Raw genomic sequence first — 72,089 nt, forward strand, 5'->3', positions numbered from 1 at the left:
CCAAAATGGTTTTCATACATCATCCTGGTTTGGCCAGGTGACTGAAATTCCCACATTAAGATGACATGATGACCACAATGCTTCCCCACAGCTTTCACAGCTCTAAATCGCTGAATTTGAGACTATAGAATTATAGAATGGTTAGGATTGGAAAAGATCTTAAGATCATCTAGTTCCAACACCTCTCACTAGACCAGGCTGCTCAAAGCTCTGTCCAACCTGGCCTTGAAGAGGGATGAAGCTTTCACAATTTCCTTGCGCAACCTGTTCCAGCGCCTCACCAGTCCCAGTAAAGAATTTCTTCCTTACCTAACCTAAATCTCTCCTGTTTGAAGCCATTCCCCCTTGTCCTATCACTATAGTCCCTAACAAAGAGTCCCTCTCCAGCATCCTTGTAGGACCACCTCAGTTACTGGAAGGCTGCTGTGAGGTCTCCATGCAGCCTTCTCTTCTCTAAAGAGAAGTTACATATGACTACTATGTCAGACAGCAAAGTCAGGTATGACTCCTATGTACTTGATAATAAAACCAACACAGCTGAGGGTAACAAACCACCATGGCTGTTAATGTAGCAGGGGCCAGTGGGCTGTTATTTCTTTTTGTGTTTGGTGATGACTTCAGGCTCTGAGGTTCTGAGCACCTTGCTGAAAACCAGCATAACATAACATCAAATTATCTATTTAGAAGTTATTCCACTGAAATTTGGTGGGTGTTGTGATGATGCCAATTGCTGCCTAATTACCCCTGGTACATCTCCTATATTTGACTTCCTGGGCAAAACCTAGTATCTATTATTCTTTTTATTAAGGGTGGGATCTGGAGGAGCAGTCAGGGATGGTTGAAATCTTCATCTGATATCAATAAGACTGCTCATTGAAAATATAACACATACACATCAAAAGAGGCTTTTGAAAAAGTGTATGTTGCAAGTCAAATTTTCCACTGACTTCAGGAATTTCTCCGGAGTCAAGAGGAGAAATGGCATGTAGTTATAAGGCCAGTGGACAGATCTTACGAAGGTGCCGGGAAGCAGCACGATAAAGGGAAGGGATGCCATCCAGAGGAACCTCGACAACGCTTGTGAGGTGGGCTGATGCCAACCTTATGAAGTTTAACCATGCCAAGTGCAAGGTCCTACACCTGGGTTGGAGCAATCCCAGACACAGCTACAGGTTGGGCAGAGAAGAGATTCAGAGCAGCCCTGCAGAGAAGGACTTGGGGGTGTTGGTCGATGAGAAAATGAACATAAGCCGGCTTCAGTGTGTGCTCGCAGCCCAGAAAGCCAACCGTATCCTGGGCTGCATCAAAAGCAGCGTGAATAGCAGGTCGAAGGAGGTGATCCTGCCCCTCTACCTGCTCTCGTGAGACCTCACTTGGAGTATTGTGTGCAGTTCTGGTGTCCTCAACATAAAAAGGACATGGAACTGTTGGAACAAGTCCAGAGGAGGGCCAGGAGGATGATCAGGGGACTGGAGCACCTCCCGTATGAAGACAGGCTGAGAAAGTTGGGGCTGTTCAGCCTGGAGAAGAGAAGGCTGCGTGGAGACCTCATAGCAGCCTTCCAGTATCTGAAGGGGGCCTATAAGGATGCTGGGGATGGACTATTCATTAGGGACTCTAGTGATAGGACAAGGGGTAACGGGTTCAAACTTAAACAGGGGAAGTTTGGATTGGATATAAGGAAGAAATTCTTTACTGTAAGGGTGGTGAGGCAGTGGAATGGGTTGCCCAGGGAGGTCGTGAATGCTCCATCCCTGGAGGTGTTCAAGGCCAGGTTGGATGAGGCCTTGGGTGGCATGGTTTAGTGTGAGGTGTCCCTGCCCATGTGTCCTGGGTTAAGCAGCAGCAGTCAGTTTTTCTTCTTCTTAGTAGCTGGTGCAGTGCTGTGGTTTTGACTTTCAGCCTGGGAATAATACTGATAAAGCCGATGTTTTCAGTTGCTGGTCAGAATGTTTACCCTGACCAAGGACTTTGTGAGTCTCATGCTTTGCCAGGGAAGAGGAGAAGCCGGGATGAAGCAGAGACAGGGCACCCGACCCAAACTAGCCAAAGAGGTATTCCATACCACAGCACGTCATGCCCAGGATGTAGAACTGAGAGTTCCCGGAAGGGCTGGATCACTGCGGGGTGGGGGCGAGATATCGGTCGGTGAGCGGTTGTATTCTCTTCCTTGTTATTTCCTTTATCATTATTACTATTAGTGGTAGCAGTAGTGATTTGTGTTATACCTTAGTTATTAAACTGTTCTTATCTCAACCCGTGGGAGTTGCATTCTTTTGATTCTTCTCCCCGTCCCTCCAGGAGTGGAAGGAAGAAAGGTGGCGGGGGAAGTAGACTGCGTGGTTCTGATTTACGGCCTGGGCTTAAACCACGACACCATGGCAGGGGGTTGGAACTAGATGATCTTAAGGTCCTTTCCAACCCTAACTATTCTATCATTCTATGATTCTATAAAGCACTGAGGATGTTCTGTTCTTTCAGTCACCAAATCCTCACTGACTCATTCAGTGTGAGTTTTGAGTTAGCCCAGTACAGTTCTTCACAACAGCCAAAAGCAGATGACTATAGAGGAATGTGAAAGTATTTGCTTGTTGAATATTCCCCTAATTTCTAGTAACTTGTAACTCAAGGTCTTCCCAAGCTCTAAGTGGCATCTTTAAAAATGCTTGATAGATTTCTCTTCCATGAGTCTAATGAGTGTCTCATTGACCCCATGTAAATTTTCAGCATGCATAACATCCTGGAATGAATAAAACTTAGTCCCTAAACATCTATGACTACTCAATTCTTTAAGGAGCTTCATTGACTTCTTAACTCCCACAGTGGCATTTGACTATTAATTTTATTAACAATCATCATGTTTCACTGCTAGTATTTTTACTCAAAACTGCATACTTTACAGATGGCTCTCTAGTAACACAGGCACATGATTTCCCTTCATTTGAATTCTTCATTAGGTTCATTAATGCATTACATTAAATACCAGTAGTATGCAAAAGGCTATAAAGGAAGATAAATGATATGGTGACAGCTGAAAAAAATGAATCAGAAGGATTTAAAGATGAATCAGAGTAGAGATTGGTGCAATACAGAAGGCAACTGAGTGACTTTATTCAGTCCTGTTGTTGATGTTGAGATAAAAACTAAGAATATAGATTAAACCTCACAGTAAACCCCCTCTCTCTTCTTGACTTAGAGATTTAAACTGTTGCAAATGTGAGATCACATAGATCAATACATGGTTGATATACATACACAAAGATCCAAGAATCCTTGGTGACATTAGCAACAGACACATTTATAAGTGAAATATAAGTGCTTTTTTGTACTTGTAGTAAATCTAATGACCACAGGGATTGGTCATTTACAGCCTTCATTCATAGCTAATGCCTTAGTGCCCCATGAGGATGCTGGATTTCCATGACCTTAAATCACAGGCTGAGTTGTGTATTCTGCTGTAGCAAGCTCACCTTCTTTGCAGAAGATAACTTCTGTGCAAAGATTAGCAGAAATATCAGATTCAATTAATATGTATTTTTTAGACCCAACCCAAATTGTCATTGACAGAACTAGGCCTTAAATGATACGTGGGAATTAGCTTTCCTAAAAATATAGCAACAGAACAGACCTGACCAGATGGCCCACATGTCATCTGTGAAATACCCAGCTCGGGGAAATCAGTATTTTAACTGCGACCCAAATAAAGTATATAATGGTTTTGTTAATTAGTGCTGTACCACATAAGAAGCAAAAGGTTATTCAAAACAAGAAGCGGCTTCTAATGCAATAGAGATACCTATTATGAGTTCTAATCACCAAAGAAAACATCTTTTGTAAGAGTTTAAATATAACTTTTGCTTTTCCACTCTTCTGATGAGACAGCTACTACTAATTTCGAAAGTGATGCTTGTCAGCCAATAACTTAATTATAGTCCATAACTGAATTTCAAGAATTGTCAAGAGCACGCTAATAAAACAGCTGCTACTAGAGTGATGTATGGGGAAAAAAAGGAAGTTTCAGTCTGGCAGGATGCAAAGTATGTCGTGTGTTTTCCCTGTGCCATTTCAAATAATATGTTCAATTTTTCTGGGCTACATTTCTCTGACATTCTTCTCTTGTATCATAATGATTCATTATATGTAATTTATTCAAGGACTGTAACTCACCTCTAGGTGCCTATAAATATTACTGCAGCTAGTCATCTGCATTGAAAAACAAATGCACTACACTGGGTTTTATGAAAGACCCTTTTATGTTAGTGGCTTGACAGGAAAGATGATTTTTTTTTTTTTTTTTCTGAAGTAAAGCATTGACCTTAAAATAATCTTAAAAATCTAGCACAGAATCAATAAACAGCTCTTCCTACTCTGTGGTGTTTAGGTAATTTGACAATCTTAGGGATGGCTGGGGGACAAAGTATTCCTTGGCCATTCAAAATAGGTACAGCTATATTGTTGTTACATCAGTATTACTGGGAATGTTCCCATGGTTATGATGGCAACATGTAATATCTACCTCCCACTGCTTTGTAAAAGCATGAGCCATTTCTGTGTGGAGCTCTTAAAAGTGGTGGAAGGCAGATATTGCTATGAGGAATGGTGAAAGGTTGCACATTGTGTCCCTGCACCAAGAGGTGTTAGTGAAAGGGTGTGGGATGCTGGCATCCCTTATTGCCCCTGGAATGTGTATATAGAACAATTCTTCTAAAACCATGAGAAATCCAATGCAAAACGACAACATTCATCTAGGGCACACCAAGTCCTGAGAAGCTGGCACTCTAGTAGTGTCCTTTCCTGTCCTGCTGCCACCCACACTGGTCGGAGTTGTTCAGTCTAGAAAAAGAGACTGAAAGGAACAGATTTTGTTCTCGTTCTGTGGTGATAAGAATTAGAAGTAACAAGCTTAGGTTGCAGGAAGGAATAGCTATGTCAAACAGTAGAAAAACATTTCTAATAGGATGGCAAAACATTGTAATTTCACATCCAGGGAGGCTATGGCATCTCCAGTGCTGCTTGCCAGTCAGCCAGATATTTAAGGACAGGTTAGAAAAATGCCTGTGAGAGACAGCATCTCAGCAAGCATAATTACTGCCGCTGCAAGAGTAGTTCAGTGCCAACGCTCAGGTATCTCTCCAGTCGAACCATGTTCAGCCACCATGTCCTGCTCTGGCATCTGCCTACTCTTCCAGTTCAGCCTCACATCAATACACCTTCTCCTGGCCAGTGAGAACTGTCATCAGCAGGACACAGGCCAAATGTCCTGGTCTTCCCAGGCTGCTGCCAGCTCTCTTCTATTATTTCTCTTCAAGAAATCTTAATTCCACTAAGGGTGAAGATCTGCATTCAGTTCACTCATCTTTAAATCCATGGCCCTCAATGTGGTAGTTTTAGCAGCAATGCAAGCAGTCTCCTCCAATGACGAATAAAGTGGAGATCAAGATTCCTCAACCCTTCATTAAATACACAGTTGTTGTTACTAGAGCAGGTAGTGCAACAGGCAGGCTGTCCTGAATTAATTTATCGTCCCTGCTATTCTCTGCCTGCTCTCTGGAAAGTAATTTATTTTCTCCTCAGTGCTCTGTTCCCCTTTTGCAGGATGGGATAAACAACCTTCCTAATTGCACCAGGACACTGAAAACAGACAGGATCAGGTACTGCCTTTGCCCATATATAGTTTCTACCTTTAGCTGCTCTCAAAGGAAATATGAGAGCAGCTACATTCTTGATTTCATTCTTATTTACACAAGGCTTTAGTGGAGCACGCACTTTAACACCACATAAGACTCCTCATGTTTTAGATGGAATCCATCCTTTATCTCTGATTTGCTGCTACTGTACAACCTAGAGAATAATAACAATAACACCTGCAAGTTAGCAAAAAGTTTTATTATACTGAAACATACCATGCATAGATGAGAGCCAATGGTTATGTTTTATCTGTCCCATCAAACTGAAATACCTTTATCATATTTTCCATTGGCTTAAAAAGGAAATACAATAGAGATAATTTCATTATTAAAAATATATATATATTGCTTTTGATTTATTTTGTTCTATATTAGAAAGGCAAATTTGGAGATAGTGATATGGCTTGAATATATTAGTATTTTTCCTCTGGGGAGCTTGACTTCACATTTGGATACATGTGGAATGGGTTTGGAAATATCTTCCTCCACGACAGCAGGTATCAAATCCCATTAGATGTAAATTCAGCATGTTGAACCAGAACGCCTGAGCTGGGGGAAAAAAAGGAGTAGTCTGGGATGCCTGTTCTACCAGGTTTTTCTTTTCCTGCATATTAAAATTTCTTCAGTATATTTTCTTCCTATCTTTCTCCTCTGGATAATTCCAGGTTTGTTCTCCCTTGTTTTAACCATTGTTATAGTAATGAACAGACCTCTGTTTAATGAAAAACCTCATTTTAGCTTAGTGGAACTAATCATCATGGCTTCTTTACTTTCTGGGCAAAGTGAAGAGGAAGGAGTGATTCCAGAGAGCAAATTATAGAATGGTTTGGGTTGGAAGGGACCTTAAAGATATCTGGTTCCAGACCCCTGCCATGGGCAGGGACATCTTCCACTACACCATGTTGCTTAAAGCCCTGTCCAACCTGGCCTTGTTCATCCATTAGGACACCTGCTTTGAAACAACTCCCAGACAAATCTCTTTCTCTCCACTAACTACAGTGGAAGCCCAGGAAGACTTGTCTGGAAAAGAGATTAGCCCTTGTGTATCTTTAGTAGGTTCACAAAAGCCCTACAGTATTCAAACCTCCCTCACACTGCAACTTCTACATTCGTCTGGAAGCATGCTCTCAGACATCTTCAGTCATTTACTGTTCTCCCCAGGGGACAAAGATGCATAGCTCTAGTGCTTACAGTCCTACAAGTTCTCCTATAAGTTGGCATTTGCACAACAACAAAGGCAGCAGATTGTCAGGCTTAGCTGGAATTTCAGCGTTTCTCTGAGTAACAGAGGAACTGTTACCTATGCTTAACAGTCCCTGGTTATAGATTACTGAAATACCAGTCTGGGAGGAAAGGGCTGCTACAAAAATAACACAGGATAAAAGGAAAAAGCTTTCCGGTAAGCTGAAATACACTGTCAGCTCAATGACAGGAACAGCATCCTGTCCTGACTCGGATTGTTTGTTGGACACTATTCACAGCTGCCATGTGTGTAACATGCTTACCGTTTTCAGTCATGACTAAACTGGCCAAAACTGCACTATGTTGATACTAAAATAGTAGTAGACAATCTGTAGTGCTATGTCCTTGTCCACATTACCTGAAAAACCCTGGAAATCTAAGGCAAGATTTTACCCCAATTGTGTTGTTTTGAAAACATCATATTGAGCATTTGCTAGTCAAACTTGCTGCTCTCTGTATGACAGTACAGAAATGAGCTCTGTGACAGTAGATGGATCTGGTCAACAATTGCTACTGTCACTTGAGCTCACCAGGAGTTGGGTCAAGAAGGCATCATTTTAAGTACCTTTAAGTACATTTTAAGAATATGCATGTTCAAAAGAGACTTGCATCTTGGTTGTTGATAGATTCATTTTCTTGGATATACTGGAGAATGTCCACTTCATTCATTGCCTGAATCCTGTTTTCCTTTGGCTTTGCCAATGGGGATGAATTAGTGCTCCTCGGGGGAACTGCTGGCTTCTGAGGCAGTGGTGGTTTTGACATTACCTTAGGTTTTGGTTTGGAGGTTACTTTCAAGAGTTTCTCTAAATCATCTTCAACTCTGGAATTAAAAGAAAACGTCAGTAACGTCTTGGGAATTTCTGAACTGCTTTTCTTTAGTAAGAAAATGCAGCCTTGCAAAGTAAAACCTTATACAGGAAAGGATCAAATTCTATTAATTTCTCTTACAGAAAGAGCTTTCCATAAAGGTTTCCATGTTATCAAAATAAGAACTATCTTTTTATAATGTGGTTTTTCAGTTTGTCACACAAGTTAATTATTTTACATCATGTTTTCAAATGTCTGAACTAAAAGCAATTTGAAATTATCAAAAGAAAAAGAAATTTAGTTTGTGGAAAAAATGTGTTTGATTTGTGACAGGATGATTTTCTTCCCAAAGATTTTCATGGGACAGTGAAATTGTTCAAATTCAGCTCTGCTTCCTCTTCATTCCCATCTCATCTGAGACTGAACATCCCCCATGCTCAATCATAAGAAACTGGAAAAACTAATGGCTTTAAAAATAATGTGTTCACATTTGTTTCCAAGAAACTTAAGAAGTTATGCAATCTGTGACTGTATACAACTCTTTCTGGAGAACATTTCCCCCTGTTTCCTAGTGAAATAACCCCAAACACCTGAAACAGTTAAGGATGTTTTCTACTTGCATTATTTGACCTTATCAAGAGACACAGAACACTGAGCATGCCCAACTGTTCCCATAGGAGCTGTTACTGATTTTAAGAGAGCCCTTATAACAAATTGTCTTGTGACTCCAAGAGGTGTCTGACTTTGGAAAGTGAGTATGTGAAGGAATGGGAAAGAAGGTGATGACACATTACAGCAGAGATGGCAAAGCAAAAATTACCATAGCTAGAGAACTCTTTTCAAGCCACAGTAATTTCTGCTTTGAATCAAAATAGCCTCTTGTTTTGGTCCTCTGAACATGGTGGTCAAACAAAATACCTTAAGGAGTAAACACAGTTGTTAATTTCCCAAAGGATTAATTGATAAATAATTGTTAAGCAGTCAAAAAACCCAACTAGCAATCCATGCAGATGATTAGCTATGTAATGACTAGCTACAAAAGTGAAGCCCCTGATAAAATGCATACCTCCTATGCTTACAAAATACACAAGTTGCAAAAGGCACCACCTCTAACTGCAGCATACAAGATCAGGAAAGTTAAAGCATAAGTAGTGCATACAAGATCGGGAAAGGTAAAGCATAAGAAGCACAAGCAAAAACTTTTACATGGGGGACCAGGAGCCAAAAGTCAAGAACAGTAGGTTTGTAATACGTAGGTATCTCCTTGCCAGACCCCAGCTCTAGTGGGATACACTTACTCTGTGACACTAGCATCTTAGGCAGTGAAATGATTTAACTGTTTAATTGTTTACAAGCAGTGTTGTAAGAACTGCTTTCATCAGACTTCAAAATCAACTGAATCAGCCCATTAGGCTATAACAGTGCCAACAGTAAAACTCCTTCTGCCACAGCCAAAACTAAAGTTAAATAATGTAGGCAGTTAAAGAAAAGCTGAGCTCTTCCATAATTTGGAAAGCAACTGATTAGGGTAACAGGCTAGGACCATGGGGAACATGATCAACAGAAGAATCGGTGTCTCTGAGACACCTTGTTACTCCATCCCTACTGAACATTGTTTGAATGTTAAAACCTCGGGTACTTCAACAGCTCCAGCACTCTCAGCTAAGGACCCCATTATTATTAAGAAAAACTGCATGATTTCAAGGGTTTCTGGTTTTGTTTGCCCTTATTAAAAGCTGTGAAGAACTTCCAATTGTGCTGCCCAGGCTGAGACAAAATATACTGACCATAAAGTGAACAAGGATAAGCCTGTATTTTCTGCTGTATAGACAGAACACTTTAAGGTAAAATCATGCTTAAAGCCAGAATTTTTTGTGACTCCCAAAGGCAATCTAATAAGGATCAGTTTTAACCAATGCTATTCTTGTAACAGGTATCTAAAACTCAGAAATACTTAAACAGACCAACTGATGGACAGAGCAGTGCCACTGTCCCAGAGCTCTGCACCTTCAATTCTTCCTCGTGGACTTGTGTTCCAGCAGGCAGCTCCTCAAATTTCATCCCCCAAGTAATGCTGGAGATTATATTCTCTTTTATTTAGATAAGATTTCTGATGTCTCTTAGTTTCCATGATTCCCTGTGGGCGACATATCCCATGTAACTTACAAAACATCTTGTCAGTGTATTTCTTCCTCCCAAATTCCTCATCTACTAGAAGACATTAATTTAATTTAAGCCCACACATCTTGTTTGCTGCAAACTCTGATATCCAAAGATATCACACCTGTGATCACACTGCCAAGACATGTTCTTATTCTCTTTGCTATGTTATAAACAAAACATGTTAGGGCTGGTATTTCTGAAGCTTAGCTTTCTTTAGCTGATCTGATGCTTCCCTTCTTGGCATAAAAATATACTGAATGAATCAGTGTCCATGTCATAAAGTTTTGGTCATAAATAATAGAAATTGTAATAACCAGGTAAACAATACATACATATACATATAGACAATATGGAGGAAGCATGATTTTGAACTACGTGCACCACCCAAAAGAGGCAGCAGTAAATACAGCTCATTAGCCTGATCAGATGGTACAGCACCCTGAATTCTCTACGCCTCTGTGGCTCTATATTAATTTCTGTGCTAACTACAGCAACAAAATCAGCCAACACAGTCATAAAATACCCCCAAAAGATGCAGGCCAGTAGGCTGTGGGGGTTCTGAGTGTGCGTATGAGGAAGTATTTTGGTAGTGTGCTTTTAGGCCAAAAACTCTGCAGGAGATGATTTTTCAAAGTCTGGAAGCTGATCATGTATATATTCTTTTTTAAAGAAAATCTTGTCATGGGTTTTTTTAAGACACTGGTTAGACAGAAGTCTTTTACAGAGAACACAACAGATAATATGTGGTCTTTGTCTCAAAGCCTGCTTTTCAGTGCTGCAGTGCTAGGCAAACTGTTTGATTCACTGCTGTTTGATCCTGTGAGACACAACTGTCTTTGGAAAACTAAAGATGTAAAATGTAAAACGCCTCAGGCAGACATAGAAATAAGGACTTCTATTTCTTGAGAAGCAAATGAATTGTTACAGTGCATAACTACCACCATATTTAACTCCAGGCTAGGAGGAGGATGAAAAAAATCAATCAGCTATTCTGAAATAACAAGATTAAAAGCAGAACTTTCCCACCCCCATCTTTTTTATAGACAATCAGGCACAGAATTCATGTAATTAATCATTCTCTAATTAGTCTCCTTCTTTTTCTGTATTGGAAAAGCAGCACCACATTGTTTAAAATTCCTGCCATACTGTTGTGCTGATTCACAGACTCTATTGGTGGAAAATCCTCTTTGTTTCCAGATGCAGAAAGCAATCAAAACCCTCAGCAAAGAAAGGCTGTCACAAAGCCTTATGATAGCATGTGGATTTAAAAGAGAGTAAATGAGTTCTGACTTGGAGACGGAGACTGCTGCCACCAGAACTTTGGCAGCTTAGATGACACTTCTCTGAACTCTGTCCTGTCTACTAGACAAGATCTTTGGGACAGGAATGACTATGTCCTAGTGCTTGTACAGCATCTAGCCTGATGGTGACAGTGACCTCTGCTTGCCAGGAATGCTCTAATGAGGAGGACAGTAATGAAAGCAAGAGACAAAACTACCATTTGCTAAAATATCCAAAAGGATCATGCTTGCAGCTAGGTTATGCAACTCTCAGCAGTTCTTGTGGAGTAGGCATTTATCTTTCCCTATCTTGTTATGGGTGTCTTTATTTTGTCTGGTTCTAATTCTAAGTCTGAGAGATACCTTGCTGAAGCCCTGGGGAGAGGTGTAATATCACATACATTACTTGGGGAAAGACTTGTGCCCCAAAATAAGAAGAAAGTTTTGAAGTATCTGTTGACCATCACTTCTGCTACGGTCAGCAGAGACAGTGGGATGTCTAGCAAAGGCCTGTGGAAATCATAAAGGCTGGGGTTAAGCACAGGAGTGCAAAGCACAGGCACCTGTGTAGGAGGTATCTCCTCTCCAGCTCCTACTTTCCCCTGCAACCCAACTATGGTGCCGGTCCCATATCCTGAGGACAGTGAGAAAGCGTTTCTCATCATGTGGTGCTGGATGTGGTATCTCTTATGACTCCTGCTTAGTCTGAAGATGCAAGTACTGCTCTCTGAATTTGACATCTGTGAATGGCCTGCTGAATGAAGAACATAAAAACTTTCTCTGCTTCAAGGGTGGCATCAGGTCCTTGTCAAACCTGAAGCTAACAAACCTGCTCAAGAAGCTGTATGGACTGCATGGTGTTTAGAAATGGCCATTGTTAGTTAGGACACGTTTTACACAAACAGCTTCAGCCCCTAAATGTATAACCCTCCTGAAAGGTTCATCATTTGCATCACTGATGGCACAGATTGCAGCTGTAAAAACAGATCAACCTTTAACTGGAGACAAAATTAATCTTTTCAGGACACAGGCAGATTGATACAGCTGTAGCACAAAGGTAGGAGCTGGACTGTCCCTTTCAACATCAGCAGTCTTAGATCAGCATAATCCTGAGAAAGAATACCAGATCTGCCATCACAAGGCAGCAGAACTGGGATCCTGCTGCTGACACTTTTCTCAGGACTGGAAAAAGACAAATGCTATGCTGGCAGCTGCTTCCTTCCAGTTCAACTCCCTATTCATTATCAAAGGTGAAGTTAAATCTCTCCTAAAAAGCTGCTCAGACAACTGTGATAATTATTTCATGCTAGGATGTGTGATAATTCATGTAATTCTGTGGACCTACAGAGCTGCTGTAACATTCACAGGATCAATTCTAGCATTGGTTTTCCACAAAACCTGATCCATCACACCAGGCAGCCACAATTTAGATTAACGAGGCAGAAGAGATCGACTGCAGTCCTGCTGCATAAAAACTTAATTTGCACATCTGTGGTCACTGGGTGGATGCAGATGAAAATATAAGATGGGATAAGAATCCACAGTGGGAGAGTTTGCAGGATACTGATTTCTGCATCAGTTGATTTCTGTCTCTAGCTCAAACGGAAATCAGACTGAAGAGGAGCTTTGAGAATGGAAGTAAATGGCTGAATGCATCCAGAAGGAATCGTTAAATGCTATGACACAACCCAGGAAAATGACTGTAGAAGAGAGGCCTGGTCCTAAATCATTCCCAAAGATAATGCTTTTAACATCTGTGAAAGGGTTGATCAGCTACCCTTTCATATCACTACAGTTGGTCACCTTGCACCTTGGAAGAGTCAAAAATAATGTGACCCTGGACTATGAGTTCCTTCATATCCCTCTGCTGAAAAGATAAGCCAAAAAGGCTTGGTCATTTATCCCTCCCTTTCTCAAAGCACATCCCATGAAGAAAGAGTATGATGTGCTCCTTTTTTCCTGCAGGCAACATGATGGGACTTGACCTTAATGGCTGTTACCACAGCAGGTCATCTGTTTTCCACAGGCTCTGGAAGGACATGCAAGTAATTCACACATGTATTGTGGCAGACTTAATGGTAGGAAAGAGTGCTTGCATCTGCAATGCCAGTGGTTAGTGAGGTAGCTCACCTAGTTTCTTCATCACCATCACTTAGTACCTGTTAATAGGCAAAAAAAATTAGTAACCAGTAAAAGGCTGATCAATGGACAGAAAGAGGGATGATACTTGTTTGAATGGACATGAGTATTTTGCCATTAAAAGAAATCTTTGATTACACTTCAAAGCAATTGGTCCTTCTCAAAACTCACCACTTGTTAATGTAAAGTAGGTGATTCTATTTGAAACAGTAATTCTCATTTCATTTCAGCAGGCATCCACAGAGAGCACAGTCCTCAGTTTGCAATGAGAATGTTTATCATATTCTCTTCTCCCTCATGTTGTGACAAGCACAGCCCACACACATTTTGCAGACTCATTTGTCTCCGTAACAGTCTCTTCCTCAAGAGTGGCAAGTCACTGCTGGGGATTCACCACTGTGCTGACAGTGCTGGGGTGCTACTGCTGCTGCAACCACTCAGGTGCCATACAGATCACGAAGGCCTTGGTTGCTCCTGTGTTCTGATGTTCTAAACATCATCTTTTTCCCATCTCGCCTTTGGAAGAAGGTTTTGCCTTAGGCAGTGCTTTCCTATCTCCATGATTCACTGAAAGGTGAATTTTCCAGTAAGTCAAACACTTCTCAGCTATACAACGTGAATATGAGCAGACTGCATCAGTCAAGAGCTACCATATCTGCATTATGCAGCTAATCCATCTGTGTACAGTGAACATGTCTAGGTTTCTGCACCTGTCACAGACCTGCTGGTGCATCATAGCTCAGGCTGGTCTTAGGTCTTAACAAAATATGTCCAGGCAAATTTTTGTGTGGTGTAAGAGAGTATGTCCAACAGACCAAGATGCTTGCTACTTTTCCTCTAGTCGCTCACCCAGCTCTAGCGCACTGAAGGAATAGGTTGTCATGGCCCCTACTTTGATCTGAGGGCTTGGGGGGAAATTTCTTCAGTCCCCTCTGGAAAGGAAGCATGACTGACAGCATCTACAGGTCAAAGGCAAGATTTATTCTTAGACCTCAAAATATGCTCAAGCTCCCATGCCAGGGAGACCCCAGGGTTCAGCTCACATTGAACATTTCCTCTCACCACAACGGGTCACTGCCTGGAAAGACTGTGGCACTGCCCTGTAAGAACTTATAACACCAGTCTGATGGTAAGGGAAGGTAGGAGATTATTCAAACGACAAGATGGCAAGAACATACGTGTTTGCTCCCATTATACTACAGCACTAAATCAGGTCGTGTCCTGACCCATCAGTTTCTATAAACATCAGGTGGGCTGTCAGTATGTCATGCAAGATGGCACCCAACCCAATTTAACCTTTGCTTAAATTAAGTCAGGTATTACCACTGAGATAGCTAGCACTTCTGCATGCACAGAAAGCAATAGCTGCAAAACTACCTTCTTCGGGAGAGGTTTGAAACCACATACAGATTCTCTCTCCCAGGTTTAGTATCTGCTGTGAAAATCATACATCCTAACAGGAGATGGCTGGCAAGAATGAGCACTGGAAGCAGGCTGGTCTCATCATTCAGATGCCAGCCTGAGATCCAGAAGGTGTGAATTTGGATCTACGGAAGCACAGATGCCCTGGTGATGCTGGTCTCTCTGAGCATTGGCTCTCTCTTGATGTCTTAAGGATCATCAGTAAAGGAAAATTAGCCTTGTGAGAGAGATGTCAGGAATAAAACACATTATGTGATGATACATTCCAGTGCTACACTATCAAGGTGGGCAGGTAAGTGTAACAGCAAGTACATTATTCCCTCCTGTAACTCTGACCTCCAGCCCTCCTTTCTACTAGACTAAAAATTAAATGCAGGGTGATGGAGGTTTTAATTAGTCCTTTACAGCTGTAGAGTTGTGCACAAGATTCCTCCTGGAAGTGTGCACAGAGATCTGTGAGCCACCAGCAGAAAACTATTCTTCATGAGGCAAAAGCCCCTGATTTCAGCTCATTGACGCTGAATTCTTCTTTGTTTCTGGGCTTTGTCTCTAACTTTTCGTAACAAAGGTCAGTTTTCCCCTGGGGATTGCTTGCAGAAAGCAGAAGTGTCATGTTGGAAAACAAGGCCATCTATGGCATGCCTTGGGCCTTCAAGACCTTTACTTTCAGTCACAGAGTAATACCTTGCACCCTTCCTTTCTCAAAAGATCTTCCTAATTTCCTTTTTACTGTCTTTTATTTCTAAGCTCCATGACACATATTTTTCTTATATTTTACTTGTAAGTACAAGTGATTCACAGTTAGCATTCGAAGTATTTAAGCTTTGCCCTCAAATTAATCTCTGTTGAGGTCCAAATAATTCCTCAGATCGCCTTCATCCTACACAACAGATATGAGATGTGTACCTCAGCAGTTCTTCAGTGTCCTCCTCAGGACCCGTATTCAGCACATACTCCTTGTTCTTACAGGCAGCTGGCAACAGTAGTGAGTCACCCAGTCTTACCACCCCACCAAGGTCTGGATCTTCAAATAGTTTCAGATCTAGAAAGGTGAACCAGAAAATGCTGTAGTTAAATCATGCCACATAACACAATACCTGTATGAACACTAGCTAGTAAATCTGGCTACTAAGCTGAAAAAGATCATGGGGACGATTCTTTTTTTACAAGGACTTCCAATCCACAAAGTGCAGTGATTCTCTGTACTCTTGGGACTTAGTAAATCTGCTTTCTTCTTGCACTCAAAAGTAGGTCACATTACTCTTGTCAGTGTGAGATGAGTGACTGTGAGACATACAGCTCCCATAGACCTATAATATCCCAGCCCAAAATGTCAACAGTGAACAGCTGTGGGAACTTCAGGTCTTAGTTATTCTTTCTGAATGACTCTAGATGATTCTGCCCCAGCTGAAGGCTCGCCTTAACATTCCCAAGTCATTATTTAGCCTATATACTCTGCATCACTACATTTTAAAAGCTCATGCTTTAGATAAAAACATCTGTGTATATATAAATATAGAAGAGATTTACTCTCTTTCATCTTCTTCCAGGGATCAACTGATGAGAAAACTTTTTCTGGGCCAAAGAGTCCTTCATCTGGATCTACTTCCTCTTCAAAAATGGTTAATTTGGGCTTCTCTTCCTTGGTTGGAGGAGCAGATGCCTTCTTTGTTTTTTTAGTTCTAAAACATAAGAGACAAGAAAGCTCTGCAATTCTTCATATAACATGAAAGATTTATGGCTAGAAAGTCTCATAAGCTGAAAATAGGTGGAGGCTGGGAAAGGATTAGAGAAAGGTACACAGGCATCTGTTAGTTGCTGGCAGGAGCAGAATACTGAGTTGAGCTGGAGGGACTGTTGGTCTGATGTACTCTACCGGTACTCATGTTTCGTATTCTTAAGAACTATCAAGGAACCCAGTGGGAACTAGAAGAGCGGGGATAACACTGCTGTACTGTGCAAACCACCACTCAATCACATTTAAGCAGTTTTACTCTCCCACACAGAAAGCTTAGAATAAGAAAGATGACCAGTTTCAGCAACACTGTCAGTTCAGCAACACTGTCATAGACAGACAGAAAAGGAATGGCTTGAAAAACAAAGTGTGGGTTGATCCATTAAACTAATCCCTTTGGACAGGTTTTTTAAAATCTCTTTGGCTCCACTTCCTTCCCAGTGTCTGCTGCTGTTTCTGACTGCTGCATACTTCTTTCATAAAGTTGTTAGACACTCCCCTCATCCTCCCCAGAGAAGACGTGGTATGAAGAACACATCACATTTAAGTTTAAGCTAGCACGGACTGGGAGATGCTTGGTTGGACAGACTGCCATTTGCACAATTCACAAATGTTGCTCAGCACTTTCTTGAACCAAGGGCAGGATTAACTTCCTCTAAATTTAGTTTTCTAAAAATTTGACAGTGAGACAAAGTTAATTTTTAGGCTTCTTCTCTACAGAGAGGAAAGAGACATGCATCTCTGTAGGACAATTAATCACATCTATTTTGAACACTGATATTTGGATGCAATAAATCTCTGAAGATTTGTCCCTCTTCCCATGGCTGGAGAAGGAAGCTAAAAAGTAGTTTGGATTAAGAGGCCTCATTTGTATGTGTCTTCAACAATGAGAGCTGAATTCCCTTCCAAGAACTGAGTGAAAAGCATGTGCCTTTTGCTTTCATACCCAGGAGTCACGTTCCACTAGCTGAAGCTATCAGGCAGCTTCCATAGTAGGGCAGCTTGAGTTATGCATCAAATCAGATGGCATAAAAAAGAAAATGCAGAGAATAGGGCAAAAAGCTTTGGGTGAAAAGTCCAATTCAAACTAACCTGAATAAGAAGCATTCCTTAGGACAGCATGTCCTTCCTAAGAAATTGCCATATTTCTGAGATCCTTACTCTGAGCAGTCATGGTCTTGCAATTGCTAAGGTAGCCCCTTTGAGTGCCTCTTACAATAGAAGATCTGATCTTCTCCTTTACAGAGAGCAGGTCAGGTTTCAGCCTAGAGCAAACCTAATTATCAGCACTTAACATACCATAGTCATCAAAAATGAAGAACAAGGTCAAAAGATTACACATACATTCCAGCTACATTAACGAATCTTGTAAAATCCTCTTCCGATTACAGCAGCACAAGAAAGAGTGGAGTCCAGTTACTTCCAGTTACTTTCACAAGTTTATTATCACCAAAATAGAACTCATGGATGGTATTACCTTGCCACCACTTCATCTCATAGCAATGGGAAATGTTGGACTTTAGAGGCCTAAGATCAAGCCCCACACAGAACTTAAATATGGCCTTTTTTGGAAATATACCTTATTCAATACACTAAAGGTACCTGCAATTGTCAGCAACTAATTTGCAGAACCATTTATGATACAAACCTTCTTTTTAGATCAGGAGAAAGCCACTACTTTTATGATTTTCTCATTTTTGCATTTATATTCATTATGGATATGTCTCAAGTGACTTCTGAATTTGAGCTACTTTTGAAAGGTCAGCTCCAAGGAACTGCCTCAAACTGAAGCATTTGTGCCTTCTTCCAAAACCTAACAAAATCTAAAGTTAGAATATCTACAATCCAGACAGCTTTCACCCAGGATTTCTACACAAATTCATTGCTTTATTAACTGTGGTAAAAAAATCTATCACTCAAATGACCCTAAGTATTAAAGAAAAAGGTAAAAAATGAGTGCTACTGTACTTTACAAAAAACTCCCAGAACAGTAAGACTCAGTCTTTCAGAACTGACAAATTGACTAACAATAGAATTAGTGATACAAATAAATCCAATCTACTGGGGAAGGAACAACTTTGTGTAATTCATGCTTTGCAAAGTATCCTTTGAGAAGTGAGTAACGATATAGATGAGCATTTGCCAAATTACAGAATGCCAAAAAGTCTTTGACAAGATCCCTTGTCCATTCAGGGAGTTACAACCTGAAGCATAAGGGCCTGTTATGCTAGAGGTAGTTATATATGTGAGCCAATACATTTCCAAGTGACAGGTCTGCATCCCAGTGAGGTTAACAAGGACTTTACTATTAGTTAGCTAAAGTATTTGCAGCAACGAGCACCAGAATGGTGGGAAATGCTGAAGAAAGGGAAGAGAACCATAAAGCGTATCATGAAGAACAGCACATAAACCAAAATTAATTGAACTGGAAGGTCCTGGTAATAACCCTCTGTTTAGTCTAGCCATCAAACTACCCCTCTTCCACTGGCTTGCTTTCTGTTTTGCCAAGGAACTCCACTGGCAGTTAACAGTGCACCGGGCCAAACCCAGAGGGCTTGACTGCTACCAGCAGGAACATGAGGAATTTGTTTGTCTGCCCTCGAGTTGTTTCCCCTCACTACCCTTCTAAGGAAGCCACAGTTGGACTGCCAAGTAATTCCAGCATATCCATACAGGGACTCAGTTGAGGTCAGTCTCTAACTGGGAAACAGGATTCCCACGGTTCTGTATTTAGCTGTGCCAGCCCAGGCTGTGCACTGCTGAGCAGCGGTTAATGGATGAGAAAGGATGTATAGGAAGTTTCTGTCTGAGATTCTGATTTCACAGTCAGATTCAGCTGTCCCAAATCTGTGTCTCCCTGCCCACTCATCCCCTCTCTATATATTCCTGCTACCTCCCCCTAAGCAGTGGACCAGGAACTTACCTGGAACTGAGCTTGAAGCCACATGCTGGCTGGCATGCAGAGGAGAAGCTGCAAGGACAATTAATTTTAGTCTCACAAAGTATTACTGTACTCAAGCCCTCTACGTCATTAGCACCTTCTTCATACATCACACTCGCAACCTTGGCATCTGACATTCTGAAGCTACCTTCATCCAGCTGCAGAAGATGGCCAGTGTTACTGATATTTCTCTGTTGCTGAAACAAGTGAACTTTGCAATATCACTCTAGAGAACCTTAAAAATCTTTTGTTCAGCTGAACCTATTTACCTAGTTGAGCTCACATATGTCTACACACGAAGCACTGTGAGAATGACCCAACTAACAGTATCAACTTCTGCTTTGAGTCCACAAGGAGCCAAACCGCCTCATAAGTGACTGTAGATAAAGACTAGCCTCCTAACTAACATGAACTAAAAGTGGATGATCAAAAATTAGGGTATATGAATTCACCTAGTCAGGATGCTGGTGCACTTGAAAATCCAGCTGAGACTCCTGGCTTCCAAACAATTCCCAAATCCCTCAGGCAAATGTCAACAAACCCCTGTACGCAGAAGACACTTTCAAACCTAACCCATTCTGTGTGCCCAATTCTCATGTTATTGTTTACTGACACAATGCAGGTCACTTGTTTGGCAGCCTCCATGTCTCAGTGGCACATCAATAAGCAGAAAAGCTTTCTGGTCAGCTGAGGAAACAAGGATGACTGCGAGACTCCAAAATCAGAATACTGTCAGACCTGTATATGTGATAGCTGTATTTTGACATATTGAAATCTCCAGACCTAATGCTTGGTGACAAACAGCTCAAATCAAAGGACGTGCCTATTGTGCTCAGCAGAGTCCCTAACCCATGCTCACTACTGGGTTAAAATAGTGAGTGTGTAATTATTCAGAGTTAAGTGCAATCTCAGCAAACCAGAATATTTCAAAACTTATTGTTCTGAAAATATGACTATCTCTTTTTTTTATAGAATAAGATGATGCTCCAGGAAAGGGCTGTTACAGTAATATAAAAAAAAAAAAGACTTATTCAGGACATACATATTTGTATTTTAGGTATTTTAAGATTTTACAAGGAAAGAGCATACTAATATAAATGGGCACACCAAATCTCACAAATACGTACTCCAGCTTGAAGAAAAGAATTACTGCTAGAATAGCACCAATATTAGCACATCTTCTTGAAAATCGTTTCTGAAAAACAAAGAACCTATACACTAGTTCATGCAGAATACAAAATGTCATCTGCTGCTTTCTTTTCATTCAACAGTGCTCATTTTCCAAAGCTGCCTGATAATAACAGACAGGACAAAAGGGGTCATTCTCATATGCTTTGGGCAAGGGATGCTGAACAGAAATTCTGAGCTCATCGGCTCAACACAGCCTGACTGCTAAGCATTAAACAAGCGTGACAAGTGCTGGCCACAGGGATATTTTACCTCACACAGTAATCTTTTTCTTGTGGACATCACAGTAATTTACAGCTTTTTAAATGGCCCTGGCATGTCCCAAAATAAGATAATGCTGAATAGATGGAATAAATCATCCATTAGAAATCATTCGGAACAAGAGCATTCAATTGCAGGCAAAGTTTCTCCTGGTGCAGCCTGCAGACTAGGCCAGCCTTGGACTATTGTTCCAGCAGAGCAACAGATGGAAAGAAAGTCTGAAGGAATAGATTTTCAGGAGTTCAGCTGGAGACCTGCTTTGGGGAGAGATTTTGCTAAAGGGCTCAGCACTCGGGAGTACCTGTTCTTCCTACAAGAAGCCAAGCTGTTTTCATAATCTGTCCTTAAGCTTTCTGGTTATATCCTTTTTTAACGTAATTTGAAAACAGACAAGAACACAGACGGACAACTTTTGTTTAGTGTACAGCTCGCTAGCAATAATCATAACACAGAAATATTTCCTAAAAAGTTTTAAACTAAGTAACCATTGAAGCACATAGGCACCCATATGCCTGGCAAGTGAACAACAGCTAGAGTACATTCCAAAGAATATTAACATAAAGTCAATTTCTTTATCATTTTCCTTTGATTTTCTAGACTAAACCAGAATGTGAGACTAGCTGAAACAAGTTAAGGACAACAGAAGACAAGTTTCAAAAGATAATCATAACTAAATTAAACCACAGCAAGGCCAGTGGTCAGAACAAGGCCGGCATAATGAAGTTGCCAATAATGATGTGAAAAAGCCAGAAATACTCATTAGTATTTCAGGTTTCATCTGCAGATCAGGAGAATGGTACTTTCAGGGTTTCTTATCCTAATACTCATGTTAATGATGCACATTTTAAAAACTGCAGTACCAGACAACACGCACTAACATGTTTTGGAAAAAAATTGGCCAGGCACTTTCCTGCACCCTGGATGTAACTACTCATTACATTTTAGAGCTTCAGGGTGGTTACAGAGGGCTGAAAGTAAAGCTATTTCATAAATTAGAAAAGCATAGCACAAAAAAGCATGGGCTGGTGAGCACTGCCTTGATGCTCGGTAGAGTTAAAGAAAGGCAGTGATAATCAGATATAATCAGTAAATAAAAGAGCATTCATTGCTAAAGTCTTGCCAGAATCATGCTGCTGTTTTCTCTTTATGAGCCTACAGGCTTTGTTAATAACGGTACCTTGTCCAAGGACTGACACAGCAGTCCTTAGACTTCCCACCGTTTTTTTCTGAAGTAGGATCAGGACAATGTAAGCTTGTATCTTCCAGCTCCTCCAGACAGGGATCTAACTGCAGTATTGCAGGTATCTGGTTCTCTGTAGAAAGAAAGCCTGAGCTACCTCTGCATGACTTAGGCACTCAGCTGCCTCTAAACCCAGAGGGATGAAACCAGAATGCTTTCTTTTTAGTTCTTCTCTATGGCTTAGGTGGGACAAAGAGGAGAGAATATTACGCCTTGCTGTTCAATTCATGAATTAGTAAAATAGCTACAAGGCAAATATGATGATGGCAGTATCAGTGCTTGGTGTATACCAGCTTTTATTATCCCTAATTCTCTTTCTTTGTATGTTTGATAGAACTTGATATGAAATTGATAATAGGAGAGAAACATTGATTTTTGCTCTTCTTCCCTCTTCTGGAGAACTTTCTATTTTCCCTGTGCTATTTCCCCTTTTCATCCCTCTTTAACCCATTTCCCTAAATTTCTGGCCAGTATCAGGCACTTCCTTGCTCCACCTCCAGAATCTACAGTACTGCCTTACTCTCTAAACTGACAATTAGGCCTCCATGTCATCTTCAACCTTCTTCTCTCCCCACCTGCATCATGTATGTCTTACCCCCCAGACCTCTATTCTTGACTCTTCTTCTGCTTTAATTAAAGATACTATTGGTGGTGAAATCATGCTTTTGAAAAAGACCAAAAGCTGTAACCAAAGGACAAATAGGAATGGCAATGGGAAAGCAAGAAAATTCATAAGGTAAGTAAAAAAAAAAAAGGATGAAATTAAGCAGAGGTAACAGTAGGCAGGTTTGCAAAGCAAGAGAAAGGGAAGAGGTTGAAACTGTTCACAAATGATAACCAGCTATAACTGCTGACCACCAAAAATAAACAAGTCAGTTTTCAGTAAAAGATAAAACTGATGTTAAATAAATGTAAAATCTTTCTGGAGAAGGGAAGCTTTATCAGGGAAAAACAGAACTAACAGTTTGGACATAAAACTCCACCAGCCATTATTCCTTTAAGGTCACTATTCTAACTAAAGGAGTTACTTTCAGGAATAGGCCCTAGATTGATGCCGACGACCCCATAAAAATTACACTGTAAGAAAAAAATCCTTTATCTTACAATAATTAATATTTGCTACAGGTCTGTAGCTCCAAAGACAACAAATTCTTGAGCAAGTACTGTGTCTCATGCCTGTAAAGTGATGTCTATATGCAGTATTATTATTTATTACCCAGCAATAAAATGTGCAACATGACAAGAATGTAAATATGACAACTGTAATGATATCAACCAGCCAACATTGTCCCTTTTGAGACATGCTTCACAAAATGTCCTGAGCAGCTTCACAATCAAAGTCAACCAAGCTGAAACAACCAAGGTGCGAAAAAACCATAGCTAGTGAGCATGTTATCTGACATATGCTCAATGATCCAGGAGCAAACACAAAAACAGAAGGCCTCACAAATACAGAATTAATGGTACTGAAATCTGATGTTGTGGTTAGAGTTCTTACAACTAGCAAGTAAAAGCAACAAATGAAAACAGCAACCATTTTGGAGAAGTGACTGGTTTCTTCAACACTGAAATAGTGAAGAAAGCCCAACACACATGTGAACCTACACTGTAGTTTCTTGTTATTTATTTGCGTAATTGCTGAAAAAGCACTGAACACATGAATAGTTGATGCCTCATTTCCTGAAGTGTTGGGCACTCACATCTCTAAATCACAGAACCACAGAGTCACAGAATGGTTTGGGTTAGAAGGGAACTTTCAAGATCAGCTAGGGACATCCCTCACTAAAACAGGTTGCTCAAAGCCCTGTCCAACCTGGCCTTGAACACTGCCAGGGATGGGGTATGATGATTTATCTGGGCACCCTGTTCCAGTGCCTCACAACCCTTATAATAAAAAATTCTTCCTTATGTCCAATCTAAATCTACCCTTTTCCCATTTAAAATTGAAAGTTTTAATGTTGTCCTGTTACTACAGGCCTTCATAAAGTCAAATCAGCAGGACCTGCAACTGCTTTGTGCCTCCTCCAAAGGAATGCCAGCTTGAATGTTCCATGTATACTTCATAGAAGTTTAATTTTGTATTACCTAATGTTTACCTCCTCACAAACAGAATGCCATCACATCCAGCAGCATCTCCTGCCACTTATGTTTGACAGCCTCCTGGTGCTCCTCAAGAGGAGACCATTTTGCCTGTGCTGCTGTATCATGTGAATTCCCCTCTCACCACATTCAAAAGCAGAATGGGTACAAGAACCCAGACTGCAGGCATAAATCTAGTTTTCATCTGCCTGTGACCAGAAAAGCCTCAAACAGGTAATGTATAAAGACAATGTTTGCATCAAAAAAAACCTCCTGCCTCTCTAATCCCAGAGCCTTCACATTAAACCCTGTTTGAAGGGCACTCTTGTTTTTTTCATCTGGTACCTACACAGATCCACCCCCAATCCACAGAAAACCTCTAGTAAATTGTGAATGATGTTCCAGTCTAAATTTCAATGACATACCTGTCACACCACATCTACAGAGCTTATGAAAGGCCAGAGAAGGGCCAGTTACCAAAGCAGTGAGCAGACCAGCAGTAGCCAAGCAGGATTAGCACTCAGAGGCAGACTTCTTCAAAAATGCAGGGTCTCGACTGATCCGTGATATGGCCTGAGGAGGAAAGATGGGGCTGAGCTTGGTTACCCCTTGCCTTCCCTCCCCCATAAATTGCTGTTCACAGAGGTCACTTTTTTTCTTGGTTGTGCTATGGGTAAAACAAACCTCTCACTGCAACACAGAGATGGCCTCACAGGAAATAGAAGAGAAGGACACAGTGAGATATTGTCAGAGCTAAATAATACTGCTGGTGCAGACACAGCCCTATGCTCTGGCTGCTGCTTCTCTCTCCTGCTGATCATGAGATCAAAACCTCTTCCATAAAAAGAAAACACAGCTTTCCTGCCTCCAGTTTTTAGTGTTGTTTTGTTGTTTGATTTTTTTTTTAATAGACGTAAGATAAAATTGCTCTGGGTGAAAATATTCCCCAGGCCACCGATACACCTATTACATGAAGCAATTCCTCTTCTGATCTTGCAGACACTGTCAGAGGTCAGACTGCAGGAACAGTCACACCAGGGAGTACTGGAGACACAAAATTCGCCCTCCTAAGCAAGATGCTGAGGCTCTCCTGTGGCAGCTGCCAAGGGGCTTCTTTCTGCTGCAAGCAGAAAAATAGCTGACATAGTTCTGAATTTTTTTAATTGGGTTCCTATTTATCATTAACTGGCCCAATTTCTTAGCACACAAGGTTTTGCAACAGAAGTGATTTCAGGGGCTGGCCACGGAGCTGGCTGTCACGCTGAATGAATGGGTTCAGGTGGGGAAGCACTGTGAGCCCTTTGCAGAGCACAGGAAGGGTGGGTGATGAACTGCAGAAACCTGATAAACACAAGTAATGTACAGACAGGGGACTAAAAGAAGAAATAAGTAGTCTTTACAAGTGTTCTGGCTCATGCATGAGATCCAGCTCAGTGCTGGTGTTATTTAACAGTGATGATAATATTCTAAAATCATAACTAAAATCAATTCCCCTTCTATTGGCAAAAAATGCCTTCGAGCTCAGCTCAGACAGACCAACATAGGCTATTCCCACAGCACTCTTCAGAAATGGCAGATGGATGATCTCAGTGAGGCCTCCAACTAGCATATCATCCCCAGAGAATTATGACTTGACATAAGCAGCGTGAGCTTCAGGATACACCCAACTGATTCATTGCAGACCTTGCTCCTTGCTCCTACTTAGCTGCCTGATGACCTGCTACTGCCAGCCATCCTCCTTGGGGCTCGTGAAGATTCATGTGCTGCAAGGGATGCAGCAGGGAAAACAGAACACAGACTGTGGGTAGCAATGCTGGTAAATGTCTCAGGCATCCCTGACAACGTGAGACCTCATGCTTGTATGGGAACAAAAAGCAGCAAGCGTGTAGTGTCTATGAGCCCAAGGAGAGCTCTTTTCAGGATTAGCTGCTGTGAACTCATTGTATGAGCTTGGGCAAGTAACTTGATCCTCTGGGCCAAATTCCTGACTCACAAATCCTACACAGACTCAAAGTACATTAAAGTTATGCCATTTTACATTGGTTCAGAAACTTGTGCAACTAAGTCACCTAGTAAATTGATGTAAGAAATGAACTGAGGTTTGGTAAGGAGGATCTTCAGATGAATACACAGGGGTAGCAGAAATTATATCACTAATCTGTATCAGCAGGAGAGACTAGTGGAAAAGCAGTGAAGTGATGCTGATGACAGCAGGGGAGTAGCAATTACAAATAACTGCACAACATTTTAAACTTCTACTCCCTCATGTTACAGTGGCTGTAGCAATGCTGGAGGAAAGAACAGTGATTTCAGACAGAAAACACAGACTCAAGACATTTCAGGATCTGGATTTGTAAGGAGAAATGCTACAGCAGACCTTTCACATGGCAAATGGCTAGGATAGAGAACCAACAGTACATAAAAAATGGCCAAAATGCCCAGTGGTGGGTGATTCATGCAGCTGCTTTGTCCCCCTTACCGAGCCCCTCTGTGCTGCCCACCCAGCTCTTATCTGCAGCTTCTGGCCTTGCTCGTCTATATTCATCTTCCTTTGCACCCCCACGGGAGGACACTGGTGCCTGCTGTATTAGGTTTGTGTGGCAAGGTTTAGGTAGCAGGGGCAGCTGCAGAAGTGCCTTCTGTGAGAAGCTTCTATAAGCTCTATCTTCTGAGAGAGCCAATGTTGTCAGCTCCAAAACAGACCCAGTGCTGGCCAAGGCGGAGCCCATCAGCAAAGGTGGTAGCACCTCTGGGATAACATACATAAGAAGGGTTTGAGTGTTATCCAAATGTTTGGATGGCCTCCAAACACCTCATCACTTTCAGAATTCACTTTCTCTGCACCTCTATGTGGCAGGGCATGCCAGCACTCTTCTTTTACAGATCAGGAATGAAACACAGTCCTGAAAACCAGAAGTGAACTATCTGCAGCCTAAGCAGGGTATCTTTGAAACTAAGAATCATAACTAATTCCCCTTAGGCCCTGGCCAGCAGCTCTGGACCACATGCTTCTCCTTCCCACTTGAGCATCCTGCATTGTGGCAGAACCACTGAACAAACAAAATCAAGTCCAGTGAGGTCAGGGGTTGCTGTAACAGCCCTTGAGGGAGGAAGTTGGGGTTAGCCCTCAGGAGCCTCTTAAGAATGCATTTTCTTTTTTCATATTACAGAACAGTTGGGGCCATGACTCTTGCACTCACAGCCAAGATGAGAAAGATGGATGACTTGGGAACAACTTTCCAGGACAAGACTGTTAAACACAGCAACAGCCTGTGCTGGCAGATAACCCATCATACAGATGAAAAATGAGATGTCTTTAGCAAATGGGTCTAGATAATGTTGTAAGGTGGTTTTGAGGGCATGACACTGTATTTTGTGTTTAATGATGCCTTCAAGAACACATCAGATGCTATTACAGACAAAAGGCAATAAAGCAAGAAAGTGAGAAGCTTGGAAATCTTCCACCCAAGCTGCTCTGACCAGTTTGTGTATCATGCCAAATAAGTAGCAGTTATTACAGAAAATCATGGTTCAGAGAGTAGATCTCAGAAAATAGCCCATACTAGCAAAAACCCAAGTCAGGACCTTCCTTAGTCAACTGATGCACCATGGCTCACACCACACAGCTGAACTGTGTTACACTCCAAAACAGGCTGGCTGCACCCATCAGCTCCTGGGCTTGCTCCTGAGCTGCGCCCACCATCACCCAAAAGAGTGCTGGCTGATAGGAACCACTGCAGCCAACTACATACTCTGCAAAACGCCCCTTGTGTTTTATGATCACAGAGCCAGACACAGACTCAGCAATGCCTGCACCAAGAAAAGCCTCATTACAGGGCCCCAGTGGCTCTAACCCTGACTCCTAAAAATGCACCTTCTTCAGGCTGCCCTGTTGATGACAAAAAGCCAACATTTATACCAGCAAATAAAATGTGATCAGGGCTTGGACTGAGATAACGGTACACAGTATCTCTGCTGTCAGCTTTTAGCATGCTCCCTGGCATGAATTTGGCCCAAGCTAATTACTGCTTTCCCAAATGATGCCTGGACATAGTTTGGGGATCACTACAAGCTCAGGGCCCTTCTTGTTTTGGATGTGGCCAGCCCGCTTAGGGGAGAGGAAGGATCTAGCTGTTGGACGGAAGCTACTTCATCCTAGTTGGCACAGAGCAAGGCTACAATTTCTGTCTGCTTTTATTTACTAGTTTAGCCACAGTCAAATCACCTACCACAGCTGCGTACTTTACTGTGATTATATATCTTACCCTCCCTTACGATCTGGACATGACTGGACATCTCAGGCAATATGGAAAGAAAGGTTTCGACTCTTATGCAAAATCTGTGGAAATCACTAAAAAGCATTTTTCACTTGAGTGACAACTGTCATTAACAACAATCTGAATTTGTGTGCAAGGGGAAACTTCCTCAGAGAGACCCATAATGTCAGTTTTATTCCTTTTACCAAAAGGATAATGGAGAGATCTAACTTTTAGGTACTGCAATAGGACCTCAGAAATTCAAGGCAGAATGAAGAGCTGCTGAATCCCAGATGTGTATATGTGCTTAAGGACATTCCTTCTTTCCCTGGCACTTCAGATGATTTTCTGTCTTGCCAAATGTCGCAAGGGGCAGTCGCAAGTGATGTGATCCCCACGTGTGTGAATTAGTACCAGCCCATAGTTACAATGGCTAATTCATGCATTTTTGGCAAAGTTTTACAGATTGCTTCCGAAAAATGGCTTTCCAAAAGCCAGTTCTTTGATCCTTTGAAACGAAGACAGAAACTTCTGCAGCAGATCCATGGGGGAAAGGGAACAATGGTTTTATTAAGCCTGCTGAATTAGGAATTTGACAGCATCAGATGAAAGGAAAAGCAAGTCTCCTATTTCGATTTAAACTGAGCACACATTCACCCCATAGACAGCTTCTTCTGCGGCAAGCAATTCTGTTACACTTGTTGAACAGAAAAGCAACAGGGCACTTCTGAATTCATCCCTCATTAGCAGTCTGTCTCATCCACAGGCAGTTCCCTGCATCTGTCAATTAAAGATTTCCCGTGCCTTAGTGAAAGGAGCAGGCTAATTGATGAGGTAATGCTTTTCTATTCTAATTAAGAACTTGAGTCATCCTATTATTGTAAAGTCCATGAGACAAAACATGTTTAAATCTGCCCAATTACATCATGTTCAATCCTCTTCCAAAGCAGAAGTAAAAAAAATAAAAGACAATTTTGATCCTGTGTAGTTGTAAATTTATCCTGTATCCTTTCTAAAGGATCCCCTGCCTCCTACGAACCTGTCTCAGTTAAGATTTGCTTGGTACGCCTGCAGAATGGCTCATGGCAGCTTCTGCACGCCTTCATTGCTGTTTAGTTCTGCACTGCTACTAATGACTGCACGTCACTGTTAAACAGGATGGGAAAATCAAAAGCTGAGAGTTCACTTAGAGGACCATGGGAATTATTTGAAAGCTGGTGCCAGCTAGTGGCAATGCTATTTCATGCCAGTTCTCTGACATTACTTGGCTCTACAAGTTTTCTATATACAGAACACTGTGTGGTTTTATTGCTTTAATACATTGTAAACAATGAACCAGGTCCATTAAAATCCTGTGACATCTTTCTTAAAAGCAGACATATCTACTTCTACTTCAGCAAGCTGGTCAACTTCTAACTGGATATTTACATCACTGCAATTCCCCCTGCGTTTCCAATTGAATTACATGTTCTTCACTTAGTGTCTATGCTGCAATGAAGTGTTGCACTAAGCTAATAAGCCCCTGCTGCATTTTAGCCCAGGTGTAGTTGCATTTGTGTTCTGCTTGAAAACAGTGCCGGATGGCATACACAGCTGTAATACTACAGAGACTACAGAGTTATTTGCAGTCCTTTGGGTTTAGGATGATGGTATAAACACAAATTTACTATTTATAAAATCCATTAAAGTATATTCAGTGTTCTAATCATAAAGAAAATGAAGCACATTAAAATAATTACTTAAACTCCTTCCCAAAGGATCCTCATGTTCCAGCTGTGGATGTACTGGAATCACTCATGACAGCCATGACAGAAACTCACCACTGAAGTTTAACTAAGGCAATTGCTTCAACATGCAACATAAAACCTGGGAAAATAGTGACTGCATAATCCTATGGGACCAAAAATACAGCACTAGACCAGGAAATATGAATGCAGATAAGGACAATGCTGGCACAGGGAAGAAATCTCACAAGTTTTCCTTAGGTCAGGGAAGTGACTATTTCTAGAACAAAAGAAAACACAGAGCAGCCAACTTTGAATCTGTAAGTTATGCACCCACTCTCTTCCAGATTTCTCTACAGTCTGAGCGCCCTAGCTCTGATCCCAAGGTACAGTTTGTCCTGATTGCCAGAAGTGGACATAGCAGCAGGGCTTTTGCAATCACCTGTCAAATATGGTCTTCCGAAGGACTGCCTATGGATGTAACAACTGCCAGCTGCAAGCCCAAGCGTACCAGCAAATCTCAGTTTTCCTGAGCTCACTCACATTCAATTATCATTACCTCAGCAATGAAAAAAGAGGGCTGAGTCTTTTGCACATCAACTCGATTCTCCTGTTTGGAAAGTACAGCTAGAAAAGGTTCTCAGTTCTACCACCTGGAACCACGCAGGCCTTGGTAAAGTTCTCCCATGGAAAACATACTCTAAGATAATATGTTTTTTCCAGTCATAAGACACAACATATGGATGATTCTGTGAGATTCAATAACTAAACATGGTTTCATTTTTCAGTGTTTTCTTGCAATCATCCTCAACCTTCGATCTGTGAGGAAACAGAAAGATTTGCAGGGACCTGTGGGAAGCTCAGCTCCAGTATGGGGACTGGAGGCAGAAGAGAAAGGAAAGTCCATTGCATAGGAAAACAACATTCACAAAGCACCTATAAACAGAAAAAGTTCAGGACAGACAAACTGGAGGGACTGAATTCCTGCAAGGAGAGTGCCCCTGACATCCTGCTGGATCCCCTAAAACACCTCCAAGGTGTTAAGGTTGCCTCTAAAAAAAGCTGAGAGCAGACAATTTATCAAAATTAAATGAGGCTTATCCTCTGACTGGATGGGTAATACAAACTTTTTGCTGCTCTTCTTCCCTTGCCTCTCTTTGGTGGGAAAGAACACTCCACCACACTATGTCCTTGGTTTTCAGAAAAGTTTCAACTGTCAGAAATGTTTCAGCAGAAGACCAGTGGGGTTGTTTATTGGGAGTCTGCAAGTTGCCAATCTGACAGCAGCTGGATTGGAATGGTGACAAGTACTTGTGCCACTTGGCAAAGAGCATGGTTGAGCATGTCTTGCTATCTAAGCTTGTGACTCAACAACTGGCAGAAAATAAAGATCTGCCTGTTTAAATCTCTGATGGCTTCACAGCTGTGAGCAGAGATACACACACTGCTAGGAAAACAAAGCTTGCTCTTTTCTTGTTCATTGTTCTAAATATCTGAATTTCATTAAAGAAAAAATAACCCATCTCTTCTCTCTTCTTTCATGTTTTGATGTCTTCACTCTGTCTCAAGCTGATCTCTACTGCTGTGTATGAATCCTACTGGATTCAGAGAGGAAGTCATGCATGTACCTGGCTAGACCAAAAGGCAGCTGTGAATTTATGAGTGGCTGAGGAGTAGGATGCCTGAGGAGTGGCATCCTGAGGAGTAGCAGTACAAACCTGCCAACCAAGGAAGCACAGAAGGCACAGCAGCAGAACACACATTTTGACAAGTTTGCTCCAGACCATCTGTCCAGCAGACAATGAGCTGTGACACGACACCACTTGAGCAGGCAGAAATTCTCTTCCTTGGACATGAAAATCCAGCAAGCACACTGCCCTCACCTATTACAGCTCTGGGCACTCCATCAGTAACACCACTCAGAAAGATGCTAAATGCAGGACTCCCCTTAAACCAATTTCTGTCTCTTTGTCAGCCATTCTCAGCAGCCCAAGGTTTCTGGAAGAGTAAGCAAGATCAAAAGTTGCCACTCATTTCTCCCCCAAAGAAAAAAGACTCTGAGTCCATTTTAGGCTCTTAGGGAAGGGAAGGAAGCACTGGGGTGAAGAGCTCAGTAGTCAGACTCTACCCTGGCTTCCATTAGGGGGACGGGAGACACAAAGGTGTCGGACACAACACAGAAACAACTGCTGGCTTGTGTGCCAACCTACCTCCTCCTGCAGCCAGGCTGAATCTGTGGGGCTCTGGCAAGGCCAGGCCTGGCTGCTCCTCCCAATCTGTTGCTCAAAGTCATGGCCCATTTCATCTGCAGCCAGAAAACGCCCCTAGTCCTTTAATAATCTCCTTACTAGTAAACCCAGAAGTGGCAAACCTCTGGCACCAGATGTGGTTGAGTTTGACCCCAGCAACAACTAGCTACAAGGCTTTTAAAGACTTCTGGCAGCAGGCCCCCAAAAGGTCAGCCCTCACCAGCCCCATCCCTTCCTAACTATTGTTAGGACTTAGCTGTATCTATGTTTAAACACAACAGATACAAAGGTTCCATCTACCCACATGTCATTATTCCTCTGGAAAGGCACAGATTTGGATGAGAAGTCATGAGGGGAAATCCAGTGAAACAATAGGAAAGGTAGAGAATGGAGACAGAAGCTCTCCAGGACCTGTCAGGAGACAGAAAAGCTCTTGCCTGGGGAATACCCACCTCTTGGGTCTGTGCTGTTTGACAGGAAAAACCTAGGGCTGAGGGCAGATATGCTGTCACTAAAAGACTCAGAGAGGCCAAAGAAAAGGGACGGAAGGAAGGAAACTGTGTGTGGAAGAGAGGCTCCTGCAAGGGTTGTGGAGAGCTGATGAAGACAGGAAAGAAAAGCACAGGAAAAAGTGAGTTCTCCCCAGCTGCTGAACAAATATTACCTCAGAAATTAACTGCAGCTGAAGAAATCAAAGCACTGAAAGGGCTGCTGCATGCTTTAACCCCTAAAGCAATCATGCTCTTTGTGCAAAATTGGTGCTGCTTTGTTCAGAGGAGATGGTTCTGAACCATTTTAATCAGCTGATGTCTCAGCTTTATTGGAGCAAACTGAATACAAGTACTAAATTCAGTTGTTTTAACTGCAAAGCGAGAGGATAGAGATACTAAAACTCTTTGCTTTAACTTACAAGCAATAAAACTGCATAGTTCATCCACAGAGGGAAGACAACAAAATCCAATTCAGTTACTATGGTGTGTTTTTTAATTGTTTGAAGATTCAGTGCTAGAAATGCCTAATTTGATTCTGCTTAAATCAAATAAAATCCACAAATAGTTGCCTGAATTCTTTACAGAAAACAAAACTGTAGGGAACTCTCAAGGCAGACTGGGAGCAAACACAGCAGCAAGCAGAAAGCTAACCCCCATGGGCAGAGCAGCTCAAGCCCATAATGCTTTATTTAGTAATTCCTTCACACCCTGGGCCTGAGCACAGGAGCTAAGTGCAACAATTCAGCTCTTAAGGCAGCTTCTGGTACTCCCCTGGCATGGGACAACCTGGCTTCTCCTAAACTATCCAAACCACAGCCCAGGCGGTAGCAAAGTCCAGGAGCCATTTCCAGTGGGCATTCTGGATGCAGCAAACTTAATTTGGAGAATACAACAATATAACCATAGCCAGATACTGCTCAGTCAACCTCAGACAATGCGCCCCAGCACAGCTGAGGGTGAATAGCAGCTCCATCTTGTTGCTGTCTTCCATGCCTTTCCCCTTAGAGGATTAGCTTCTTTTGGATCTAGTATTCTCGCTTCTTTCACTCCTGAGGGCATTCCAGTTGGAGAAACCCCTGCAGTTGTGACTAGCCACACAGTACTATTTTGCAATTTAGAAGTAAAATTCTCTAAAAGGTACCAGTGTTAAAAGATGGGGGGTGGGGGGCAGGTGGGGGTGGAGAGGGAGGAGGAAATAAAGGAGAAGAGGTTTTGAAAGCTCACAATTCAAATCAGAAATATGAATTATGGTTTTTGAGATGTCCCTAATTTGGACAAGGAAAAACACAGTCTTCCTGCTGTTAAGAATCCCAACTATGGCCCTGCTAATACATAAAGAAACTTTTGGGGCATGAGAATCATACAGCAGAAAAATACAAAGTTCTTAGACCATCATTTATACCCACAAAAGATGAACAGCAAAATTGGCAAGTGAGTTGCCCACCAGACATGAAACAGCAACTCAGACACAGCCTTGAATGGGAAAATCAGTGCAACTGGGATGTCTCCTCCAGGCAAAAGGAACCAGACGATTATGATCTTCCACTGGATGATCACCAGCAATAAAAAACAAAAAAAAGGCTCTAGTTTATCCCTTACCGCCAAGGCCAGTATATTTAACTGGATATCTGGTGCTTCAGCAGCACAACAGCAGTGCTGTGCCAAGCCCAAGTCACAGCTTTCTGGCCCAGAAGGAAAAGTTGTTACCAAATGAAGCCTGCTGACAACATATGGAGGCCTGTGCTACTGGAGCAGTTGCATCCTCATCCAGGAAGAAAAAGAAACTGTAGGATTATGCCAAACACATGATTTGGCTCAGGTCACAGCTCTGCTGCTCAAACCACCCTGGTCACTGATACTGCTTGGAATCAGTCGGCTTGTTTCAGTGCTGATTTTACATCTTTTCAAAGGTTTTTCACAGAGGAAAGGATAGTGGACTTTTTTTTTTAATCTGAATTTACTGGGCATTAGGGAGCAGTTTACCAGATGTGTTTTTATAGTCTGCATCACCTCCTCTTTTATTCATTCCTATCCAAAAGTAACTTCAAGTACATTGGAAGACCTAAACTTGTGAGGCCTGCAAGCTCCCTTTTTACAGCATGTAAGCACCAATCATTTCAATGGGCATAGAAAACACCCTGAAACAGGCACCTAAGAAATGCCCATCCGCTGACAGCTAAGCTCCTGCCTTTGGCCTCTTACCTAGACACCTATTACTAGATGGCATAAAGCTGGTATGTGGTGCTTACGTCCAATCTGATTTCCACTGGTGTGAAGTGAAAATACCTTCCATGGAAGCAAGGTGAGTTATAGGAGTATAGAGAAAACATAAAATCAGATTCAGGATTCTTGTTTTTGCTTTCCTGTTCCTGCCTCAACACTGTACATGTGAGACTTACAAAAATAATGCTAAACACACATGGAGACTTATTATTTTTTATAGATAGCCAACCACTGATTTAGACTGAAAAACATCTGACTGCATAACATGTCATGCTGTAGCTCGGTCCCAGTAAAGACCATACTTATATAAATGAAGTTATTCTGATTCTGTCAGAATTCTGTTCTCTAAAGGAATGGAAACAATAAACTAAATGAGGATTAAATATCAAATCTTGACATCCTTCAATGCCTCAAAAGACCAAGATAATCAAGACTTTCAAATGCTCTGTTAAACTATGCAGAGCAGAAAAGCAAACTTTTTGCTTGTTTTGGCACCACAAATTCATTACAGCTTCTTCTTGTTGTAAGTCGGAAAATACAACATTGCATTTGCTAACCCAATAGATCATTTTCTTATCCAAAAAAGGACAGCTTCTTTTGTAAACTTACCCGCTAAGGACCATTTTGTGGGAAGCACTGCTTTATCTAACTTCTCACTGTAAATAGTTATTTAACGTTTTTAAACTCTTCAACAAAAGAATAATTTTGATGCTGAGTAACTAAGCACGTGCTTTGTCAAAAGAATAACATTTAAAGTTTTCTGGTGATACGTAAAGGATTAAATACTTCAAGTAAAAAGCATGATATCTTGACATCAACAATCACATGATTTTAATAGCAGAAGCAAAGTCCAAATGGTGCTTCCAGTATTAATCATTGTAGTTGACCTGACCTAGTGTGGGAGGCTCCAGTTTAGAGGCTGGAGTGAATGATCCCTTTGGAAATAATTCAAGGCAATTGGGAAACACCAAGAGACAGCTCTAGCTTGTTACTTATCAGTTACTCCCTATTGCTATGAAGAAGCATTTTGAAAGCACTGAGTAAAAGAGAAAGAAATTCAAAGTGGCTGGTCACTGTGGGTGGCTGAAACAATTCAGTTGAGTCAGCCAGTGCTTACTGAAGATCAAGAACAGTTAAGCCTTTTCTACTTGGACATCTAAAGCCTGAGACACCCTAAAAAGAGTAGTCACTACTCACAATACCAGGCACTGAGGAGCTAAATTTGCTTCCAGGCTTCAGCAGTTAGGAAATGGTTTTGGGAATGTCCTGGGTTCAGCAGTAGCAGGCATTTTTCCTCCTTCTTAGTAGCTAGTGCAGTGCTGTGTTTTTGACTTTCAGCCTGGGAACAGGGCTGATAACACCGATGTTTAGACTGACCAAGGACTTTGTGAGTCTCATGCTCTGCCAGGGAGGAGGAGAAGCTGGGAGGAAGCAGGGACAGGACACCTGACCCAAACTAGCCAAAGAGGTATTCCATACCATAGCACGTCATGCCCAGGATGTAGAACTGAGAGTGCCCGGAAGGGCTGGATCACTGCGGGGTGGGGGTGAGGTACCGGTTGGTGAGCGGTTGTATTCTCTTCCTTGTTATTTCCTTTATCATTATTACTATTAGTGGTAGCAGTAGTGATTTGTGTTATACCTTAGTTATTAAACTGTTCTTATCTCAACCCGTGGGAGTTGCATTCTTTTGATTCTCCTCCCCGTCCCTCCAGAAGCGGAGGGAAGAAAGGTGAGGGGGGAAGCAGACTGCGTGGTTCTGATTTACGGCCTTGGCTTAAACCATGACAGGGAATTAAGTTAGAAATTCCATCGTGAAGAGAAGAAAATAACTGTCTGATAATTATTGCATAGGTAAGCAAACCCAGATACTAACATCAGCAAGCCTTGATTCAATTATTGTTTCTCAAGCTTTATTGCTTATGCCTTAGCAGCATTTAGCATGTGACACCTTCACATAAGGGAAGAAAGAAAGAAAAGCCTATTTGTGAACAGCACAACTGAAATGTTGGCTCTTTTGGTCTTTATGCTGCTGTAATTTTACCTCCTTGTAGAAACAAAGAAGCTCAAAAGTAGTTCCAGACACTGTAAACACCAGTGTACTCCAGATCAGCATATCCAATGGACCGTGGTGGCTTTATGTTTTATGTTGGAACCCTGCAGTGTCCAGTAAAGTACCTACTATAGATGAGACCGTTATCAAGGTATTCACAATGTCCCTCTGTCACTTGGATTTCCTGAGGAATGTGCTAAGAGACACTACGAAGTCTCTTCCCCCTACCAAAGCACCTCCTTCATGAACTGCAGAGGCCTCTCCTCTGTGAAATTCAGCTGAAAGTGGTCGATGTTATAAAATGTCGGGATGAGGGGACAGTGACATAGAACAGCCTTATTTGTTTAGAAAACTAGGCTAAAAACTAAGTAACAAAGGCACTACCAGCCATACCTGATAATACCAAGAGGGTCTAAATCTTCCTCCTCTTCCTCCTCTTCCTCTTCTTTTTTCTCCCCTTTTTTGGCATTTTCCACTGATGAAAGCTGTGAGGTTAAGTCAGGCATCTTCTCCTCTTTGAAAAAATCCCATGCCTCATTTTCTTTGTCTTCTTTCTCCTTGTCATCAGGAATGTTTTTACCCTTGAAATCAATAGCACTACTAGATTTTGTTCCTGCAAAATATGATACGGAATGCAAAACTGAGTACATAGGATAACAATTATATTTTATTTAATACCTTGCACCTGTTCCTGATGGTTTTGTTTGGGGAAGTGGAGGACACAATCAGCTTCTGTGGCATCCTTTCACCATTCCTGACTGTCCTTTCTATCCACTATGTGTTGTTATGTGTCTGATCTGTTTACTGATTTCAAGTGGTTAAGTAGAGGAAGATAGAGGAAATGAACTTTATCTGAGACATAGCAGTACATGTCTAATCTGTTTATTTATGTTCCTTCTGTAGTCAATAGAAATAACAGAATTTCCAGATGGTGATTCATCCCATCCAAATAAAGTTGTCTGAAAAGGAGTTTCCCTCTGAAGTGCCTATTTCTCTCCACTGGCTATAGAGAGGCCATAAATACTCCGTTTTGATGTAGGTAGCTAACTTTCACATAGCTAGTTGAGATAAAGTCTGCTTTTTGTTATTAATTTAATCCATTTAGGCTAAATTTAGAGCATTGGACAGCACAAAAAAGTTTCCACAGCAGCTCTTCAATTGACACTCAAAAATAAAGCCTGAAGTTCTGACTCCCTTCAGTATGCAAGATCCATCCACCTGAGCAAATTCAGCAAACTGAAACATGTGCTTCAACCAACTATCCTCACCATACTTATTCTCCTGAGCTTTGCATGTAACAAGAGAACTATTGCTTGCTGTGGAGTCTCTAGATACTCAGGAAAGCAATTTAAAACAATCAGATTAGCTAAAAATAGGCTAATGAAAACCATGATGGATAAAATTCATAGTTTGATCCTTTTGACTGTTAAAGTGACATGGCATGGGAGACTCATCTCACCCAGCTTTTCATGTCTGTATCTGCCAAATCACCCAGGGCATACTTCATCAACTAAATATGGGTATCTACACTGAGCAAGTGGTCTTATGCTCCCCTTATGGGCAAGAGAGTGCTGAATGGGGTAGGCAGTGAACATTAGGATGCTGCTTATCCTATCCCCACAGTCACCTGTGTTTTATCATGTTGAGTCTCCCTAAACACCCCTGAATATATTGACTATGTAGTCAGCATCTGTAAGAAAAGTACGCAACTAGCCTGAGGGACTGCAGTGTACGTACCGAATTCCACATCATTTGGTAGGGTGAGCCTTTATTCTAAGGCTGATTTTGAACTGCACTCAACCTGTCCACAGTACGAAGACAACTGGAATAACTTATCACTAACGGAGATCCTGCACTGTCCCTTTAGGGTCCATCTCTCCACTGACAATACATAGTTATTTAGCCTTCTAAACTTAGGTGTTCTGAATCACAGCTTATGTATATACCTAAGGGAATCAGAGACAGTGGGACAGACACCTATAAAGCAACTATTGTGGTATCAACACTTCTGAATGAAGCATGTGTCCACTGAGAGGAGGGGAAAATGTATGACTATGCAGCACTGTAGATGCACAAGAGGGTATTTTCAGTGACAACGTTTATTCTGGCATTCTCCATTTTTTGACTACCTGCGTCAAGAACTTAATGCTTTTATCACGCACACTCATGGGAGAGGGGACATTCACATCTTTTAGTTACCTAAAAATTCCAGTAATTCAGGACTGGTTGCCAGATCCTCATCTTTTGAGATGAATTTCATGATATCATTGAACATCGCTCTTCTTTCACAGATGTCAGATTCTCCCACGAATAGCACTTTTCTAGGCAAGAGTGGAAGAGAAGCCTGTGGGTATCGTGCTGCCAGTCTCTGGTAGAGCTCCTCTATCTCACTGTACTTCTTGGAAAGCTGCAATGAAACATGCTGCCTGGGTAAGTTTCTTTACAAGGAAGACATAAGCAGCAAAGCAGTAGTTTAAGCACTGCGAAACATTCGCTCTAGAAACTGAAGTAGAACATATATTACCAAGGAGCTTTACATATAGCCTAGTAAAAGCCTGTTATCTGCACAGTGAATCCCCAAGCACTGCTACTGGTCTTCTAATTCTACTATTAAAATCCACTCCCTAATGAAATTGAAATTCATTTTCAGATACCCAGTGTCCATTTGTCTGACTCATCAACTAATGAAATACTGGGAAGGTCACTGCTCCACTCTTCTCTTACAGCAAAACTCCTTGTCATTAAAAATTAGGTATACAATGCCTATCCCTGAGAGACAGAGGGAAGAGAAGCCCAGCCAGGTAGGTATGTGACAGAAAAAGCAGCCTGCACCTTTTGACCACTGAGCCAGAAGACCCATTTCTCAGCCTTGGTAAGCTTCAGTGCCCTTCTAACTGTTAAGGCCTAAAAAACGTGGCATGTTTGCTGCTGTGCAGAGCACCTAATATGGAAACTGATGGGCAAAGACCTCAGCTGACCCATCACTATTCAGTTTATCTATGAGAAAATAAAAAACAACAACTTGGCCATGGCCTACAGGTTCTCATGCAGGGAGAAGATGCCAACAGTAAATGGAGTCATTCCTTTTGTAGACAAAGACAGGAAGCCTGAGGAGAAGTAAGGCCCAAGATATTACAAGGAAAGCAATAATGATGGGACTGGTGGCTAGAAAAGGTGTGACTTCTATGTAAATTTAGATTTTTAATTTGGTACCTTAAAAAATCAACACACAAAAAGCACACATAAACAAAACACTATCTCTAAGTGATGTTACAGGTAAAATGGAGGGTTACTGTCATGCTCTGCAACTGTTTTACTATACAGACTATACAGACTATATAGATCATCATGGCCCTCCATGGCCCCATAATCTATGTATGTGTTTCCATGAATACAGAGTTAGATTAAAAACCACATTAATGGAATCACAGTATCACAGAATGGTTTGGATTGGAAGGGACCTTAAAGATCATCTAGTTCTAATTCACAATCCAAAAAACTAGTGCTAGTGGAGTGCATATGGCACAGATCCTCTACTAGGGTCCAGTTCTTATCCTCCCCTGTAACACATGTTGGTAAACTCTAATGGAGTGAATGCTAATTAATACTGTAACATAAAACATGGAGAGACTCAAGCACTACATCTTGGGATGTAAGAAGACAGAGTTCTTCCACCAACACAGTGATAAAAGAAAGGCAACTCAACAAAAAGCACAGAAGGAGAAGGGAAACGAGTTACAGATTAACCCAGAATCCATAAACTACACCTATACTAGCAAACTAAACAGTATCAGGCATATTCCCAGGCACTGGAACCTGAGAATGTCTATTGAGCCTTATAGTGTCTCCTGGAATCTGACGATGTCCAGCACAGCTGTGACTCTGGGCAGCTGGTACTCCCACAGATATTTTTTTCAACCCAAGGTTTAGCCTGGTGCAGAGACCACACAGTAGCCAGTTTGGGTACCAATGCCTACTGCTGAAAGTAAAAAAGTTTCCTATTATGGAGGCAGCCAGACTGTGCTAGCTGCTTTCCAGGCCAGAGAACGGGTCCTGACATTAATAGACACATCCAATTTACTAAATTAGACATAGGCATAAAGAGCAATAACCACCTTAGCTTTCATGCTTCCCTGCTTTGCGCAGTAATTATCAACCAAGCTGGCTGATTTGAAAACTGTTTGCATTTCAGCTGTACAATCTTTGCTATAGTTTCAGTACCCAGTCACAAGAGGCAAGCGGCTATTTAAGAAAGACCTGAAGCACAAAACCAAACCTGAGTTGACAAAAGAGTGAAAATCAAGAATTTTAGACTTGTGTCCTTAAAGTAATACAGATAAGTGTGAGCAACACTGTGCTCTGCATGCAGGATCCGACACGCAATGCAACAGCCAAGCAGTAAAGTGATGTTCCCAGAGTAAAACAATCCTCTCTTTGAAAGATACCCCCACAATAGAGAGGAAAGCAATTCTGGAATTTCTGAATTGCTGTAAATTTCTAATTTGCTAAGTCCCAGTATCACTCTGAACAAGGTATGATACCAGCACCTTTCCCAAAATACCATGTAAGCACAAATATAAAGGCAATGGGCAATTCACTGGTGCTTCCCCCCTGACCCCAAGAATAAAGAACATTACCCTCCTCCCAGAAAAAAAATCAAGTCTGATTTGTGAAAAATGTTTAACATCTAATTAATTTCAATAATAAATAATATATTAATATCTGAAAGCAGCCAATCAACAAGCTTATGCCAAAACAGCTTTAAAATACTCAAAACCTAACACTGTACTGAAACATACAAATGTATTTCTTCCTACTTAATTTTCATTCCTCCCCTATCAAACTCTAAATTATTCATAAATCCCAATTCATGTCTAATTACACCACTGAAGCTAAAGTAAATGCACACCCTCGCATCCTATTGCTAATTGAGCCTTTGTGAATCTGCGTGGCTTTGAACAACCATAACACGCGACACAGCATACAAAGTATGATAGCAGTATATCCAAAGCATACTAATCTGCTACGCCTGCACCACACCATGCAAGCTCATATCCAGCAGTGTGGGGACGCCCTCTGCTGGGATAACTTACTACACTGGCAAGGTGTTAAACCGCCAGCCTAAACCATTCCCCACCAATGCCGATGCTGGCCCCTGCAAGCCCCTGCCAGCTGAAGGCTCTCCAACGGCTATCCGTCTGCTTCTACATCTTCACTCAACATTACTGACAGCTTTACCTTGGTCTGGGTGCTGGAAATGCAGCAGTAAGACTGGTTAAATCCAACAACCTCAGACCGATGCATTTAGAATCACAGACTGGTTTGGGTTGGAAGGGACCTTTAAAGATCAACCCCCCCGTTCCACTAGACCAGGTTGCTCAAAGCCCCATCCAGCCTGGCTTTGAACACTGCCAGGCACGGGGCAGCCACAGCTTCTCAGGGCAACTTGTGCCAGTGTCTCACCACCCTCATCATAAGAAATTTCTTCCTTACGTCTAATCTATATTCACCCTCTTTCAGTTTAAAACTGTTGCCCCTTGTCCTGTCACTACTGAGCTGGTAAAAACTCTCCATCTTTCTTATAAGCCCCTTTTATGTATCGAAAAGTCACAACAAGGTTTCCCCAGTGCCTTCTCTTCTGCAGGCTGAACAAGCCCAACTTTCTCAGCCTGTATTCACAGAAGAGGTGCTCCAGCCCTTATGATCATTTTTGTGCCCCTTCTCTGAACCCACTGCAACAGATCCGTGCCTTTCTTGTACGGGGACCCCAGAGCCAGATACAGCAACAGAGGCAACACAGGGGCCTTATAAAGCACTGGCCAGGTTTCACAGAATGAATTTTCTGAAGTCGAGTCCCATGCATCACACAGAGCATTCTCACACCCTTTCAGTCAGGAAGCACCGCCCTGCCATGACAATTTTGGACCTTTTCCATTTGATGTCCTCTAACAATTTTCCAGGAGAAAGGCATATCAGCATGTAACAAAATTAAATCTTGCTTTTCGTAGTTACCACCCACAACCCTTTAAAAATGGTTGATGGATCCTATGGCTCAAATGTCAGGATAAAAAAGAAATGCTGCTCTAAACCCCATTTTATCAATCCTACAAAGTCCCATTTGATTAATATTCAAGTATTTTTCTTCTGCTGTCTGTAATTTCTCTAGGTCCTGAACCTGTAATAATCTTCTCCCCCTCCATGCCTCTAACTGAATTCTGTGAGTACTGTGGACCTAAACCCCCACCACCTGTAAGTCAGCCTGAGTGCATGCACTTCAAGGAGTTCTGTCAAGTCACAATATCAAAGGCTCAAACTACTTCACTTCAAAAGAGTTAATCATGCAAATATAGCAAAGCATGTGCATATTTGCCAGGTCAAGACCCTATTTGCCTGTAACAGTTAACATCCAACACAGAACTAAAAGAGAGAGAGGGATGGGTTGAGTAGTTTTTGCACCAGGAACAAATAAGTTGGATATGATCAAATATAGCTAGAAGGTTAAGAAAACTACGGTGAAGTTCAAAGTGAAAGCCTGACGTTTGCTGCTAATCCCTCAAATCTCATGCATGTGCTTTTTACCCTTCTTCACAAGAACTTCATGCATTAAAGTACACACACCAGAATGCCTGCAGGGTACGAGCTGGGACTCTCAGTTTTGCATAAAAGAATTTGATCCCACTCAGTATTAATGGGATTTAATGCCTTCTTTCCTTTTAATGCTCATTTTAATGCCCCATTTCTAACCTCCAACTTGTCTTGATACGCTTTATATCTACTGCAAGGATTTCAGCGAGGTGGAGATCTCAGAGCTAACTCAAGCCTGTTGGCCACCCACTGCATGCTAGTGAAGAGCACTCTTGGTTTTATAGTATCTCACGTTAAAGTACTGTGACTTTCTTTTTACAAAGCCCACTTCTTCACACTGTCAGAAAATGGAGATACAGCAGCACGGTCCTTTAAAACAACCATTAGCTTCGGTTACAGGAATCAAAAGCATCCCTTCTCACAGACAGCACAAACCAAGCTTTCACTTGGACACTCCCAGTTCAAGCCATATTATAATTAACGTTGCTTGGTGACCTCATGGGTATGCATTATGATAGATTTTAATTACATGGCCACGTGCTGCTCTCCCCATCTGTTTTGCCCAGCAGAAAAGCAAGCACTCTAATATTTCTTTTTAATCAACACAAATTTGTAACAGATCCTGAACCTATTGCTACACTGAGCGGGGATTTCCCCCCCAACAAACACATCACAGAGGTTATAATGTGAAGGAATTTATCTTCACAACACACCTGTATGATCAGAAAATAGCAACTCTAACATGCAGATTCTGAGGCCCACAGAAAGAAGGCCAACATATGCAAACAGGCAATGATAGATGAATACACACCCACATATTTACGCTCCCTCATTTTATGAGAGGAAGACAGTTCTATAGTAAATTCCTCCCAAAAATGTGCTGTGCCTGTCAAGCACCAGTAGTTATTTGATCAGCTTTGAAAAAAGAAAGAACTCAACTAACAAATGTAACTTGTAAAAAAAGAAGCAATTAAACTGGAAGCACATAGAAAGAGAAGGTACTATAGGCTGGGTGGATTTTTAATAAGACTTGCAAGAGAGAAGTTAAATGCTAAAAAAGGTAAGCTGTGGCTTGAAGAAATGAATTCAAGAAAAACAAAACCCTTTCTTCTTCTCCCAGAAAATGGCAAATCTACAGGCAATAATTAACTATCACCTTTGCAGCAGTACTTCTGATGCACTATTGAAGATAAAATGTTTCACTCTTTCAATAGGACAAGAGCATTCTGACCTTTGAAAGAACTGCAACTGACATTTTCTTCAGTTACCAAATAGAACCTCAAGGTTAAGCAGTTCTACTACCCATTTGCCCTGTTCTACAGATGGTGCTTTTTTTTTTAATTAAAAAAATCCCTCCAGTTTCCAAGAATTTAGATCTGAAAGTCATCACAGAAGTGAATTCTTCTGTTACTGTTTCACAAATGTTTCAATTAGAAACGCTATGATACTGAGTTTGCATAGCCCCATTAAGGCTGGGGAACAGGGAACTCTGGATTGTTTAGACCCACAGTAAAGGCCAGTAACTTCACAGGTCAGATCTGAAATCTCTTTCTGATGTTCATCTGGTTTTGGTCATAGGTCCTTAACATATCTCGATCCACATGATCTAAATCACAGCCCAGAGATCACAGCTAGCTTAGAGGACGTGCCTGTCTTGCTCACTATCTTTTCCCAGGGAATACAGAGAAGCTATTTGAGCAATAAATGCTGCTCAATCCCATTGCTCACAGCCTAATGCACAGAAAGCCAGGTGCGTTGCTGCCACCTAGGGCATGACAATATAGAAGGCAGACACTTCAACTGGAAAGAGGTGGAAGAACAGCTAGACCATTTAGATTGAGTTTCAGACAGAATAATTGGGGACGAAGGCAAAGAAAAAGAAAGACAAAGGGTCACAAAACACAGATCTGGCTCCAGAGGTAGCCAAAATCGGATTAACGTCTCCAGAGACAATGAGAATCCTACCATGACTATCCATCTTCTCTCACCTACCTGTCATCTCAGCACTGTGACACTGACTCCTTACAACTTCTCAAATCTGATAATTTCAAACACAGAAAAACAGGAAGAAAAAAAAAAGCTCCCTCTCCCATCCCCCTCCTGTACTTGGGAAGGCAGAACCAGCAAACAGTTGTTTCTGTTTCCTTTTTCAGATGTCTCATCCCACTCCGCCTTGCGATACAGATTTGATGTGTTAGATTTGCTGCCCAATATAACCCATTCTTCTCTGCTATTCCCCAGCCATCTGGTTCTCTTACAAGTCACCTTCAAACTCTCTGGGGAAATGTAGTGTTTCCTGTTTGTGCTGTTACAACATCCAGCAGAACAGAGCACTACACAGACACTATGGATGCAACTCACCTCACTTGGCAGCCACAGGTCTGGGACTTGCCTCCAGGGTAAGACAACTGTCTATATGCAGGAGGTGTCTCAACTCTCATGACAGTCAGATACAGCCACTACATTTTGCCAAGATGTGACTGAAACTCAACACACCTGAACATAGGCAGCTACTGGTACTTTGGATGGCGTACTTACCTCACCTTACTCTGTTCCAAGGCAGTGCCAATACCTTTACGTTCTCTGTCACATCTGCCAGCCCTTTGCAGGCACTTGGAGTAATTTAGGGTTTCTCAAATGGAAACAGCTGTATATGTTATGCAAAGTGGATTCCCCCACACTGTAGATGCTCAGCTACATCTTCTCAATAATACTGCACTTTCTGGAATGGGTGCTTAGAAATCCACAGCAAATAGACACCTAATCATAGAGAACAGATTGTTCTGCTTTCAGTCAGGCATCTTGTGCCATCTGAGATGCTTTGGGGTATCCAAACGGCTTATGTGGGGCAGGCAAATATGACACAGGACCTATGGATGGAAGACCCACAACCTTCTGAAGGCTAGGTGGAAAATCCCAGGGAACCTCCAGTGATACAGACAGTCAGTTGTGTGCAACTCAACTGAGCCTTAAGCATTTTAGGTTGGAGTTGAAGCCCCAAGACCTATCTGTCTACAATGTAGAATGCTTTCCCTTTGCAGTCAGAGAGGCATTTCCAGAGGATAGTCACCTCATTCCCCGTCTCCCCACTGACCATAAAATCAGGGACAGACCCAGATTAAAATACCCAGCTTCCAGAGAGATAAGTCAGGACAGGTGAATCTCTCTGTTCCTTCCAGTAACACAGAGAGAAGAGATTCATGGGAATGAATCGATGCAAAGCATTCATCCTCCCACCTCTCAGCTCATGGCTTTAAATTACTCTCACACATCAAACTAGACGATGTATCAGACTTGGTCAGCTGAAAAAGAAATGTATCTGAGGAGTTGATGTTCCAGTCAAACTACACCACTTTTCTTCTTCATGAAGAATGAAATATCAGGAGGTCTGATCAGAGAAGAAATCAGAAAGGTTCACTGCACTTGAGAAGAGCAACTAAGTGCTGAAAATCCTAAACAGAGCAGACATGGGAAAGAACAATCTTAACAAGAAGGGGGCCACAGTAGGAAGTTTGTTTCTCCTCTTTATAAACAAACTGGTTTTATCTACTTTTTCTTAAGTGAAGCAAAATGTTAGATGACAATAGCCCAGTTTAACACCTCAGGTTTAGTCAGGTTCTTTCTTGAACAGAGCTGCATGGAAATACTGCATAATATAAGCAGGCACTGATGCCCAGAACAAATGATTCCACATTCCCTTCACTTACCTGCCCATGTCTGGCCCTTCCCCTGTACTAAAACCTCAGAGGGGCTCTGCAACTCACATGCCTGAGAAACAGATGTAAATTAGTAGCAAATTACAAACCCGCAAATATCCATTTTTAGCAAGGACCAGCTCCTCAGCTGACGCTACAGAATAGTCACATGACCCTGGAGTAGAGTAAACACTGCAGGAGTGAGGACAAGCAGGTAGACAAGGAGGAAGAACAGACTAGACTCTTATGCCAGGAGTGCTGCTTTACCATAATGTTACATAGAGTATAAGGACTGCAACCCGTGTATGAGATCGCCTTGGCATGCACCTCCTCACAACATTGACAGATACGGCTCTATCCACAAATCAGACTGTGTAAATATCCATTTATCAGCTATCTCCTACAGAGTGTAAGTTACAATAGGGCTAACAGTCTACCAGGTAACCACACACATCACTTTGACATTACAGCTACCCCCAAAACATCCAAAAAGAGCAGATGTTCACAGCATGCAACAGGGTTCACCGCCTTAAGAATTCCTTCGTAGTCAAGGGACAGAGAAACACATTTCTTGGGAAGGGTTCAGCAGACAATTAAAGCAGATCAAATGAAATGTATCATAAATAAGCCACTGTCCATCATATTTGAAAAATCATGGCAGTCAGGTGAAGTTCCTGATGACTGGAGAAAGGGAAATATAACCCCCATTTTCAAGAAGGGGAAAACGGATGGCCCAGCGAACTACAGACCACTCAGTCTCACCTCCATGCCTGGCAAAATCTTGGAGCAGATTCTCCTGGAAGGCATGCTAAGGCACATGAAAAACAACAAGGTGCTTGATGACAGCCAGCATGGCTTCACTGAGGGGAAATCCTGCCTGACCAATTTGGTGGCCTTCTATGATGGGGCTACAAAACTGATGGACAGGGGTAGAGCAGTTGACGTCATCTACCTGGACTTGTGCAAAGCGTTCGACACTGTCCCACATGACATCCTTGTCTCTAAATTGGAGAGACATCAATTTGATGGGTGGACCACTCGGTGGATAAAGAACTGGCTCGATGGCCGCACGCAAAGAGTTGTGGCCAATGGCTCAATGTCCGGCTGGAGACCAATAACGAGTGGTATCCCTCAGGGATCGGTGTTGGGACTGGTCTTGTTCAACATCTTTGTCGGTGACATGGACAGTGGGATTGAGGGCGCCCTCAGCAAGTTTGCCGATGGCACCAAGCTGTGCGGTTCGGTTGATATGCTGGAGGGAAGGGAGGCCATCCAGAGGGACCTTGACATGCTTGTGAGGTGGGCTGATGCCAACCTTATGAAGCTTAACCATGCCAAGGTCTTACACCTTCAGAGCAATCCCAGGCACAGCTACAGGTTGGGCAAAGAAGAGATTCAGAGCAGCCCTGCAGAGAAGGACTTGGGGGTGTTGGTTGATGAGAAAATGAACATGAGCTGACTTCAGGGTGCGCTCACAGCCCAGAAAGCCAACCATATCCTGGGCTGCATCAAGAGGAGTGTGACCAGCAGGTCGAAGGAGGTGATCCTGCCCCTCTACTCTGCTCTCGTGAGACCTCACCTGGAGTATTGTGTGCAGTTCTGGTGTTCTCAACATAAAAAGGACATGGAACAGTTGGAACAAGTCCACAGGAGGTCCATGAGGCTGATCAGGGGACTGGAGCACCTCCCATATGGAGACAGGCTGAGAAAGTTGGGGCTGTTTAGCCTGGGGAAGAGAAGGCTGCGTGGAGACCTCATAGCAGCCTTCCAGTATCTGAACGGGGCCTACAAGGATGCTGGAGATGGACTATTCATCAGAGACTGTAGTGACAGGACAAGGGGTAACGGGTTCAAACTTAAACAGGGGAAGTTTAGACTGGATATGAAGAAGTTCTTTACTGTAAGGGTGGTGAGGTGCTGGCACAGGTTGCCCAAGGAAGTTGTGAATGCTCCATCCCTGGCGATATTCAAGGCCAGGTTGGACGAAGCCTTGGGTGGCATGGTTTAGTGTGAGGTGTCCCTGCCCATGGCAGGGGGGTTGGAACTAGATGATCTTAAGGTCCTTTCCATCCCTAACTATTCTAATATTCTAAATGCACCTTTTTTCCATCGATTCAATATACAGTCCCAGGTAAGACAGCATAAGTGGACAAGCACATGCTATAGATGACTTAAAACAGGTGAAATGAATCTCATGTGCTATGTTGTCAAACCTTTACTCTGCAGATATCATGGAAAATACAATCCAACTCAGTAATGTTTCATACAGACACTTTCTCATAAAACTCTGTTAGTAAGGATTTTAAAAACCATGTCAAGGCTAACAGATCAAGGCTAACCTACCAAGTACATTCTTAAGTAAATTATTATTTATTTCATGTTTGTGCACCAAGTCCTATTGCTGATATATATATCAGAGAAATTAATTTTGTAGCAGGACTTATAAAATGTTAATTGGTTTCTATTTGTCAACCCATAATGCAAAATGCCTTCAAGGCAACAACAGTCATTGTTGCTTTGAGCTCCTGGAATAAAAAGTTCAATTAATATATGTATAATACTGCTATTGCAGTACTGGCACAGACTGTGTTGTCCTATCAAGGACCTTTATCTAGGGAGGCTGTGATGACGAAGTATCTGCTACATCAGGGCCAAAATAATCAAAGCTGATTAAGAAAGTGATCACTGACACAGCGCTGATTAAACATTTACCATAAATTGAACAACATCTTCAGGCTTGTGCTTTGCTGATTTGAAGGCAGCCAGTCGGGTAACAACGACAATGTGATACTCTACGTGGCCAGACATCATCTTCCCACGGATTTCCTGGTATTCTGGCACTGACAAATCCAGCCCCGTGTGTGTATTCTGAATTTGCCTAGGGAAGAAAATAAAAGCAGAGTTCAGGCATTGGCACAAAGACTCCCTGAGGATCTAGTTCAAAGCTCAAGAAAGTCAGTGAAAAGATTCTCATTTCAACAAACACCTATCAGGACTGAGCAAGTTAAAGTAATACATGATCTTCTGAAGCTGCCTTCTCGTTTTGACTATCTGATGGACAGTCATTGTTGCTAAATAGCAGAAAGGACATGCTAGCTAAAGTACCTCAGGTTTCCCACAGAAAATCCCACTGGAAACAAAAACACCTGTCCTTTCATAAGCATTTAAAGTAGGCAAATGATCACAACATTAACCTCTGAGAGTTGTCAACAGTCAGAATCATCAATGCTCCTCTTGGAGGAATATGCAACAAGGGAGCTGCTTCTGCAGTTTATTCAACACATTTTCTTCTCCTGTCAGCTTCAGATCCACAGGACCATGGCATCATCTTTCCCCTGGATTCGCACCCAAGGAATCATTTATGACATTTTTGCAATAGGAATGCCAGGATCATATTATAGTGCTCACACATCAAGAGTAAGACAAGCAGCTGCTATTGGGGCACAAGAGAACGGTATATTTAATGACATAAACAGCTGTTTCAATAGGCTGGAAGCCAAACTGGTCAGTGATCCTTTCCCCGAAGTTACTTCTATGCCAAGCACATTCACTGTTGCTGTTACCAAGCACTCTGCCATAAACAAAAGAAGTTTATCACCCCGAGCATTGAAAACACTGTCCTGAGTTCAGCAGTGGCAGTCATTTTTCTCCTTCTTAGTAACTGGTGCAGTGCTGTGTTTTTGACTTTTAGCCTGGGAACAGCACTGATAACACCAATGTTTTTAGTTGGTGCTCAGTAATGTTTAGTCTGACCAAGGACTTTGTGAGTCTCATGCTCTGCCAGGGAGCAGGGGAAGCCAGAAGGAAGCAGAGACAGGACGCCTGACCCAAACAACCAAAGAAGTATTCCATACCACAGCACGTCACGCCCAGGATATAAACTGGGGGGCAGTTACCCAGAAGGGTCAGATCACTGCTCAAGTTTGGCTGGGTATTGGTCAGCAGGTGGTGAGCGGTTGTATTCTCTTCCCTTGTTATTTCCCTTATTATTATTATTGGTGGTAGCAGTAGTGGTTTGTGTTATACCTTAGTTACTGGACTGCTCTTGTATCAAGCCGTGGGAGTTACATTCTTTCGATTCTCCTACCCATCCCTTCGGGAGCCGGGGGGCGGGGGGAGGAAGGTGGGGGAGTGAGCGAGCAAGCTGCATGGTACGGAGCTTAAAACATGACAAACACTGAACACATCTCCAATTGCATCCTTCCTATATGTGAGTGAATGTTTTTTAAAAGCATTTTAAAAGCACGACAGTTAAAAAAAAATAAAATCTTTCCATTAAATGTTTTTTCTGCTTTTTATTTTTAACCTTAGCTGTATAGGGAATGTCAAATCCCATCTTCCCTGGACTTCCTATGGATTGCAGAGGCGTCATGTGAAATTCTTGCCTCTTCCTTTAGGAAGTTTAGATTCATTAGCACAGATGCCCTTTCATCTAAGGACACATAGAATCATAGAACCATAGAATAGTTAGGGTTGGAAAGGACCTTAAGATCATCTAGTTCCAACCCCCCTGCCATGGGCAGGGACACCTCACACTAAACCATGCCACCCAAGGCTTCGTCCAACCTGGCCTTGAACACTGCCACGGATGGAGCATTCACAACCTCCCTGGGCAACCCATTCCAGTGCCTCACCACCCTCTCAGTAAAGAATTTCTTCCTTACATCCAATCTAAACTTCCCCTGTTTAAGTTTGAACCCGTTACCCCTTGTCCTATCACTACAGTCCCTAGTGAAGAGTCCCTCTCCAGCATCCTTGTAGGCCCCGTTCAGATACTGGAAGGCTGCTATGAGGTCTCCATGCAGCCTTCTCTTCCCCAGGCTGAATAGGCCCAACTTTCTCAGCCTGTCTCCATATGGGAGGTGCTCCAGTCCCCTGATCAGCCTCGTGGCCCTCCTTTGGACTTGTTCCAACTGTTCCATGTCCTTTTTATGTTGAGGACACCAGAACTGCACACAATACTCCAAGTGAGGTCTCACGAGAGCAGAGTAGAGGGGCAGGATCACCTCCTTCGACATGCTGGTCACACTCCTCTTGATGCAGCCCAGGATATGGTTGGCTTTCTGGGCTGTGAGCGCACCCTGAAGTCAGCTCATGTTCATTTTCTCATCAACCAACACCCCCAAGTCCTTCTCTGCAGGGCTGCTCTGAATCTCTTCTTTGCCCAACCTGTAGCTGTGCCTGGGATTGCTCTGACCCAGGTGTAGGACCTTGCACTTGGCATGGTTAAACTTCATAAGGTTGGCATCAGCCCACCTCACAAGCATGTCAAGGTCCCTCTGGATGGCATCCCTTCCCTCCAGCATATCAACCGAACCGCACAGCTTGGTGTCATCGGCAAACTTGCTGAGGGCGCCCTCAATCCCACTGTCCATGTCACCGATAAAGATGTTGAACAAGACCAGTCCCAACACCGATCCCTGAGGGACACCACTCGTTACTGGTCTCCAGCAGGACATCGAGCCGCTGACTACAACTCTTTTCATGTGGCAACATGAGGCGTATGAGCTTAAAATACACTTTAAAGAGGTTTAAACAACCTGGTTTCAAAGAAAGTTTCAAAAGACTCTTCTCATCATGTCAAAACTTGACCAGTTCTTTTGAAACTTGAGTTTTCCCAAGAAGTCAACCTCTGAATCTCCCATACAAAACTGAATAAAAAGCTTTTAAAGAGAATATCTTGAGAGTTCTCTATAGATCAGACAGCAGCAAACAAGGGCACAGGCCAAATTTTGTACCCAATCCTCTTTGCAAGCCGTGTTTAAAACATTAGGGCTTTAACAATAGCTGTACCATCGCCAGGATTTTATAGTAGATATCTAAACGGAATCCTGTTTGCTCTGATTCTGTTTTTTTCTGCCAAAGACTTGACTTTACACTATCAGTCAAAATTTTGTTTTCAGTTACACGTTGCTGGGCTCTAAACACAGAGTCAATGGTGTTTCTGTATAAATACAGAGGTGCTTGGCTTTCACACAGCAGTCTGTCGAACCCATAAGTAACAGTCATTATCTGGAGTGTTGTAGCCTTCAGTGGCATCCAAAATGCAGACTCAAAGGACACCTTCCAGTAAAATCAGCTGGATCTGTGTTTTTTAGAATATACCTGCAACAAATGGAATGCTTTTCACTAGTCACTCCGGAATTGTGACTGCAGCTATGACTGCAGCAAAAAAGTCTACTGGATGGTACTCAGAAGTGACTTACTTTTGCTAACAGCCAAAGAGTATAAATGACAGATAAAGCTGCTTTTCACCTCTGATGTAAATAAAAGAAAAAACCACCAGTAAACTATCCTTCCTGAGTGGCCTTACTTAGCTTAAAATGCCAACCACGTACAGATGTTCCAAGATGACACGACTTCACTGTAAGAGCTGCTGCATCAAAGAGTCTAAAAATGTCATGAAGTTAATAAGCACCTTCTCTACACCCAGGGTTTTTCTTTTAAAGTCTGAGCTAAAATGACTGTAACGGAAAGCAATTACAGGGAGGGGAAAGAGCTACATTTTTGTTTGTTTGCTTCAGGCCTGTAATCACTTTCATTATCATCTCTTACAGGAAACCCACCCCTATTATCTCTTCCATAGCAACAGGATTGTATGGTTTTTAAACATAAAAATAATTTTAAATTAACAGAAAGCACGGAGGCTGAGACAGATACAGTGTAATACCAAAGCACACACTAGTTCTTGTAACGCCTTAGTTTCAAAATAAGCAGTCCCAGTGTCTTAATTCATTTGATACTGTTGTTGTTATTCAAATGGAAGCACCACCTACAAATTCCAAGACAATATCGTTTCCTTGCATTTTTCATATCAAACTCAACTATTTTTACACTAGCAGTTTTACAAAAGAAGCAAAAGGATTAAGTTGGTTGTTTAAACTGGACACACAGGTTTACTGCTTCTGTTCTGTATTTAAATCTAGCTTGTGTAACTCTCAGCTTTTGACTACAATACAGGCAGCTCAGGGAAGACTTGGGCATGTGATTAACTTTCCACTTCACCTAACTACAAGGAGACCATTCATACCAGTAACCCTGTGCTAGCACAATCAGATCATACAGGATCGGCATGTGACAGAGGAAGCAGGAACTATATAAAGGTCAGATGAACAGTGTACACAGTTCATGGAAGAGCCACAGTTTTTCATTCCTGTCTTTTGATTTGCATATAACATAGAGGTTTTATACTTTAATAAATCTGCTTTCTGTGCTGAAAGGCCAGGATGAGTGAGGGGTGAAAAGCAGCCATTGCAAGGAAGAAAGCAAAGTAAGAGATGTAAGTGCTGTGACCAGAGAAAAACTTTATTCCAGTGTCTGTGTGGCCAGGAGAGCAAACTCTGCACTTTCTGCCTCAATAAACTTAGCCCTATCAGCAGCACCCAGCTCCAGCAACCTCTGCCCAAAAGGGAACAAACTGTGACAACTCAGGCCATAGTAAAAGGAGAAAGAACTTGTACAGCTATCTTACTCATTAAGTGAAGGCAAAGTATCAGATACAAATTAGCCAGCAAACATTTTCATTTCTTTGTATATTCTAACTACAAGTATGTAGATTATTTAAATTTCCATAGCAACAAGGAATCCTATTCCCAGACTCAGTACCTACAAAGTGAAAAAGGTCACAATTATACAGCTATCTTATCTCACAAGTTAGAAAAGATATTCAGTTGCTAAAGCCTTAATCCCACACATATCTATCCACTTTTATGACTGAAAGCATTCCAATAGCAGTGGGACAATTTGCAAGTGATAACGTCTATTGACTGCAAAATAAATCCTGGTGTTCAGATTTCCATGTCCAAGGCTAAACTTAATATAAAGTCAGTCATACAAAACATGCATGTGAGTTAAGTCAGATACGTTTGAAGGTTCAAGGCTACCGCTCCAAAGGAAGTCAGGTCCTGACACAGCCAAATATTTAAGGATTAAAATAATGGCTTTGAAGTTAATGTGATTGAAATAGTTGCTACTTATGTCCTAGGAGGTAGGTGAGAGACTTAGGACCTTGCTGAATCAACACTTCTGCTCCTTATGTCGCATCTGATAGGGAACTGCTTTCATGTGGTCAAATTTCTTGTAGGGGTAAAAAAGAAAAAAAGTTAGATATCTCTATCCTATAAAGATTGCCACAAGCATTTTCTTCTTGAAGCATTTCTCTTGAGGGTTCATTCACCACATCTAGGAATATATAGGTTCTAAAAGTTTAATGCAACTGAAAACAGCACCTGTGCAGCCACCTAGGGCATGGTTTCAAGAAGGTAGGAAAACAGTAAACTTATTTGGCCTTTGCTGGCCTAACCTCAAGCCAGATGGGCTCTCTACGGCTTAGAGGACATAAGGATTGGGGCTCAGGGCATGGTGGTGGGAAATACGAGTCACCCAAAAGCACCGACTACATTATAGAATCATAGAATGGTTTGGGTTGGAAGGGACCTTAAAGCTCATCCAGTTCCAACCCCCCTCTCATGGGTAGAGACACTTTCCACTAGACCAGGCTGCTCCAAGCCCCGATGTCTCAAAAATGCTGGTGCACGCTTCAGGATGAATTCTAATTCCTTCTGACCAACTTCAAAACACTGGCAAGGAGATGTTTCTGGAGGGTGGGAGCACACGCTGCAGTGTTAAACAATGCGGACGGGAACGATCCTAAGTTACCACAGGAGGAAGGGGCCAAACAGCTGTAGTTACACACGACAGGACAGACACCAGTGATCTCTCCCGGCTGTAAAATGCCAGCAAACTCGAGGAACCGCCTATATCCGGAGTGTCTCCGGGGCAAATCCCGCACCAGCCACCCACCGCCCACCTTGACCTCGCCTGAGCGGCCACCGCCCCTTGGCCTCCCCTAAGCGGCCGCCCGGGGGTCTATTCCCTTTTCTTCCCTTCCCTTCCGCTCTCCCGACTGCGCCGTGGGAGCAGCTGCGCGGACCGTGCCCCATGAAGGGAAGGCCGCGGCGATCGGCCCGCGGCCCGCAGCCGCTGAGACGAAGTTGAGTCTGGCGGCGGGGCCGCTGCCCTCTTCCTCCTACCCCTCCTGGTACCTGGTGGTGACCAGCACGGCGGGGGCTGGGCTGTGCTGCATGGCGCGGGGAAGAGGCGCCGTTCCGGGAGGAGAGGCCGCGTCCGGCTGTGAAAGGGTCCCGCCTCCTTTCCCTCGGGCTGGCAGTGGCCGCCCGGCCGGATGTCTCTTGGCGGGCGGCCTGGGTGCAAAACGTGGGGAAGAGCGTGTCCTGGGGTGAGAAAAGGACAGTGCAGATCGTAGTCGGCAGGATTCGAACCTGCGCGGGGAGACCCCAATGGATTTCTAGTCCATCGCCTTAACCACTCGGCCACGACTACCCCAACGGGTGAATGGGTTGGCTCACAAGCTGCACTAATTGACACTCCGCTCTCTGTTCTCTATGGTACCGAAACACTTCCAAACCTCGTCTCTGCTCTCCTTCCACAGTACCTGTCTGCTCGCGTACCTGCTGACTGCACACGCAGGCACTTGCAACGGTTTCCTTCAGCACAAGAAGCACTGACAGGCAGTATAATAGGAAAGGGCTTGGGATGTTGCCTGGTGCTCTTACCCCACGAGGAGTGCATCCCCTCCTTGTGGGATAAAAGCACCCACACCACTCCCGTATCAAACCTCTGCCCTGCAGGGTCACAGATCAGGGAGACCCTGCTCTGAAGCACTTTCCAACCCCTTGCTCCCAGACACGTGTGTAGATATTACAGACCCAATCAGGCAGGCAGGGGAGGGTGACTTCATAGAATGCTTGGGTTGGGGGGGACATTAAAGGTCACACAGTTCAACCCTCTGCCATGGGCAGGAACACCTTCCACAAAACCAGGTTGCTCAAAGCTCCCTCCAACCTGGCTCAGGAACGGTGAGCATCAGCTGTGTTTGCCTCTGGATTAATTTCTCTGACCACTAGAGAGCACTCAAATACAAGCTATAGACCAGGGACGGGTTGCTGATATTACCTCCAATCTCGCTGTATGTCACCCTTTGGAGTCAGCTACCCAGCTCCTGTCTGACACTGCTTACTTGCACGAGCAATCCCACTGATTCCAGTCTAACTCTCAGTTTATGCTCAAAACCTGAATCTGGGACCAGTTGCACTGGGATTTTCAACAGAGCTGAAGCTGGGCAGTGATACGACCACATTTGCAGGTAGGACTGATGTTTGTATTTACATTTTATGCACAGTTTTTCTCCCAATAGCTAAACAAAGAGCCTTTCACTGACACAGCCCAGATGAGCTCTCAGCCAGCTGCCTCAGCATGAGGTTATCGGGGACCAAGTGGAAGTAGGATGAAAAAAAAGGGTGAAAAAAGAAATGCTAAAGGTTAGAAATCAGTGGCCTACAGCAGAAGCTGTAGGCTCCCGTGACCCTGTTCTCTGTGGCCTCTCCTTACATTAGCATGGGGTTTTTCTGCCAGATGACAGATCATTCATTCTTCATCCATTGGGGCGGAGCAGGCAAGGAAATACAGGGATAAATGGTGGAGATACAGCAAGTATCTCCCTCCCAGTACTCAGAAAGGGACACAAACACATTTGCTCTCCTTTGACAGATGTGACTCAAAAGCTGTCCTGGTGGCCCTTCCTGTGGCAACCTAAAAAACATGTGAAAGAAGTTTGCAAGGACTTGGGCAAGCTCAGATGGCTTGGCAGCTGCATAGCTTATGATCTGACACCTGTGAAGTATCCAGGTCCTCTGGAGAGCACACTGTCCAATGCCTGTGACATAACTGACAACCAGGTCCTGGCCTCCTTGGGGAATGACTTAGTGCTAAATTTGGGACCGTTTGGCGAGCAGGCAATGGGAAACACTGGTGGTGAGGAGTGCATTGGAGGGCAGCTGTTGCAGACACTCCAGGACTGAGAAATGAAGGGAACAGTTGTCCCTTCAGCCCTGGCTAGGACATGGAAAAAGCATGTTTGCACCAGGTAGCCTTCTGCCACATGTGCTGAAGGACTGCCCACTAGCCATCTTATACAGGTTCTGAGTTCCCATAAAGGGTTAAAATGAGGAAGAAAACCCTCCCAAGGCCTGTTAAAATACTGAGTGATTTGTGGCTGGCATCTGTTCATTCAGTTTGATGCAAATGTAATGCAGCCCTACAGTTTAATCCCTCCTCTGTTCCCCATGAGGGCACAAGGGGATGGGGGTCTCCATCAAGGCCTAGGTGTGACCCCATGAACTCATCCCAGGGTCACGTCTGTCTCCTGTATGCTGAGCAGGGACCAGCTCTCTCAGTACTGCATCTCTGCCTGGGTGTGATTCTTGGCAGCCCATGGATTTGCTTTTCATCTCCCCCAAGACAGCAGGCAAACAGCAGTGAGTTTATAAGCCCGGGAGGAATTGTCCACCAATTTTTGATACCCTGGCAGAGGACTTTGTATATAATCATGGCAGGATGAGAAGAAATCAGAGCCCTGCTTAGGGTATAGTAAATAAAATGGGGGAGGAGAGCAAAAGCAAGAGCAGAGGAACATATTTAAAACCAAAACAAATTTGCTATGAAAACACAGTTGAAGAGCTGAACATGAAACCTTTTTTCAGTCTTGATTCATATTGGGAGAAATACAATATTATTGAATTACTGAAAAAACCTGCACTAGAGTAATAGGATTCCAGTGAGGTGGCCAATCACTTACCACTCCTAACACTACTTGTTTTCAGATAACAATTACAAAACCCAGATGTGAACCACTAGGAGATTTTATGTTAGGACTGGGCTTCTCTATGAGTTTCAAAGGTAGCCAAAATGGTAGATTTAAAGTTCAGTCTTGTTATAGGATGTGGTAAGGTTGTTGATAGCTTGTCAAGGCAGTCTTTTAATCTATACATCTCCTAAACTCAAGATAGATTTATTCCAGTAAGAAGAAAGGAGACTTATATAACTGTTCTTCATTATGCTTCATGCTTTCCCCCTTTAAACAGTTAACCTGTAACATGGTGAACCGCATGTCAGAAATAGTCTAGTAGAAATGACAGGTAATCCCTGCTGAAAGATAAACTTAGCTCTTGAACTGCTGCAACTCTGGAATTGAAATTCCACCTCTCAAGTCTGGGCGTCCTAGGTGAACCATGGATAAATTTCATGGTAGCCAGTAAGGAAGAAAAGATGAGATTTCTTGGTTTGCCCCAGTTGAATAAAACCAAGTCTTAAAATACAGAAAATTGTCTGTATTATTAAAAAATCACAGATACAGTAGATAGATACAGCAACCTTCCCCTCCATTCCCCCCCAAATAAATGGTGGGATTTGAGTAGTTGACTCTTTACATAGATACAATGAAATGAGTATCTCCCCAGACCAAGGAAATATGAAGGGTCAGTGATTGCACAAGTTTCCAGGTAAATTCCCAAATATGTTGCCAAGTTTTTCAACTTCAACTCTTCACCATGCACCTGACCTAAGCTGTTGCCCAAAGACTTTACCTTGATTTCCCTCACTCACACCAAATAAGCTTGGAGGTGTTTATGTCCATGGTAATTTATTTGGTTGGAGATAAACAAGAGCCCAAGGTCTGCTTGGCTTTGGTGCTGACTCCTGGTTGCTCATTACCTTTGTGACATGTGGAGATGACTCCCTTTATGAAGATCTTGCTTGCAGGAGTAAGAAAAGGCCGAGGTTCATGGACATGCAGGCTCCTTTGCTGAACTACTCATCACAACGCAGTTTGAGCCAGTCAAGTTAGAACTGGATAGATTTTGTTCCTGATTTCTTTTTAAAATTAGGAAACATTTCTGGGACATTGTTGGAACAATTCCTCCATTTTATGAGTGATTCTGGATCTCACTGAATTCTCCCAATTGGAAAAATTGCAGCTTTCTGAATTAGCAAGGGGCTAGGAGGGAAGAGGGTGTTAATATGTTGTTCTTCAACATTTCTTCCTAAAAAAAGAAGGTATATGCAGTTGCTGTCTGTATATGCCAGTCTAGCTGTCTGCTCCCAATCTAATAACATTGTAATAACCCGATGGCCAATTTTAACCAAATACAACAAAAGACGAGCTGGCTGGACAACTTATAGCTATTCCAACTACTGTAACATGCTGGCAGCACAATATGTGAGAGGCCGACATTTGTGTCCCTCTAAAGGAAAGCCTGAAGCAGAAACCTGTTTGATATGGCTTGCCAAAGGATCAGTTGCTTCTTGTGCACCTCCAGTGTGGGATGGAAGTATAAGGGAAGAGCAATACGGATTTTTTTGTTAGACTGAGTTGCATTAGTTCTGCTGCTCTGTTTTCAATTCAAGATAACCAGTTTGGCAGATGCTGTGACAGACAGATTGCAATGACCCAACTATTCCTTGGTGACAGTAAGCCAGAACAGAATTACCCAGTTGTCCAAGGAGATGTGTAAGTATGCCTCTGTCTCACAGCAGAACCAGTACAACCTATCTTGTCAACCAGTTCTTCACACATAGCCACAGTAGGAAAGTGACTATCTTTCCAAGTCAATGCTATGTAATTCAGGAGCTGAGTTTTGCTCACAAAAACAGTGTTGTTTTACAACAAACATTTCAAGTCAGATGTTCTAACTCTTACTTAGAAAGTCAGACTCTGGGTTTCAACAGGTCATGGGCATGGGCTTCTGAAATCTGTGGGGTTTAGTGAAGGTATTAGTGATTGCATATTATTGATTGCAATTGTAAAGGTGTTACAAAGCAGTAGCAGTTTGCCTATCCAGTTACACACAGTGAGATTATTCTTGCTTAAAATCAGATTTTGATCTGCTCAGCATCTTCCTCTGCGCTGATCTGGCAGACTGGCCTTGCAGGCAGGAGAGAAATGGGACACATTTCTGGGAGCACTAGAGTCTGTTTCAGGTGCTCATTTGATGATGATTTATGCCCTAAAATTTCCTACTTTTCTCCAGTGGCTGTCAGGGGAATATAGCAACTAATTTAGGTGTTCAGGTCTTAACTCAGCTGTTCAGCTATGGTTTAGTGCCATTGAAGAGACCTTGGTGTATTCCACATGGGCTCCAGCTGCTGCTCTAAAGGGCTGCAGGCTTTCATCACCAGGCAGATGTCTTGGATCTCTGGTACATTTCAGTGTACAGTGTCTATGTCTAGGCAATGGAATGAGGCCTAAATGGTTGAAATTCATGACCTTAGAAGCAAGTGTCACCACACTGATGCCCTCATGTGCATTAAATATATATATACTTACTACAGTAATTGAAAATGAAGTCACTACAGTCTCTGGAGCCTAATGAGCGGTACAGCTGATGCATGTCTAGCAAATCTTACCTTTACATTGTAGATCAAGTGAAAGGAATCCATTCTAAATGCTTCTTTATTACAATTCTCCGAACCAGTAACTACTAAAAGTTAGATATTGTATGGGTGCTGGAGATTTTGTAGAAATGATGGTTGTCCTTGAGGAAAACACAGCTTTAGAGATAGATGTAGGCATTTATGGTACAATGGCATAGCACACAATTTGGATAGTTTTCTCAATTTATCAGCTTTCTGTAATGCAAGAAGTAGCAACCACCACCTGGTGAGAGAAACAGTCAGGCTGAAGAACGTGGAAATGAGTTCTCCTTGAGAGACCATACTTGAGATATCACATTGTTCTAGCTGGTCCTACAACCAGCTGTATCCATTTCCTCTTCATATGATGGGAGCATCTGCTGAAATCAGTCACTCAGGTGTTCAAAGCTACAATTACAAAACCAGAATGGTAAATGCTACCCAAGCATTACAGAGTCAGGTGAGTTGGTCAGTGAAGTAGTGTGCTGAGCAAGGAAGTAGAAAGAGAGACCCAGGAATCATGGAAAGAACTGTTTTCATGGAAGGTGCTCTTCCTTCCTGAGAACCCATCAAGAATGTCTGTACTGACCCTGTGCAAGGTTGGAAGTACACATATAGTACCTATAGTATTTCTTTAACTCTGCCCAAAGTGCTTGCAAAAGCGGGGACCCATTACTACAGAGAGGGAAAAACTAAAATGTGAGGGAGGGTGGCTGTCCCAAGGTTCCAGCCAGTGATGGCATAGGTCCATCTCCAAGACAGTGCTCTTCATTGCTTTTGCTGCCAACTTCTCAGCTCCTCACCAAATATCAAAAGTCTGGACTTTCTTTCTTCTGCTGCTGTTTTTTGCATATCTAAGGTTCACCCAAACCTTGCTAGAATAAACTTTTGAAGGAATAAAAGCAAGACTATGGATAATCTTTACAATGAGCTAGGTTTCCTACACGCAAGCCATCAGCTACCCTGTCCAGTCTCCAGAGTCTCCAGCACTCCATTTATACAAGTAAACTAAATAATGCCAGGGAGCAGTGTCATCATTGTCACATTGTCAATAGTGATATCCCTGGTATGTCTTCAGCCTAGGGCTCTGTTGAAAGGTTCCTGGGGACAGTTTGGTCGTTAACACAGGCGAGGGACCGTTCTCAAATGACAGCTTGTACATGGCCATTGGCCTAGGAGGCTACAGGAGTTTAACCGTGTGGAATGGGCTGATTCACAGCACTTGACCTTGGTGCCAAAGGGTGATCTTACAAACATTTAATTTACCTGCATATATGTAGCCTAAGTGGCTAGCTCTACTCCACAATTACATCTACCCGGAGACCTCACAGGTAGAGTTTTTACATTCACAGCCTGTCTTGTAAATGCTGTATCCACAAGCCCTCACTGTAAAGAGGAAAATACTACTGAGGAGATTCAGGGCTGGGTTCACTTGTAGTCTCCACATCACTAAATCAAGGTCCAGGAAAACTTTTAATTGTCCTTGTGCCTTTGGCTCTTATTAAAACTGTCAGCTCAGACTTAATCTGTGCTGCAGGGTGAAGCCCTGCAGAAAGGATAGAGGTGGAATTTAACACCTCCCTGTTCCAAGTGCAAACCAGCAGCTGCCTGCCAGACAATCGTTTTGTTTCATACAGAAGCCCATCATATCAAATAATTTTCAGCTGTGCTTTTTTTCGGGCCATGGAGTGAGGACCCCAAAATAGCCTATTCTGACTTACTAAGCTGGTGGGATCAGTGTGAATGGCAGAGAAAGGCAGAGCTCCCCATAAACTGCTGAAGTGACCCACACAGTGGCGGGATCTTCAAAAATTTTATCAGTATTGGTAAGCCCTATATTACATATTTTTGCCTCCTAAAATCTGATGATCTTCTCATAAGGAAATGTGCTTTGTGCAGGTGCTAAAATAGGCACCTGATGTCTCTTTGCAGGCTGCAGGGCACCCAAGAAATCCACGTGGTGCTGGTAGAGAAGGTAGAGTGTAGGAAAGCCCCATTCTTTTCTGAGGTGTGGATTTCTCAGGTGGCACCAGATGCTCACATTTAAGCATCTGAGATGGTCTCAGGTGCATGAAACCTGCATGTGAGTGTTTGAGTGGACAGGAGCAGGCAAGTGGGCAAGGCAAAGCAAGCGTATTGGCCTGTGTCAGATATGAAAGGCAGAAACTTATATTGCCTACATACTGACATCAGCACAACCCACACCAACTCGCAGTCTGTGTGAAGAGCTTTGGCCAGACAGTTGTGAACACATGCTACTGTAATGTATTAGGAATTCAAGGTCCTTGCTAATAGGGCATTTGACATCCCACCCAGTAATGTGTGTCAGTGGCTTCATCCATGCAGCTCTCACTGCCCAGATAGATGTCTTAAACTTTAGTGCGAGCACTAAATAAATGTGCAGGAACTGCAGGATTTGAGGGATGTATCCACATAATGTGTTCCTGTTCACAGCCAGTTTTCCACCTCCCTTTCTTATATACAGTACCCGCTTGTACTGGGTTGCTTTTCCACGTGTTTCACAGCCTAAGGGAAGAGAAACCAGAGTGAGTGTCTTCCAAACTGCAAATGCCTTCCCATTTCATCTGTGTATCGGGAAACACCCCACACGGAGGCTTGCTGCTATAAATCCCTTCACCGGCAGATGGTGCTCCTGCCCTGGGAGTGATCTCTCCCTGCAAGCCCGGGTACCCCTGATACTCGTTGCTGGTGCTCGGTCCTGCTGCAGCCACCCAGCCCCTCTGCTGAGGTGGGTCGGAATGGCCCTGTGGAACGGTTTCTTCTCCTCTGAGCTTCTCATGCTACTCAACAGCTGAAGGAGAAAGAGGCCCAGGGCATGAAATGTCTACAGAAAAAAAAAAAAAATGTTGGAAAAGGCAAACTAGAAAAGGAAAGAAGAAATTGTAGAGTTAAAATGCAGAACAGGACAAGCGGCCAGGAGATACAGTGGTGGTAAAAAGTACTTATGAGCTTCTTAGTTTGCCCAGTGGTCTATGCTGGTTTCTGGGAGGCATTTCAAATGAGAAGCATCCCTCCTAACTGCCAGGTGTCTGGCCCAAATCACCCATGTTCGTTGCGGAAGGACATGCTGCCCTGGCAAGAAGGTCAGGGAGACATAATTTTGAAAGGAGTAATCCAGACCGTGCAAACTTGCAGTCAAACAGGACTTTGGACCACATCCTTTTCCCCACTCAGCCACCCACCTTCCTCCACACCTCCTCCTCCTCACAGCCCAGACAACAGCAGGCACAGAGGAGTGAAGGGAGGAGACTGGGGCTGGAGATGAGGGGTTGGCAGGTCTGCTCTGGCCCTCTCTGCATGCCGCATCTGGCCCCCATATCTTGTTGGTGGCCCCAGAGTCAAGGAAACCAAACTTGAGAACTCCAACTAGGTATCTGGCATTGTTAGCTGCACTTGGGTAGGATGCATCCCCCTGTTGATTCCTGCTGAAGATGATGTTCCCCAAAGGGAGGGAAATCAGATCTTGGGCAAAGAACTTTCTTTGCCGGGCCCCTATCACGTTGGAGAACTATTGGGCTGACATTAAGGACTTCAGAGTTTAGCTCCATTTGACTGGTTTGCAGTGGAAAATGAAGCATGGGATTAAGAGCACTGCAGTAGATGAGAGAGCAAAAGTAGCTGTCTGACAAGGAACAGACAATAGCAAAGGATGGGAAGATAACCTAAAGGGGGAGAAAAAACCACCTTCCTTCATGTTCATAGCAGTTCATAGCATCTGCATCCAGGAAGTTAGGAGTGAGCCAAAACTGGAGTTCTTGGTCAAACTTTGCACTGGGACAGAAAGCAAAGGGCTTGATTTTGGTATGGAGTAATTCTCTGTCTCAGGTGGCAGAGAAGTGAGAGTGAAACGACAGCCTTGAGTGATGCTGGCTGGGGAGGGATGGGGAGAGGGCAAAGAAGGGTTTCCTGGGAATAGGCAGGAACTGGAAGGATCAGGGTGAAGTACTGTATGCAATGCTCCTTTTCTGATGCTCCCTTTGGGTTCCTGCTGGCAGACACTCTCCCAGCCAGGTCTCCTCTTCAGGACTGGCTGAACACCCCAAACCTGAGGGGCCTTTGCAAAGGGATGGGAGCTGGAGGGTAAGAAGTTGGGGGTAAACACAATAATCTGGGAAACAGATGAGAGAAAAAGCAGCTGAGTGAAGATTAAAGGGTAAAATACGTACAAATAAGTAAGTGTGGAGCAGAGCTTGAGGAGAGCACTTTCCTGGTGACATCTCATATGGACAGCCAGGGATAGGGAGGCAGATAATGTCTTTCTGTATAGGCAGATCAAATCCTCTGTAACAGCTCTCTCAGCAGGGCTCTTTGGTTAATGCTGTAGGAATCACTTCCTGGAGGTATGGCTCTTCCTCCAGTAGCTATTAATGGGAGGAAGGTGATCAGTTACACTGAGAAAGAAGCCAAAATGAAGCAAGGTGAATCTCACCCCTTTCAACCAGATGCTAACCTAAACTATCACTGTAAAGACACATTCTGCACCTGTGCATTGTCAAATTACCTGCTAACTCTGCACTTTTCAAAAAGCAAATGGACTTTTTAATATTTGTAAATCAACTGAGCACTCAACTGTGTTTTGACTTGCTATATTCAGGTGGCTTAAGACAGACCCTCTTTACCAGATGCTATATTAGGACAATTTTCCCCTAGGGGAATGGAAAGTCTAATCCAAGAAGCTTTTATGTTTCCAGAAGGATTGAGCTCTCAGTAAAGCATTTCCGTAAGTCTCCTGTCCCTTAGCTAGAGTACAGTGTTTAAACAGAAAGTGATGTGAGACCAGCACAGCTTTAGGCATCCAGATTGTGGTGACATAAGGGCTCTGGACCCGAAGGAAAGCAGCCCAGTGGGATCTGTGAATCCATCTGATGTTTCATGCATGGACTTCGTACCTTGATTTGTCTTATCTTCCCCAGCTATCCTTGTGCAGACAATCAGGACGAATTCAGCTTGGCTTCAGTTTAAGTAAGTTTTGGAAGGAGTTGCTGGAAGATTTGGAAACAAAATGATGCTGTTGCTTGGTTACTTGCTGAGCTGGCCTTGCTGTCACTTGTAGCCATCTCACTAGAAGACATTTGTCAAGTGAAGCCACAAGAGGCTTCTTGTGTGGTCACTGTATGAAAGCACACTCTTCCAAATAACCACTAGCATCAATATTCTGACCACTCTGAACTTGCTCAAGACTCACTTGACTTAACTAATGGAAACAGCCATGAACCCCTCCAGTTTTGAAGTGTGGAGGGGGGTTGTCACTGCAGTTTATTTTTATTCCATCAAAAAGTGCTGATGACAGGTAAGGTGAACATCTGTGGAGGTACAGGGTTGTGGGAACATAGCTATGACATCAGGTACAAGGTTATTGCTTGAGGAATTCCATTCTGTCTCAGTTTCCTCCTTTGAGAAGTGGTCTTCCACAGCTGATGGGGTTCTGGTTAAATCAAATACCTCCTTCTTTCCTTTGCTGTATCTATAAGGCAGGCAGGAGTGTCAGGCTGGGACCTTGCCCAAAGTTGCAAAAGAGGATTCAGCCATGGTAGGAGAGTCCACCTGCCCAGAACTCAACCCCATGCATAGAAATGAAATCTCCTGGGGACTGAGAGAGGGAGCAGAGGGAGAGAGACTGCAACAGAGGGGACAAACCCAAGAGTCAGCCAGGCAGGATCAATTTCTTCATGATCCTAAAAGAATCAGCATCCTGAAAATGTTCCCAGTAAAAAAACCAGGCTTGGTGGGCTGACTGCCCTTTTCTTTCCAAAAACCCACTCAAAAGGGACCGTTGGGAAGGAAGGGATAGACCATGGTGGGACATGGTGTGAGCTGTTAAGGTCCTGAGCATAGAGCCATTGGCTTCATGTTATTTGGGGCAGGTTCTTAGTGAAAAATTGGAGGCAAATGTGGCCCTTCATTTTCATCTTAGGTTCTGGCAGACTTGTGGTTCCTTTAATACTTAGTGAAGAGGGTAATGAGACAGTTTCAGAACTGTGTTTTTGAGTCCATGCTGGAGGTACCCACAGGATTTGTAAGTATAAGATTAAAGAGAGATCGAGTGAGTGAGCAGAGCTGGAGGCACTGTCACCACACTGGTTGAGGGCTACCATGGGCAGGAGAATATAGCTGTGCCCACAGAAGTAGGGAGTGCCCTCAAAGAGGAACAAGTCTATTTGCTGGTGAAGCTGAACGGATGTAAAATCTCCCTTGGTTATATGGGTGCCTTTTCTGTATAAACTTGCTAATTGAGCTGTAAAATAAAACTGCAGCCCTTCCTCTCCAATTTCTGCTGCTGCAGCAGTGTGCTAATTTGGTTTTGGAAGGGGGCTGGTGGAAGGTGGCTTTTTGCCAGTGTGAAATTATGCACTAAAAGGTTTTCAGGGAGCCCATCCTCGGAGCAGGGAAGCCTGGGGGCAGGAGCTGCTGTGCCGCTGCACAAGGCTGGGGCAGCTTGGGAAGGTCCTGCAGCTGGACTGGGCTGGGCTGGTGGAAATTCAAGAAAGCCCAAAAGGGTTTAGATGAGGCTGGAATGGAGAACAGATGGGAAACTCAGTGCTCGTGCACCTTGATAGACTCTGCACGGTTCAGAGGATGGGCTGTGGGATTTCATGTCTTCCTTCCGGCACAGCCGTACAGGATTTGCTTCTTGGGTCTGTGTCAGTGCCAGCTGGTGCGGGCATGTGTGCCTGGTGCATGCAGACATGTATGTGCGTGTCACTTTGGGTTGTGTGGGCTATGTGCGTGCTGTGTTTGGGTCTGAACGCAGACGGTGAGGACAGGGATCTGGCTCTCATCACCCAGCAGCAACAGGGCTCTGCCATAAGGACGGCTGTGCACAGGGATGAGGAGGAACCTATTGCTCGGCTCTGACAGTTTGCACCAAGCAGGCATTTGTCCTGCTGCCCACATTGGGGTCTGAGAGGAGGACTGGTCTGGGGCAGTGGAAGAAAAACCAGAGGGCACAGCCTGGCTCTGTTAAATCAGTGTAATTTTTTATTTTTAAAAGATGTACAGAAAAAAGGCAGAGACAGTTCCAGCCCCTGGGGGTCTGGTGAAGCCTGGCATCCCTCACATGTGGCAGGTATATACACCCAGCACACAGGAGGATGTAGAGCTTTGGCTGGCACAGCCCAGACTCACCAGTTTTATACCTTTCACCGTTTCCCATGAAACTGGCTGCATGAAAGGATTCCAGGCAGGATGCTCCAGAAACCATTGCAAGCACAGAGTTCTATGGATAGACTCATCTGCCCATTTTCTAAAGCTTGGCAGCCCTTCTGATCTCACCATTTTCTGCTCACCTTTTGCTCCCTTCCCTGAGCAGCACTGAGCAGCACTGCTGTTCCCTGTCGCAGGGGCACTGGGTAGGTGTTGGCAGTGGGATTGAGAGGTGCAGGGCAGGACAGCGTTTTCCAGCCTTCCTCATGTGCGGGAAGGGCTCCCTGAGGACTCAGCTGCCTGCTCTGGTGCTGTGAGGGCACCCACCCGGGATGCCAGCAGCCTGCCCATGGGGTAGTGAGGCAGCCATGGCTCACCGATGCTTTCTTAAAGTGACCTTTAGTGTCTGAACAGCATTGGGCTGGATTTAAGTAAGGGGCTGACAGAAGAAAAACAGTTAATGAAGCCTTCCTCTGCGGGCCCTTCCTCTGCCTCCTTCCCCAGAAGCCGGGTCAGGGCTTCTAGTGGTCACTGGCTGCTGGGTGCAGCGGCCAGCGGCCCCGTGCAAGCCGTGCAATATCGTTCAAAGGCTGTGCAAGCCCCGTGTGAACACTTCACAACGTGCTGAGTGAGGCATGCAAATGACTTCGGTGCAGACCCTGCCGCACAGTGTGGGGCAGGGACTTCTCGGGACGCTGTCACGGGAGCTGCCCCCACTGCTCGACGCTGTGTTTTCGTGCGGAGCAGATCCACTGGCTGGCATTAGAGACCCGCTCACCACGCTGTGACAAAGCACCTGTAGAATTACAGCAGAGAGAAATCCGAGAGGCTGCAGTGACAAACGCTCGTGAGAAGCGATTGTTTAGGGGGAGAGGAAAAAACCCCGTGTTTGTTTTGGCGAAACACCTACATTCCTTCAAATAAATCATCACAGCACTTGTTTTGTATTTGCAGAAAAATAGCAACAGACATAACCAGGGACTTAAAGAGGCTTGAAATAACATCCTAGTAAATACCCCATGTTGTTATTTCAATCGAGACCCAAGGAAACATCTGAATTTTACCAAGGAAACCCTCTGTGCAAGAGAAAACATCAGCCCGCAGCCCTGCCGGGGCTTTGTTTTGCTGCGGTGTCAGTCTCCCGAGGCGGAATTAGAGGTGCTGGGGAAGGCGCGGAGCAGCGCGTAGCCAGGGCACCCGGGGCCTCCACGCAGCAGGTCGCTCCGCGCTCCCCCGGCTGCTCCCGCCTCGCTCCACCGCCCGGTCCTCTCCCATCCTTAGCGGACCCCGGGGGAAATTGGCGGTGGGGTGTCCCGCTCCAATGGGGGCAGGGGGTCCCGTCAAAATGTGAGGTTCCGAAGCGGAGGCGGGACTGACCCGTCTCCAGTACGGGACGGGGTTCCCGCGCCCAAGGATGGGGTGGGGGGTGACAACCCCCCCATGCTGGGCGAAGTTCCCCACTCCCATGCGGGGCGGGGGGTTCCCCTTTCAGGAACATGCTCCCCCGCAAATAGAGGTGGCGGTGCCCCCCCTCAAGCCCGGGAGGGGCCGCCGTCCACAGGGGCCGGGTACTGAGGAGTGCGGGTGCCCCCGCAAGGCGGGCCTGGGGGGGTCTCACCTGCCGGCGGGGGCGGGGCGGGGGCCGGGGCGCGGGCGGTGCTTCGCCGGGGCGTGCCGAGTGGCCGGCAGGGGGCGCTTCCGCGGCGGCGGGCGGCGGCGGCAGTAGCGGCGGCGGCGGCGGCGGCAGGCGAAGACGATGTTCAAAAGCGGGCGGGGAGCGGCGGCGGCAGCAGCACAGCGCCGAGCACCGGCACCGGGCTGTCGCCATGCGCCTCAGCGCTGCCGCCGTCCTCTGCTTCTGCCTGGTGGGCGCCTGCCGCCTCCGCCGCGGGCTGGAGGCCGCCGCTGTGCGCGGACCGTCGGCGACCGCTCCCCAGCGACCCTCGGCAGCCGCGCCTTCCTCCGCCTCCTCCTCCTCCTCCTCCACCGCCGCCTCCCCCTTCTCCTCCCCGCCGCGGAGGGACGGGGCTCTCCGCAACGGCACCGTGGTGCCGCACCACTACATGGTGGCCCTCTACCAGCGTCTGGCCGCCCGCCACGTCCCCGGCCGCCGCGCCGACACAGTGACGGGCTTTGCGGAGCAGGCTCGCAGCGGTGAGTGCGGGACGCGCAACCCTCCGCACAGCGCAGAGCGCGGCGGAGCAGCTGGAACGGGGCTGGCCCTCCGGGACCCCGCCGTCGGACGTGAGGGAGGACGAGGGTTGGTCTGATGATGATGGGGTTTAGGAATGGGCTTGGGAATGAGGATGGGGCTTGGAGATGGGCTTGAGAACGGATTTGGGATGGAAAGAAAGTTGTGTGTTGACTTGAGGATGGAGCTGTGGATTATGCACGGGTGTGGGGATGGGGCTTCTGCATGGGCTTGGGTGTGCAGACCAGGTTGTGTGTTACTTTGAGTATGTATTTGAGGACGTGGTTGCACACGGAGACGGACTTTACACGTTGATCTGAGAACGGGGTCGTGCCTGGGGTGGGTTGTGCGTGGTTGTGCATGTGGATGTGGCTGGCTGGGAGGTGGGGTTGTGCATTAGTTTGAGCACGGGGTGGTGGCATAGGACGGAGATGAGCTGGAGCTTAACGGGGTAGGGGTTGTGCATCACTTGTTAGACGGGAATGGAGCTGTTCATGAGTTCGAGCTTGGAAATGGGGACGAGTACAGGGATGGGGATGAGGCTGTGTGTAGCATGGGATTGGGGTCACTATGGGAATAGTGCCTGGAGCTGGGAAAGAGTTCCCGGTGGAAATAAAAACTAGGGGACTGTGCATGAGCCTGGGGTCGGGGATGGCGATGGGGCTGCACACGCAGGTCGGGGTAGAGAATGATGCTCGGGGCTGAGGGTGTGGGCAGTTCTCGGGACCTCCACCACTTGGGAGACAGAAGCCCGAAAAGCTCCGTGAGGCAACTCGAAGGAAGCGGCTCAGCCCCGGGTGCCGCTGCGCTCCGGAGCAGCTCCTGCCGACCCGCCGTGAACTCGGCTCGGCATCGCCGTCCCCTTCTCCCTCTCCCACCTCTTGTGTCTCCTTCATACCCGCGGATCTGGTGATAATAATCAAATAAACACATTTACGGACTTAACAATATATTTTATATATATGTAATATATATATACACATTGAGAAGGTGGCTCGGCTGG

At 43.8% G+C, this 72,089-nt stretch overlaps 2 protein-coding genes across 2 annotated transcripts in view; one reads left to right on the top strand and one right to left on the bottom strand.

Moving 5' to 3' along the window:
- Positions 1-7,523: 7,523 nt before the first annotated feature.
- Positions 7,524-56,548, bottom strand: HS1BP3 (HCLS1 binding protein 3; the record flags this gene model as incomplete). The annotated part of the gene is made up of 7 exons (XM_080616367.1): positions 7,524-7,752; positions 15,650-15,785; positions 16,274-16,425; positions 37,577-37,796; positions 39,383-39,590; positions 50,176-50,341; positions 56,508-56,548. The coding sequence occupies 7 exons, from the start codon at positions 56,546-56,548 to the stop codon at positions 7,524-7,526; spliced, it is 1,152 nt and encodes a 383-aa protein (XP_080472493.1).
- A 14,173-nt stretch (positions 56,549-70,721) lies between these two features.
- Positions 70,722-72,089, top strand: part of GDF7 (growth differentiation factor 7) — a gene marked incomplete at both ends in the record, with an annotated part of 3,726 nt that continues 2,358 nt past the window's right edge. The window contains one exon of the mRNA XM_080615363.1: positions 70,722-71,049. Coding sequence (XP_080471489.1) covers positions 70,722-71,049 — 328 coding nt within the window. The remainder of the gene's footprint in view (positions 71,050-72,089) is intronic.

Source organism: Psittacula echo (assembly GCF_963264785.1).
Source record: "Psittacula echo genome assembly, chromosome: 4".
NCBI classification, from domain to species: Eukaryota; Metazoa; Chordata; class Aves; order Psittaciformes; family Psittacidae; genus Psittacula; species Psittacula echo.